This window comes from Mercenaria mercenaria, chromosome 14 (assembly GCF_021730395.1).
Source record: "Mercenaria mercenaria strain notata chromosome 14, MADL_Memer_1, whole genome shotgun sequence".
NCBI classification, from domain to species: Eukaryota; Metazoa; Mollusca; class Bivalvia; order Venerida; family Veneridae; genus Mercenaria; species Mercenaria mercenaria.
The window spans coordinates 62,689,359-62,761,447 of record NC_069374.1 but is presented as its reverse complement, the minus strand read 5'-3'; the positions used below and the strand labels follow the sequence as shown (position 1 = coordinate 62,761,447).

Here is a 72,089-nt window from a genome sequence, read left to right as displayed (position 1 = left end):
TCAAAAATATCTTATCTGTTAACTGTGTATTTGATAAGAATTAACGTCCAGTCAGAATTTATTATCGGGGGATAAAAAGCGTAATGCTATTTCAATATCGACGGTTTGTCTGTAAGGAATATAATTATGCACCATTAAGAAAATGTAAACGATGACATTTTATGAAGTGAATTATGAATGTCAAATAGAAAATGTAACGGTTTGTACATCAGCAAAACTTACTTGAAACTTACTCAGTTACACTTTTTTTATCTGTGGTACTTATTACTTAAAATTCCGAGGAAAATCAGATCAAGATAAAAATGGCTTCAATGTTACAAACTGTTTAGCGCTTGTTTGCTCAATTAAGAGAAAAAGGAAAAAACTTTAGTCTAAAATAAAATCCACCTCTGGGGATAATAGGTATTGGACAAAAATATCTGACACGAAGAAACACTTTTTACAAAATTCTTTCCACCAGAGGTGCGGGTTTATGATTATTTTGTAGCATAAACAAGGTTGCAAGATTTGTGACTACGCTATTTTACTATAAGCAAAGAAACCAAGGGATATCACATATTTTCCTGTTTTTTCACGCATAAATATCAAAAAGCTCATTTTTTAAAAAAAATCTTAGCCTTCCTTAAATGTAAATTTAGTTTATTTTAATGACAAGTAATTTTAATCCATGTTTAAACATATTATAAACATGCAACATAGAAGTATCAAACATTTAAGAGTCTCATACAATAACTTGTTCTCAACTTACCACTCGGCTAGTCAATAGCCGACGCAGAACGAAAGGCCGTAATAATTTCCTTTTAAATTAATATCAGTATGACTGAAGGAAAAAAACAGGCCTGGTGTCGGCTAACTTGATTTTTCTACATCAGAACATATGCTATTTATAATACGAATCAACAAGTTTGTAAATTTTAGGCCATATGATAAGATAAACTGAGGCTTCAATTTAAATGGAGTACAATATGTATGTATTCAAACATATTTACTTCTTTTTATTTTTACTTATTCAGAAGCTTTAAACACTATACTTTCTATATTAGAAAGTATTTAATTGTCGCGTGTTTAATACTGTGTTTTACAAAAACTAAAAATACGCTCCTAAAAGTGCAGGTGATAAATAAAGAATAACATTTTGAATTAGCTAGTGCGTAAGTTAATTCTCTTGTTTAAATTGAAGACGACTCACATGTTGAAAAGTAGATTAACAAACCATTAAGAATAACTTTTCTGCTTACAATGATTAAAATAGGATCTTGGTGGTTTTTTGTTGGTGATAAATTATTCAAGCAACAATTGTCAAAACCGAATCAGGGCAAATGTTTATTTGTTGTTTGCTGGGGTTATGCTTACATTACTGGGACTCTAATAGTTTCTTACTTTCACTGAATATGTTTTTTTTTCTCGCCCAGGCAGCAATTTATTGCTCTAAAATTCCCCACATGTTTCTGGTTGATTTGCTTACGTCTATTACTTGTACCCATGTTTCTGTTATATGTACGTATCGCTATGCTTCTCTTATGTCCTAACCAGCAGTATATGTTTGGGTTTTATTATAAATTGACTTTAATTATTCAATTGGCCATGAGTTCTTGTTAATATGCCTTTAACATTATGTGCAAGGTTTTCTGAATATTTTCAAATGTATCACATATCATGCCCCATTGTTAATAAAGTGTGTTTGGAAATTAGTATTCACAATTATACTTTTAATGTGTTACTATTCAAAACAGAAAAAGTAGACAATTGTTTTCAGTATTACGCTACATGATTATTCTATTTCAGACCAACTTTCAACATTTAAATACTACGCTATATGAAAAGTGTTCTTCAGGCTAAGCTTCAGCATTTTAAATACTACGCTATATGATAATTGTACTTCAGTCCAAGCTTCAGCATTTTAAATACTGCACTATATGATAATTGTACTTCAGGCCAAGCTTCAGCATTTTAAATACTGCGCTATATGATAATTGTACTTCAGGCCAAGCTTCAGCATTTTAAATACTTCGCTTTATGATAATTGTACTTCAGGCCAAGCTTCAGCATTTTAAATACTGCGCTATATGATAATTGTACTTCAGGTCAAGCTTCAACATTTGAAATACTACGTTTCATGATAATTCTACTTCAGGCCAGCCTTCATCATTTTCGATATAACACGTATGAAAATTCTGTTTCAGGGCAACATTAAGCATCTTTGGCGTAATACAATGTTTTTTAAGTCTCCAAGTGTATGCAGAATATAATTGCTTGTGTAATTATAATGCAACGGCACCTATATATGGCACACCAGATGTGAAGTCCAGCCCTGTCGGATACATGCACGAACATGATTGTAAACCTTCTATATCTACCAACAAAATGAAGAGAAGATGGATTGCAATAATGAATGAACATTTAGTAAGATACGCTTTGAAAGCTTAGCCAGTATATACTTTCTGCATGTCGACAACATTACATTATAACACCACTTTAAATAACATTAGACAACTAAATGTACAAACTGCGCTGACGTATTAATATACCGCCTTCATATTTCGAAATAATTTGCACACAACGACATTTTAAGAGCGAAAGGATCACAACGCTAAAATGTAAGTTGTTTTAATGAAATTATTTCTGCAGTATGTGATTCAATACTAAGATGTTAATTATCAATTTGTATATGTACATATACTTTAATATAAATATACATCAACCAGTATTCCAAACTAATCTAACACTTGAATCATCGGTACAGTCTTCATTGTAATAAGATGATTACCTTGTCCTAATACATTCTCTATAAATGCCTTGTAATGGCATGAGACGTTGTGGCTTAGAATAAAATACAGACAGTCTATGAGAGACGGGTATATTATTTTCTTGTTACAAAGAGCAAGTTTCCTTTAATTTTTTAGACGTCCCAACATCTCAAAGTGTTGCAAGTTGTCCATGTAGCTTATACTAAACAAATTAACTTAATTTGTAAGAATCTACACTTCTCCGAACGTAGGCAACACAAGATTCAAATAGGGTCATGAAGGTAAAAATCTTGTAATATCTTCCATAATTATATGATCATTGATGAAACAATCAGTCATCTTTGATGTTTCAACATTTTTACGTGTTTTGACACCCTGCCCGCTCGTGGTGAAATAATGCCAAGGCGGGGCACTTGGGGTTTTCTTCTACCGTCAAAGCTAGAAAGTTGTTATTTGACCTATAATTGTGAAACGAAACAAAAACTAAAAAGAAAGAAGAACAAAAACATCAGAATAGGTTAAGCGTCCTGTTACGAAACATATATATTTAGAAACAATACGCTGTTTTGTAGATGTATTTCAAGCAGTTGTCAGACGGAAACGCCCAAGCATAAACTTTAAGATAAAGTGCTTTGTCATACTGCAGCTTTACAGAAAGCAAGATTAATATAATTAAAAAATTATAACAATATACCAGACTAATGTTGAAGACACGATCTAACCGTACGTACATCACTTGGAGGCAAGGACTTGTAAGAATACATTTTAGTTGTCAAAATAATAAAAAAAATGTTGACAGATACTGACTTAAATATGTTACAAGGCAGAATGCAACTTTTGTCTCATTATTCGTTAGAAGTGACCAAAAAGTGGCAATGCATAATTATTAATTTATGTGTTTTTTTTCATGTGTGTATGCATGAATTTGAACCAACTGATTTTCCGTTTTGAGGATGGCGTTTGTGGAGAGGGACAATGGTCTGCAAATTCAAATATGTCATGGAAGTATACCAGCCAAAGATAAATGAAAGTGATGTTTCTTTTTATGATAAATATCTTCCATGTTTTTCCAGTTTTATAAATTGTGCAAATGTCTCTATAACCATAAATAGATAAAATATAATTCATTACGTAAACAAGATACTTGAATTCAAAGTATTCTTTTGTTTAGATTTGTACATAATATGTATTAAATGAAATATAGAATGCTACTCTATAAATATATGACCATATACTTCAAATATACTTGCTTCATTGAAAACATGCCTAAATAATGTATTAACAATCACTCCTGACTTTAGTGTTTACCTCAACAAAACAAACAAGTACAAGCACTACTGATGCGTCACCAATACCAAGGACATCACCAGAGACGCAGAAACTAACAAGTAAATACACAACAATGACGACCCCGAAACCGGTAACCCCAAGCTCAACTAAAATATCAATGAAACAGACAAGCACAGTTTCTACACTGACACCAACCACCTCATCTACATCGGAACCGACAACAACAAGAACAACACAGAAAACTTATGGCACATATTCTACAACGGTCATAACAAAACCTTCAACAACAACTGCAAGATGGACACCTACAATACGCTGGTTAATTCATTGGAACATTACGCATTCTTCTTCGAACACAAAGACACCTAACTATACAAAAGATTGGTTAATTCCCTGGACTTCTGCATATGTACCACCCACGTCGTCTAAAAAACCTAATTTCAGTAAGAGACTTAATAACCGAATAAGTATTAAAGTATTATAATTCTACATTGAACGGTTAAATAAATTTTGGTTCCAAAATAAATCCATTTAATATCCAGATATTTGTTTACTCAAATAACTGATTGGTTTTTGCGACTAAATAAACTGAGCATCAAATAATCGGTCTTGCACTCAATTTTTTTCAAAAAGATTATTACTCCTTTTCTATTCTATATAGCCCGTGGTAACTTGAGCTTGTGCTCAGGCATTTTGACAAGGTCAATAAACACAACCTGGCTGCGACAATATAAAAGCTACTGCTACGAGCTCGTACTCATTTATAAGGTAAACTATGAAAACTCTGAAAATCAACGTATAGAAGAAGCACAAGAAATACCTGCACTTTTAGAAGGTGTACAACGCTAGTAGACAACGCCCAATTAAGTTAACTTTGTATACAGGTTAGACTAGCTTATAGACCATGATATAGTATTTTTTAAATTTTTATTTGTAAAATTGTAAATATAGCCAGTCTACATCATATGTCCAATATCATAGACTGGTAATATCACAATCAGTTCTCTGCGAAAACTCTGAAAATAGACTAGCATTTGTCACTATCACCTAAAATAAAAAAACCCCGAAAAGTTGAAATTTTGTGACAAATTTTGTATTATCAGTCTAGTGGCTAGTCTATAAAAAGGTGTTCGTTTACGCTATATATACAATTAAATCTCGTTTAGGGGTTGTAAATATTTTACATGTAAAAGGTGATGAGTGTAAATATAAATTGATCTTTCTGTATGTCAATCACCGTTTAGGTCAATATTTGTTTATAATGCATAAACACAGGACTTTCCTGGTATTAGTTATTTCAATGAAGCAGATGTGTTGAAAGTTTCCAAACTAAGGACCGGCGAATAATATTCAGAAAACTCCTTTGTACATTAAAGAGTTTATTTTAAGAAGTCTTACTTTTATCAGAACTGGTACGATGCGGAGACGGATTGTTGGAATAGAGTTGGACATGGCGGAGAGCTTTTAGAAATCTACACTGAGGACACCCAGAATTTTATTATGAATTTTCTCCGTGAAGTTGACAACCATCGCTCTTTTTGGATTGGCTTACCGAGAGGAACATTTTGCTTGGGACTCTGGTACATGAACATTTGCTGATAGTTGTTTATGCAGACGGGTCTTGTTATTTGATATGATTACAATTTGTAAACCGGTCCAATACCAGTTTGAATGCAATGCAAATACATAAAATCTGGAAAGTAGATCCCTCGGAAGCACCGAAAACAATGATAACAATGCAAACAGTGAAAATTGCAGACTCGGTTTGATTGAGTCTGTTCATGAGCAGTAATGGAAAATGCAACACTGCCCACGCCCCCTAGCACCGGCTTAAGCAGTATTCAATCTTCAAATCTAAATGAAATGAAATCAATGATCCCGAAGGACCAGAAAATATAACAACACTGAGATGAAGTCGGGGCGACTTTTTACGGCCGCCACACAGCACTTAACACCCGCTGCTGATAAGTCATATTTGCGTCAGAGAGCAAAAGTTTGCATATATAATTGGGTTGAAATTCATTTGTGATTTTTTTTCTCCGGAAGCGAAATTATTTTTATTGTTTCAGCAATTTCCCATAATAGACCGGTTATGATATGTTGTACTGTGTTCAGCTGTAAAGGTTTCTATAAAATAAAAAGCATGTGTAAAGATAAATATTCCGATCACTAGTTTGCGACAGACGAATTAAAAATGGTTAATATTTCAGACAAAATTATACAACCAAGGTCCAGTAATAAACAACGTCAAACAAGATAAAATGCATATGCATAGGAGATAGGTTTACCAATTAAATAGTTAGCACCAATTTCTAAATTAGTCAGAATTATGGTAAAATAATTAGAAGGAAGCTACTGTACCTTACCATGTACATGATTTCTGCAGTGAAATTACTCTATATAAAATGGACAATATTTCATAGAGCTGACGCACGTAGCTAGACCTATTTCTAATACCCACACACGAATCGAGTTTATCTTTACTAAATACAACATTCCCTAACATCTTGTCTACCAAAAATGTTAAAAATACAGCCGCATTTGAACAAAATCTAGCACTGATTATGACCCCTGACCACCCCAAGCAAACAGTTCGTCTTCATTGACATGCCCGCCATTACAAGACTAGACCAGATGGCTTTCGCGCTGGTCTTTTTAGTACTCTAAGACCTAAATACTTTTTCTACCTCTCGCGCTTTATAATGTATTTAAAGTTCATAAACTACCGAAACGAAAAAGAATCTACCACCAACACTAAATGTAACTGCTATGTAACTGCTAGTGAGGTGTTCCTATGTGATAAGGGGAGCCATATAAATATATTGATAAATATATTTTAATAAATAATTATAACAGCTTAAATAAATTCCACCACATGTGATATTGTTTGCTTCTGAAATGCTCATGAAAGTACATGTATAGTGCATTTCTGAAATTATATTAATCTGTTATAATCATCACACAAGGGATTGTATTGCTCAAAGAAACTATAAACAATATACTGATAGAGGATAAAAATCAACAAACAGATACCCGCACAGGTTGGCAACTATTTCTAATGTTAGTCTGTAAAATATCATCAAGTATAAGTTGTCGCCCTTGAAGGGTAGTCGTGTGTTTCTTCGCTCTCGACAAATTATGTGAAAATAAGACTTTAGGGCTCTTATTGGTCTTGGTTTTGGACAGTGTGAATAATGAATGTGTACGGAATAAATTGTGATTAGTTTTGTGAGGATTGACTTTAAGAGGTACTTTCTATTTATGTTTTTCTCTGCTAAAAATCTGTCGGTCAGTTAGCTACAGTGCACATTGTTCTCATCCGCCATATTACCTGAGGTAATTGGGTAAAATAGTACACTTAGCTTTTTGTTATTCTCAGTTATGTATTGAAAATTATATTCCTGATGTACTACCTCTTTTATGACATTATCTTCGAAAATTTTACTCAGCAGTTGAAAACATGTAGTAACATAGTATGTTTTGATGTACACTACCTATTTAACGTTACTAAGACCGTTTCTTATCGATCTCATGTATTATCAGTTTTACTATTCTATCATAGTTTCTTATTACACACTTGACGAGATGACAGCTTGTTACTGTAAATTTTTCATGGCTGGCGAAATAGCATTCATCTTCCTTTTATCCGTAGTTACATGACTCCTGATATCAAAACCAATAGGAAGCCAGCCTCGCCAAATTACGTTGGAATACTCAGATTTAATTTATTAGTTCATTTTTGTATTTTAATATGGGTCTTACACAGACCACAATACGCATTTTCATTCTGTAATAGTGTCAGTCATACAAGGTCGGTGCTACTAAGTACTTCTTCTCGTGCGCATTTCTTAAAAAAAGAAATTCGTTGTATCAGAGTTGTATCTAGAAAACGTCAGGTTTGCAAACAGCCTAATAGCCCTATTACCCGTACTTATATTTTTAACGTTGACTTTTTATTTATTACTGATCTCTGGAGATGTTCATCCTAACCCAGGTCCTTTAGTCAATGTTGAGGAAACGTCAACTGACAGCGACGTGTCTTTTAATTTGTCACATAATTTTTCTGTTGTTCATTACAACGTGCAAAGTCTTTTACCAAAACTTACATTAATTCAAGGTGAACTTTCTCATTTTGACATAATGGCCTTTTCGGAAACATGGTTATCGCCTGATATTACTAATGATCAGCTCCTTTTACCAACTTTTCAACTACCCGAACGTAAAGACCGTGACTTGGGTGGTTATGGTGGAATTATTTTATGTGTGAAAAGTTCCTTGTCGTATAAACGTCGGTATGACCTCGAAATTATTGGAATTGAGTGTATATGGATTGAAATTTTAGTTCATAAGAACAAGAAACTTCTTCTTGGCTTGTTTTATCGTCCACCTAATTCGAATGCTCTTACAGATCAGCGTATTGAAGAATCTATTGACTTAGCATACAATACTGGAATCGAGGACTTAGTTATAACTGGGGACTTTAACTTAAATCCAGCCAATACTACTTCCGCTAGGAAACTTACTGCTTTATGTACCCAGTTTGGGCTTACACAATGTATTGATGAGCCGACACACTTTACCGAACATTCATCATCCATTATTGATCTTTTCTTACTTCGTAACAAGATCTCCCTCCTTTTATGTGGAGTTGGAAATCCCTTTTTAGAGCAGAATATTCGTTTTCATTGTCCCATATTTGCTTTCTTCAAATTTGTGAAACCAAAATCTACTTCATTTTAACGACATGTTTGGCTTTATGACAAAGGTAACTATAACGACTTCCGTCGCAAACTCTCTATTACAGATTGGAATGCTTTGTACAATCAGGATATTAATGTTTGGGTGAATAATTTTACTTCGTATTTACGCGACCTCTGTGAAAGAGTTATACCTAATCGAACCGTGAGTATAAATCCACATGAACCTAGGTGGCTAACATCATCGATTAAATGTTCGATCCGCAAACGTAAACGCTTATACCGCCGTGCTCGTTTAACAAACCGTACTTCTGACTGGAATAAATTTCGCACATTACGCAACCAAATTATATCGGATATCAAACTTGCAAAAAACAACACTCGGATAAAGCTATTGACTCTCTATTAAATAACCGTGGTAATAAGTCGTGGTGGTCAGTCATTAAAGCATTTATGTCACCAAGCTGTACTAATTCCATATCACCCCTACAAGTTAATTCAGATACATTGCAGGAAGATGTTGAAAAGGCCAATGCATTCAATAACTTCTTTGTTGTGCAAACAAAACTAAACGCTGATTCTCAAGTTGATCCCCAACCACCTCACTACAATATTAATACCCAATTATCTAATACACATTTTGAACCTGATGAACTTCCAATTTTGCAGTCGCTTCCACTCGGAAAGGCCACTGGTCCCGACCTTATACACAATCGTATTCTAAGGGAAGGAGCTGATCAGTTGAGTGTTCCTTTAAGCTGTATTTTTAATAAGTCTCTCGAGGAAGGAATATTTCCTACTCAGTGGAAATTAGCAAATGTATGTCCTGTATATAAAAAGGACGACCCATCACTGGTTTCAAATTATAGACCAATTTCTCTTCTTTCTACCATGAGTAAAGTTTTTGAGCGTGCTTTGTACAAACATATTTTTAACCATCTAGTAGATAATAATATTCTTACAGAGTACCAGTCTGGATTCTTACCTCGCGATTCTACAACTAACCAGTTGACATATTTATATCAAAAATTTTGTGAAGCTGTGGACTCTGGTAAAGAATTGCGCGTTGTATTTTGTGACATCAGCAAAGCTTTTGATAAAGTATGGCACAAGGGACTACTTTTAAAACTTAAGGCAATTGGACTGTCAAATAAAGTTCTTTCTTGGTTTGAAAATTATTTGTCGAATAGATATCAGCAAGTACAACTTAATGGTAAATCGTCAAGGTCGGTCAAAATTGAAGCAGGAGTTCACCAGGGTTCTATTTTAGGTCCCCTACTATTTTTAATCTATATTAATGACATTGTGCGCGATATTCAAGCAAATATAAGACTTTTTGCTGATGATACCAGCCTGTATATATTAGTGGACGATCCTATTCATGCAGTAAATATCCTTAATAGTGATTTACAGAAAATAGAATTGTGGGCTAAAACATGGCTAGTTACTTTTAATGCCCAAAAGACAAATTCTATGATAATATCTAGAAAAAATAACAAACCATTTCATCCACCAATAGTCATGAAAGATCAGAATATTGTTGAAGTAACTGAACATAAACATTTAGGACTATTTCTTTCTAATGATTGTACATGGCGTGCACATTTTAATTATATCCTGGACAAAGCTTGGGGTAGAATAAATGTTATTAGGTCACTCAAATTCAAACTTGATAGAAAGTCATTAGAAACAATTTACTTTTCTTTTATAAGACCTCTTTTGGAATACAGTGATGTTGTATTTGATAACTGTTATTTATATGAAAAACAAGAATTCGACAAAATTCAGACGGAAGCGGCAAGAATCGTGACAGGTACAACCAGATTAGTATCACTTGAAAACTTTATCGTGAAACAGGCTGGCAAACGCTTGAAAATAGACGTTATATTCATAAACTCATATTGTTTTACAAAATTCAGTATTCTCTTGTCCCTGGCTACCTAAACTCTCTTATCCCTACGAGAATTAGTGAACCCAGGTATAACTTACGTAATCCAGAGTGTATCCCCTCCATAGCAAGTAAAACGTCTTTGTTTTACAACTCCTTCTTTCCTTCTACAATTAGAGCCTGGAACTCATTACCTGATGAACTAAGAAATGCCCCGTCCTTGAATATATTCAAGAACCTTCTAAGTAATATAAATAAGCCACCACAAGTCCCCTCTTACTTCTTTCTCGGTCCAAGAAAACTTCAAATTCTCCATACCCGCTTGCGTACCGAATGTAGCGCATTGAATGCGCATCTATTTGCCAGGAATATTGTGGATTCACCTCAATGCCAATGCGGAAGTGAGGAATCGAATTTTCATTACTTTCTCTCTTGTCCGTTTTACATTGATGAAAGAAATCCTCTACTGGATGGGGTAAATTCAGTTGCTTCGGATATTGATATTACTACTGATTTATTACTCTATGGCAATTCTTACCTTACAGATGATACAAATACTACAATATTTAAATTAGTCTATAGGTTCATTGAGTCTTCTAAACGTTTTGAATAATACTTGAAATTAACCATCTGCCCATTCTCGTCAAGTCTTTGTGACTTAACGACAAAAGAAGTCGACAAATATATCATAGTGGTTATAATATTTGGTTATTCAGGAGCAAGACTAACCTACTCAAACTGGAACCCAAACAGGAAGAACAATCATCTTCAACATAAACAAGAGGACTGTGTAATGCTGCAGAACAATGGTCTCTGGGATGACTCTCTGTGTTCTCATGATGACTTACAGCGACGTTTTCTTGTGAACAGCAACATTAATGTTCGTCGTCTCTACATCTGTCAATATCGTAAGTTGAGTTTGAAATAATACAAAACATTCCATGGAATAGACCATTAAATGTAATTATAAAGTTCAAGAATGATAACTTGAATTCAACTCTTTACGGGGGAATTTAGGTTTTGCTTGACTTTGCAAGATTAATCAGCTTGCACAGTTTTGAGTATCAGAATTGTACATGTTGGTGTAAATTCAGCTTGATTATTTACCTCTAACTTTAAGAGTCTTCACTTTTTGCCAACAAGTCAGTCAAAAAGTAAAGCATAAATGACAATATGGAAACAGTTGTCATAATAAAATGTTTCTAAGGCCTTCATAATAATAAAGCTACCGTCACTTTTCAACCCTTGAATACAGAGTAGTGACCTGCATTTAAATGATAAAGTTTTATTTTTATTTCAGCAACCCACAATTCTCACCATGGATGAATTACATTTTGGTGTATGCTCTAAACATTAAAGACTCTGAAACTATATGATCTGAGTGTTTTATAAATCTATCATTTTACTAAACATCAAAAATATAAAATAGATACTCTGGTCAAGATTCTGTAATATCAGAAAATCCCTAACTCTCGGATATTCATCTGTTATCTTTTGTACTTTTTGTTTTTCTTCTTTCTTCAAGCTTCAAACGTCATATAAAATAATGTCAGAAGAATTATATTTTTTTTTATTTCTTATAATGCTGTCTCTCCATTAAGAGAAAAAGGAGATTTTTATACCAGTTTTTTTTTGTCTTGAAAGCCTCTGTTGCTCAAACACAAGTACACATAATTTGTTAAATGCTCTATGTCCACTGTTCAAATAATTATATCGTTAACATCTAAATTGCTTTATCTCCTGAGCTTAGAATACTGCAATGTTAAAATAATGGCGGTATCCATAACTTCCAATCATGTACCAAAAATACTCACATCATATTATGTCTCTGTAAAAGTGTGTCCTATGTCCATACAGCTTAATCGGGAATTGTTCAATATCCCTATAAATATATATATGATTAAGACATGCAATTTTGCCATTTGGTCTTCCAAATGATCAATACTCCTTCAACATTTTTGGACATTTTTTAATCTTCTCTGTCTTCAAATTAAAACTTTGACTTGCAGAGAAATGGAAGTACAATATTATACAAATCTTACAAGGTCAGGGTCTACAAAATCACAGGAAGAAACAAATGTTTTCCTTATTTTCTCCCGAAAATGAGAGTAAAAGCTCATTTTAAACTTTTGGTGGGATTCTGTAAAATAGCAGGATTAGCATCGTTTCATTCAGGCGACAAACTGTCCACTAAGATACGAGTATTTCCTGCGAATGGAACACGAGACAACTCCATTGATATATTAACATGCCGGGTCTATAGCATTAGTATAAACGAATATATATTACCGATCTTTGATTCTATATTTACTACATACAATAATGAATGATTTTGCAACCAGTGTTCCAAACTAATCTAACACTTGAATCATCTGTACAGTCTTCATTGAAATAAGATGAGTACCTTGTCCTTATACATTCTCTATAAATGCCGCGTAATGTCATGAGACGTTGTAGCTTAGAATAAATAAATTAAGAAATTTATAGTCAGTCTAAGAGAGTCGGGAATATAATTTTCTTGTTACGAGGAGCGAGTTTCCTATCGTTTTGATTTTCGGACGTCCCAATGTCTCAAAGTGTTGCAAGTTGTCCATGGAGCTTATACTTAACAAATGGACTCAGTTTGTAAGAATCAACACTGCTTCGAACGTATGCAACACTGAATTGAAATTAGATCATAAAGGTAAAAATCTTGTAACATCTACCATAATTGTATGATCATTGATGATACAATCAGACATCTTTGATGTTTCAACAGTTTTACGTGTTTTCACACCATGTCCGCCCGTGATGAAATAATGCCAAGGCGAGGCACTTGGGGTTTTCTTCTACCGTCAAAGCTAGAAAGTTGTTATTTGACCTATAATTGTGAAACGAAACAAAAACTAAAAAGAAAGAAGAACAAAAACATCCTCCATGGGCGTAAGGTAATCAAAACTAAACATTTTGACTGGCCTCAATATCTCAATACCATAAATAGTTTAATATACTGTTACCAACAGTGATAATTACTTTTATATTGTAAAAGTTTTTAAATTGACGCAGCTTACAATAGATTAAATGCTTGTCACCTCTGACCTGTTTGAAAATGGACTTGTCGAATCATATTTCTGTAGAAACTAATATTGATTGATACAAGCCACCACTTAAAGAAGAACACTCCATAGATCTATACCACATGTATGTAACAGTAATGAGGTACAAATTACATACTGGTTTCTTATATTCCCTTGTAACATTCTAACACGTTGACATGATAAATATAAAATTCGGAAATGCAACTCAGATTCCATTTCTCTGTTTGGTATTCATTTATGTTACATCTTATCCGATTCATAAGTCTTCTTCTTGCTTTTGGATATGATATGCTGCAATGCGAAATGCAACGTTCATCATATTAAGTAGTAGTTACTTACATCATGCCTGAGACAGGATCGAGTCTGATACGGACTACCCTTTACTTCCAATTTGCAATTAAATAACACAAGTACAGTTTTAATAATAAAAAGGCCGTCTTTACCTTTGATTACTTGACGCTTAAAGATATAAAGCAGAATAGGTTAGCTGTCCTGTCACCAGAGACATAGCAACAGTACGCTGTTTCTTATTTCAAGCGATTGTCTGACGGAAACGTCCGATCATAAACTTGAAGTAGTTGTCACATTGCAGCATTACAGAAAGCAAGATAAATATAACAAAATTAATATGAAGAATGGACGATGTAACCGTATGTATATCATTTGTCAAAATAAAAAGAATACAATTTTGGCGGATAGTGACTTAAACATGTTACAAGGCAGGAGGCAAATTTTGTATCATTATTGCTCCATAGGCGGACGTTAGAAGTGACCTAAAAGTGATGATGCAAATGCATGCATTTAAGCGATGAAGGTGGCGTACGTGGAGGGGGACAGTGGCATGCAAATGCAATATTTCATGGATGTATACAATTACAAGATAAATGAAAGTGATGTTTCTTTCTATTATTAATATCTTCCATGTTTTTCCAATTTTATAAACTGCGACAAGTGAAAATGTTATTTTAACATAAATAGATAAAATTAAATTCATTGCATAATCAAGTACTTGAATTCAAGATATTCTTTTGTGTAGATTTGTACATAGAAAGTTATAAATGAAATATAGGATCTACTCTATGCAACAGACAGACACCATAACTACGACACCGGAACCGATAACAACAAGAACAACACAGACGTTCTACAACGGTCATAACAAAACCGACATCAACAACTGCACGGTGGACACCTACAACAGACTTGTTAATTCACAGGAACACCACCTACTTCTAAAAAACCGAATTTAAGTAAAAGACTTAACAACCGAATAAGTACTAAAGTATATTTATTCTACATTAAACGGTCAAAGAAATTTTGGAACAAAAATATATCCATTTATTATCCAGATATATGTGTTTATTCAAATAACCGATCGGTCTTGTGACTAAATAAGCTGAGTAACAAACTCGATCTTTCCATCAATTGTTTTCAAAAAGATCATTTCTCCTCTGCTATTCTCTATAGCCCAGGCATTTTGAGCTTGTGCCCAGGCATTCTGACAAGGACAATAAACACAACATAGCTGCGACAATACAAAAGCTACTGCTACGAACTAAATTCTATGGTTAACATTCAAAATTCTGAAAAATAACGTACAGAAGAGGACCAAGACATGAGGACATTAAGACTAAGTACTTCTGCAGAGCAATGGTCTGTGGGATTACTCTCCGTGTTTTCACAATGGTGCCCGGCGACGTTGTCTTGTGAACAGCAACATAAGTGTATTACGTCCTTACATCTGTCAACAGGGTGAGTTTTAATTTGTAGAACTATACAATTTTCACAAAAATAATGGCAACCTATAATCTGTAAAATTTAATTTAAAAATTCAAGATGATAACCTGTAAACAAATGTATACTTGACAAAATATATATTATCACAATATATATGATGCGACTGTTCAATATAGAAGGAACGTCGATTGCTTTATAAGGACTTACATTGTATTTTACATATATTAGGCATTTTCGTTAAGGCCTATGCTATTTTGAAATTATGAATTAGGTGGGTGGGGTACATGATATTATTTCTGAGGAATTTCGAAGTTACTGTAAAACAAACGTTATTCCAATGTGACAATACATCAAAACCATGAAGTGCTGAACTCTTACTTTAATTAAGAAAATAAAGTGGGAAAAGTTATCAGTATGTTCGTGTCACAATTTTCGGGGTAAGTATTCTATGCCATCGTGCATAACTGCGAAAAACTATAACATACATAATAAAGCTAAACTATCCGTGTAAATGAGCTGAGAGCTATTTTTCTATTTCCGTATATTACTTTTCTGAAAAACACATTACAATTTACCAGATGTTGGCAAAATTTGTCATTTTTGTGCACAAGCCTTTACACATGAAAGAAGTCCGAACTATAGGTATGGTATGCGAGAAGGGCCTGAGCGCTTACGTAGTGCTCACTTACAGGGAGTCTACTGCTCAGAAAATAACTTTATCCGCAAAGTGCAACCAAAAAAATAGCATTATTAATTTTGTAATAATATTATTTATTTACAAGGTATATCTGACAAATAACATCGAGAATTCTAACTGACCTTTTTCGAAAGCTGCATTTTCAAGTACCTGAAATTTTCCACTTTTGATTAAAAAAGATTTTTTTACAATAGATAATGACTGACTACAGAAGGCAATAAAAATACCCTTGACCTAGAGAATGCTACAACCTACTAGTTTCAAAGTTTAAGTTTAAAATTATATTGTACACATTTGCTTTAATTTAAGGTGAAAAATAAACTAGAACTCTGTGATAAAAATCGAATAGGTAATTTCGGACATATTAGACAGTGAGAAAGCAAATATCGTACGTATTATTTAGCATGGATGATTTGAACTGTGAATATATACTTTTTACACTTAACAATTAATTCCACGAGTACACAAACATATACATAATGATATATATTTACCATTACCTTTTATGCATGAGGAATATGTTTATTTTACATGTGAGATTAAAGCATTAAACGCTCGTGAAAATATAATGCATGTGGCGTTCACTGTTGATCTATAATTGTAATATTATATGTTGACGTTACACAGAAACAAACAAACCCGTTTTGCATATTCATTTATATACAAATATATATAAACAAACGAACAAACAAAAACGGGAACAATGTTTATTTTGTTTGATTGAGAGTAACACCGAAACGACACAATTAACTTTTCCCAGGTTTTGTTGGTGGGGAAAGGCTCCAGGTGCCCCTCCAGACATTTTTTTGGGCTCATACTAGTACCTAGATCGAGACACTAACCTCAGTTGGATGGCTTCCTTACGTGAAAAGTTTTACACCTAAAGCGAGTTTTTGATCCCACTTCGGTGATGGGCGAGGAATTCGAAGCCAGTGACCATGACCATCAAGTTTTTCTTTTGCAAATATATAACATAAATATTCAATTAAATTTCGTGAACATAACTGATACTCTCAATGACATTTACCACGTCGGTAATTATACATGGTTTGCCGAATACACCATACTTTTAATTACAAAGTTTACACACCATGTGGGTTGGAAAGCACGAAGTTTACGTTCTTGAACGTATATGTGAATCGTCATGTTTGAAATGTAAACAAGGGCATAAAAGTAACTGTTTTCATGTTCGTGGTAAGGATCGACTTGTGATTGTCAATGTTCCCGATACGGAATATATATGAATGTATAAACACGGGCCGTTTCATCCTACAGGACTTACAAGAACAGAGTAAGCGTTTGTTTATTTATTGTATTTATGTTCTAGTAACCTTTGACACTGATTTCGAGGACAGGCCGGGTTTGTGACATATATATGTCTGTTGTTGAGCTTGAAAAAGATAGGTCCAAAATTTAAACTAAAAGCTATATTGCATAAATATTTCGTTATTTCTGTACATACAATCCGGTTGTTTAAAGGTTAGAATATCAGAAAATTACAGGAAATAAAACACATCTTTGAAAAAGTCTCGATCTTTCATCATTTGTTTGGTTGGCGCATGATTATAAATTTAATGTTAGTAGGCCGTGATGTCCACGAAGCCGTGTAAAGTGATAATTTTGATGACACGTTGGTTTTATTTTGTAATTGTGAGTGATCGTTAAGTGATCAGAAAGATCGGACAGTGGGATGTTATGAAAAAGTGATGCCTTATTTAGATTAGAAAGTCAATCGTACTCTACAATAAGGAAATCTAAGGTAAAATACTCCTTTTATTTCGTTCACTGAAGAAAACATGGCGGACATATTTTTGTAAAAGAGCGGTGCACGTGTGATTCGTGTAACACAGTTTAACGACGTTTTCTTAGAAAACTAACGCTCAGCTCATTTACACTGACATATCCTTGATTGAATAATATATATATTGTATATATATGAGAGACTTACGGTACCATATACTTAACCCGAAATTTTCTATGTGTTTTCTTCTAGTGCACTGTTGGGACATGTTTTTAAGTGTCATTGATACTTTATAATTTATTCGGAGATACATTTTTGTATTATTATTAGTTTCTTTTTTATCCCTGTGCATTTCTCGCGTTGTTACGATAATCTCAGTTTTACATAGGAATTTTGCATTGTCAAAATAGCATAGGCCTTAAGCTGTATCAGCACTTAAGCTAAGAAAATAAAAAGATAACCAGTAAGTGGTTTTTGTTTGACTTTGCAAGGATTTTTTGTATCAAAATTGTACATATTAGTGTAATTTTAGTTTGTATATTTCCATCTAACTTTTTGATCGCCTCACTATTTGCTATCTCAGGCTAACATTGTCAAGTAGAATGTAAGAATAATTATTATGCTAATCTACATTCATAATTCAAAATTAAACAAGTTATTTAAATATGGGGTTATTTGTTTTAATAACTTATAGTATCAGAGACCTTCATTAAAGAAAGATCTACCGACACTATTCAATACTTGAATCTTGCGTTAGGGTATGGAGTGGTAAACTAAATAAGAAACGCGAATAGCTATATCTTTATTTTTATTTCAGCAACCTATACTTCTCACCATGGATGAATTGCATGTTGAAGTCTGCACTTGATAATAAAATGCACTTTAAAATAAGTGTTATATGAATCTAAATGTTTACTAAAAAAAGTATTATCTTTTTTAGAGACAGGTATGCCATTGAAGTTAGCGAAAACAATTTCTCGAAGGTTATGAAAACATCTATCCATTAAGCTTGAGTAATGAAATGAAATGTTACTTGAGAAGAAGTGTAATGTACATGGTGTGCAATAAGGCACGGTTTCTAACTGTAAATGACTGGTGAAAGATCTGTCTTTTCTCTCACCCGTATAGAAGTAAATGATTCTCACCACAGATATGTGTTAGAAGAATTTGCTGGCCACCACAGATATGTGTTTGCTGGCTAAGCATCAAACTAAGACAGATAAATAATCAAATATATATAGTTTTCATTACCGAAATTAACAGTGTCTAAAATAGTTGGAAAGTGTATTGTATCTAAACTTACCATTTATCGAAATGTTTCTTATGGAAACTTCTAACGCCCCCCTGGATAGTTTTCGTCTATATCTTTCATCGTCCGAACAGGGCATCTATTAAATAGGTTACATTCTACCAATTCAATTCCTTATTTATTTCATATTAACAATAAAATATTCAGACCTCATTTTCAGCACTTTCAATGATATGAAAACCATATATGGTCATTTAGTATGACATGTCTTCTTATCAAAAATAGAAAGATATTGACATGTTATGTTGCATATAAGAAAAATAATCTGTTCTGAGAAACATCACCCTCTAAAAATGCCCCCATGTAAACAGCCGTTTAGCAATTACGCGTAGGTAGACATTTTTCGCAAAGAATAAAACTTATTTCAGGAAATTCACAATGAGCAATTAAACTAAGCCAAAAAGTATAACTGTCACCTCTTCATGTCACTCATTATACCAGATTTCATCCATAGCATGGAACTACATTTTGGACTTCTTCACATGTAACACTGAGTAGTCACTTCCGGTTTGGTGTAATCCGTCCTAATAAGTTTCTGATATTTGATCAAATATCAAAACAAATTTAATTTTGTTTCAAAGATATGGCAGTATAAAGGCGTTATTTATTGTTGTCAAGCTTTTCCTTTCGGAATTCGTTCGTTTGTAAATCCTGGATATTTATCTGTATTAATGTGAATATTTTTTGATTGGGTTCAGGCAGTAGAATAAAAAAGATAGTACTAATTAAAAGCACCATTCGATTTCAACCGAGGTCTTGGATAGTACCGAATATTATCATACAACAATATGTGTTTTATTTCATGACTACACTTTAAAACAGTAAAATGGTAACCGTTAATATCTCTGACTGTTGACAAAACAAAATGTGTAGAGTCAATACACAGATTTTGTCGAAATGAAAGGAGACTGCTGATTAGATTACGCGTTACTTTAGACGAGGTATAATTGGTTTGTGTTTGACAGATCTATATTTAATATAGCGCATATGTCTGATTTGTTGCATAATTGCTCGTTCTAGTATGTTTAGAAAAATATCACTTCATGTGGTGAATGCCACTTGTATGAACCTCCATATGACCATTTATTGACCAGTGAGATGAACGGAATCTGCTAGTCATAAAATCAATATATATAATTCTTACACTTATGGCTTGCATTATATAAAAACAAGAATAAGCTGACAAAGGTCAAGTCTGCTGACAATGTGATAATTCCTTATCTCCGTAATGATTTCTTCAGGTTTCTGTGTCACTTGTTGAAAAGTACCATTTCGTTCTTGAACTATAATTATCTGATAACAATTTAGGTCGACCCATAGTTAATGAACTGAGAAAGTAGCGTCATAATACTTCAATATAGAATATATGTCTCTTAATGGAATATCCGTGATTAAATAGGACATTTAATCGGTGTCGCTATTTAGGCAAACAAATACTTGGATGAAAAAGTAGTGTTATGTAGTCTATGAATATTCTTGACAAAATGTACGTAATACTATATCTAACATTTATGCCAAATTTACTTATCAGTTTCATACTTTTATTTTCAGCCTCAAACACTGAGGTTTGCTAAGCAAGATAACTGTCAAGTATAATTGTTTGTTTTTTCAGCAATGGTAATAGATAGCAAAACACATGGTACAAGGATTATCAAAGGAAACTTTGAGTAGAATGATGAAAAGAAACGCATAATTGTTGTACCTAGCCTAGATACAATTAAGACATTGTCTTTCATTCTTATCATTTCCTTAATATCATGTTAAGTTGTTGTTGAAATTGTATAAATCTGTAATGTACTCTTGGGAATAAATATGTTTAAACTAAATACAGTTATACTTCACAACTGTTAAAATGATGGTTGGATGTATGCTGAGTTTGATTTGTAAGCATTCTGTATCTTAATGATAGAACAATTACAATGTTCTAAGATTTTTTTCTATTAGTTATATGATTTGTAAATTGCTGTGTGTAACCATTGGATTTGAAAATAAAGCACTTTAAAGCGTTTTATGCTGCATAACGCATAACAGCAACACACTTTATTGTAAGCTTCAAATACATAAGTTACATTAAACGAATTTCAAATCAAATTTGAACCTTAACCCACATACATTGGATGATTGAAATTTCTTTTTCTGACAATTTTGATATAAAAATACATACTTCTATCACTCTATACATTGTAGGTATTGTGTCAGGTTTATTTGTTCATGGTTTGTGATATGCTTTCTCACACGAATAATAAATGCAGACTACTCATGCCTATGCAATTATCAAGTTGAGACACCAGTGTTTGGTGTCCAGGATGCTAGTACATCGCCCGTTGGATACATGTATGAATTTGACTGCAAGCCTTTGGCGACACCAAATGGGCTTACCACCGGCTGGAGCGCAATTATGAATGAAAACAAGGTAAGGTGTGTGTTGATCTATAGATTGGGTGCTCTGTAATTTTAGGTGAAAGTTTTGTACATAGGAATATGCATGAATTCTGGAAACGTTATTCATATCCAAAATCAAAGCCATCATAAACTGTTTAACCCTTACCCTGCTAAGTTTCTAAAATGAACTTGTCCATCTTTCAATTTGGATGGTACCATTAACTGTTAAAAGGCGTGCTTACCAAACAGGTACTGACTGAAACGCGAACAGTGCAGATCTCACGGTTGTGCAAGCAGATCATAATCTGCACCGGTCGCAAAGGTAGAATCAGTTGTGTCCAGCATGCTAAGGATTCAACCAAAGTGATGAACACAGTTAAACAAATCAACTAACAAACATACTGAGCTGACGGACAGATGCTTATCATATAAATACAAACATAAATGTTTATGAAACGTGAGGTTCTATTCCTTTCCTTGGAGAGGTAATGTGAGAATGCTAGTCAAATAAATTATACAATAATCATATGTTTTCAACAGATTGCTTTTGTCCGGAAAGGCGATGGTTTAAATCTTCAAGTATGTCAGGGAAGCGTGCCATCTGAAGACAAAGGTATGTATCAAATAATACGTTTATCAATGTATGTCCATAAATGTCTATCATGACATCAACATGGCAGTTCAACTGAAAATTCTTGTTTTTATTCATACTCATTAAAGGGAGATTATTGTTGAATAGAATGGAAAGGAATGAAAATCTCAAAAAGAATATTTGTTACTATGATGACGAGCGTGTGCAATTTTTATGATTTTTTCCAACCTAACCTACGTATGTCAGTATAAAATATAATTTGAGTAATTGGGAGTATTCGTGTTTTTAATTGTAAAACCAATAAAGTCATTTTATTTAATTATAAAGGTTGAATGTTTTAGTCGAAAATTTCTCATGTATTTTTTGCCCCTTCATATATTGTCAAATAATTGTATTCATAGCAAGGTTACTTCGGTAAAATGACTTTTGTCTGTGTTGCTCTAGTCTATCTTCAGACCCTGTGTTTTGTTCACAGGAGATAACTCCTGAGGCTACTCAAATTTTGTCCCTTTTCTTCTCCTAACACTGGATAATCAGAGCCAAGACTGATGAAGTCAGAATATATAACAGAATTATTTTTTTCTAAAAAATAAAGAAAGAGATTATCTAGTCAGTAGCAAGACTAGTGTTGCTCAAGTGACTGATTATAAAATACAAAAAAAAAAAAACCATGGATTGTTTTCATGAAAATAAAAAAATTGTCACTTAAGATTAAGCACTAAAGCAAAATGTTCTTAATGACATTTTGATATATTTCTGGAACATCTAGAGCTTGTGTCGTGACAGTAGCTGTGGTTATGACACAAGCGGAACTGGACCGGAAGCCGTTGACATCAGCACGCTCTGAAATCCTTAATTTGGAAAAATGCGTCCCCTTTGTTATGTACATGTCATTCCCCATTATGTATTATCCTTTATATAATGATGACTCATTGTTTTTGATGAAGCCTGTTCTAGTTTTTAGGCATCAAGTATGTCAATAAGTTATTTATTGACAATGGTTTTCTAGAAGGTTCTATACTGGGTTTTTACACTATTTGAAAGTCTGATTTATTCTGGATTATTTTCAATAATCTTGTTTTTCTTCTTGGTGATACAAGAAAGTGTTAGAACCTTCCATAAATCTTGAAATAAGAAGCTGTCTGCGGACAGGACAGAACCTACTGTAAGATCTCAATGAAAAACTTACTTCACCTGTAATTCTTAATAACAAAATATTACCAGTTTGGACATTTAACATTTGAAGAATTTACACTAACACTGTGAATTTATCTTTGAAGAAAGGATAGTATTCATTGAATATAATGAATTCAGTTTAGATTGTGTGGGAAATATGTTTATACTGATTGGATATAAATTTGACCAGGTCAGGATTTGGAATATTCTTGCAAGTTAGATTAGGTTTTATGGCTAGTTAACATTTATAAGGCATTTGAATTGTTACTTTTCATAATAAACTTTGTTATTATTAATAATTGTTGGTTTGTTTTTCTGTTACCTTTATTATTTTAAGTAACAAGCAGTTGTTACCCTTAGACGTAACATCTTTAACTTGTGTTTGTATGAAAATAGATTTCAATCTTGAAACTGAAACTGTTTGAAACTGTTTTATTTGATTAAACGCCTATTTTACGTAAAACATATTCAATGGCGTTTTACAAATACATAAAAAATAGGACAAAAATTATGACATTTTAAAAGACATGTGACATAAATGAGCATACATATCATTGTAAATAAACTATTTAGTAAGCATTAAACAAAAGATCAGGCATCAGATAAGATTAATAAAATATTAGAGTATTAAGATTTAGTAAGAAAGCTGTTTGTTATTAAGTAAGAATAAGTGGGTTATTGCGACATGTCCAGAAGTTATTACAAACAACCGTATTTTCGAATTTGTTGTAAAATAGTGTGTTTTTAATGATTACCATTCAAAACCTGTTACTGAAGGAGCTCTTATCCTGTTGTAAGGGCCCGTTTTAACTTATGTCTTGTTGGTATATTAAGATACTTGTTGCCATTTAATCTCCTTTTGGGTCCTTTCAGTTTTGCACATGGAAGAAGAAGGTCGTTTGCAATAGATGCGAGAGCTGGTTTTGCTTCTTATCGGAGGAATCCTCGATTGTTTATACTTGCTGATGTTTAATATATGGACTTAATTATTCTATGCGTATTTAGATATTTTGACAGAAATACTTAAATAGTTTTTTGAGATTTTTGTTGAGTGATTTAAATCTGTAAGTTATGAAGTTTATATAGCAGGGAGGTAGGCTGGTATTATTTGCTTATTTTTAATATAGTTTGTATTTATTGTACGGATATATCTGTGTAATTACCGAAGGATTTAAACATTAAATTGATTAATAACTTTTCTATTATACTTTGCAGTTATCATAATGACTATTCTTTCAGTAACAACAAGGCCTGTTAACAACCTTGCCTCAACACTGATGCCTATCGTAACTTCAACCGTAGCTGTGACAACTAGAATTGCATCAACAACAACAACAACTGTAAAAGTATCAATTCCAGTTGACACAACACCAACAACACAGACATCATTTACAACAACACCTTCAACAACAACGAAAGCTATAACAACACAAACTCCGACAAGTGTAATGGCCAATATAACCACGGCAGGAATATCAACGACTATGTCAAAATCCGCAACGACTATGCTAAAAAGCACAACAAGTCTATCACAGACACTTTCTACACTAGCGCAAACAAAAACATCATCATCAATGAAACCAATATCATCTGTCCAATACTTACATACAACACCAGGTAGGACTTCCTCGTGTTTAGGCCACGAATGCCTGAGCATTAAGGTCGCTGCTTTCACATCATCAGCTTTCACATTAATATAATTTAAACATGCTCGGGCCGCCATGCGATGATGCAAGAATATCGGTGGTTTACCCAGTCTCAGCCCGCGCAAGAAATAACGGATACGCATCAGGGGGTCTTCTCCAACCAATAAAGTTTGAAATTCGCCATATGACATCAACTGTAAAGCGTAATTCAAAATCATTCAGGCATAAACATGTAAAATATGTAATGTGAAGGAGATAGTTCATGTTTTTGATTGTCAAAAGATGTATACTTAGTTGTCGTTTTTCCATAAAAATATATAACCCTTCCTTTTGAAAAGTGTTTTATTGCGAAATGTTTTGGTCTAATTTTACCGAAAACTTTTCTTCTTGTCTTTATCATGATAACGCTACTTGTGAGTTATGACATAAATAATTTTCAACTTTTTACCTCTATTTACATTTTAAGATGGAATACATTTTTTTAAAGATATAAAACAACTTTGTAGTACTTTGTTGTCCATGTATTTTACTTGGTTTTTGATAAATGCTTTCTGTACGAATTTAAATATAATATAATATAAACTTTAGAAAAAGGCAATTTGAGTTTGTGTCCAACGGATGTTACCATGACGACCGATGCCAGATGGATCCGACAATACAAAGATTTTTGCTACGAGATTGTTTCAAATCGATACGAGGTAAATGTTGACATTTTAGCACTATCAATGAGCCAAGTACAGTATACAGCTTCATTTAATTCATATTTTACCCAATAAATATTGTAACATATATTGAATGCATTTGTCACCTTCCTTAAACTGCTCAAGTGTAATTAGTTTATGTCTGCATACGTTGAATGCATGTGGTTTTTCATTTGAAAGAATTTTTTTTTTAACAAGTATTTTGCTAAATGGCAACGTGTTCGTTCGTAATCTTAATTGACGATTGAACAAATGCATTTTCTTAACTTTACTATAGCACTAAGCCTTCAACAACCGCAATGTTTTTATGATTTTGATAGTGGTTAATGCATGACCAAATCAGCTTTAGTTAAATCTACAGAGATTTTAGAAATAAAAGTTGTTCAAAATTTCAAATCTGACTATTTGAAGATTAGTAATTGAAATATTATCGTCCTGTTCTTCCCAATGTAGGCATCTGAGAAATTACAGGGAGTTCAATGAAAGTAATATGTAGACTGGCTCTAAACTTTGTTTCCGTTATATCGTTATATACAGTATAGGACAATGGTACAAATATAACCATCAATCATTCCCGCTTCCATCTGTACTTACAAAAATATTTGACGTTACATAGGACAGAATAAGAGGTAGGAACGTGCTGTCGGTCCAGATGACGTTTTGTCGTGACATCAATATCTCAAAATGTTACCAAATGAAATTAAGAAAATAACGATAACTCCATAAATCTCTTTCACAATTTTCAAGTCACGTCTCCTGTAAAATTGCTATCTAGAAATCCCAAAAGACATCAAATACTCGAGCAAACAATAACAAAGACTTACGAATAATTGCAAAGACAATAGTTATTGTTGGAAAGTGACTTCTCCTGTTATACACTTTTTTTATTTGACTTTATCTTTTAATTATGTTTGCATATATTGTGTAAATGCATATCGAAAAAATGAAGCCTAGACCATTCCTACCGATTTTAGATATTCTGGAACATTTAAATTTGTTTTATGTGTCCTTACGGAAAATCTGTTTGGACATGGTATTTTAGCAAATTTCGTAATAATAGAATAAATAAATAAGAAATAAACATGGGCATGAAACAGATATGAAATTATTCTGTAGAAAGTAAAAAAGTCGTATCGTTTCTTGTCCATTTGTTTCTATGCTAGATTAATAAGGTCAACACTATTCTAACAGGATATATGTCTTCAATACACTGTAGAAGACACAGTAAGTCTTTAGAAAAGGAGAAAAGACTTGTACAGATAAAAGTCTGATACTGGAAATCGCAAAGAGTGAGGAATTTACCTTGAAATCTCCTGTGGACAGTCCATAAAATAGTCATTCATTAAAAATGAAATATTCATGCATTTATACACATACTTATGATTCTGTGCTTTGATAGTTTCTGTGTGCTAGAAATAACTGCTTAAAACGAGATTTACCTGCATAACAGAACAGTTACATTTGCCTAAATATCACGCTAAAACAAAATACACAAAATGCTCATTAGGACTGGTATGATGCTTTAAATGACTGCCACAGCAAAGATGGTACATTGGTAGAGATCTATACGGATGATATACAGCAATTCCTTGTGCAGTTCCAGAAGGAAGAGGGTTATATACATCCCATGTGGATCGGGTTGCAGGATGTGGACAAAGAAGAAACGTTTGACCATTGGGAAACAGGTTAAAGCTACCATATAAAGGATATTTGATTTTTTACACTTTAAGATGAAATGTCTTTTCCGTAGTAAAAACCAGACACATGGCCTCAGTATTAGAGTTGTAAAGGCCGCTGAATTCAAATCACTTGCTCCTCACCGCTTTTGAGGTTCGATGACATTACTTAGGGTGAAGAATTCTTACACATCTATCTAGCTGATATAACGTCGGTTGTTCCACTCAGTTGCTCTAAGCTGCTTTACACATTACTGGGAGAGGTACCGTGGGTCGTAATAAAATACTTAGAAATCACCATGTGTCCTAAAATGTGTAGGTGTAGGTGTGTCTTGAAACCCAGCAAAATCCCTTCTCACTCGCCAGCTGCTTGTTCTGAAGAAAACATATATGACAATTTACCTTTCTGTTTTTGCTTGATTTAGAGTAACCCTAATTCAACGTTGTTATGGCGACTTTTCAAGATTTCGATGGTAGAGAAGACCCCAGGTGCCCATGCTAGCATTATTTCAGGAACGAGCGCACACCTTGGTACAACCTTCCGTATGTCAGCTAATGACTTCCCTACATTGAAGAATTGTACACCGCAAAGGAGATTTGAACCTGATTGTTTTGACCACGAGGATAACACAATAGACGAAATATTGATGTTGATCACGAAATATAATACATGTACTTAACTGATTTACAACTAACCCGTATTTAACTATTTTTGAGATGCTTTAAAAATTGTTGCGGCTGAAAATGAAAAGATATTCGAAATAGAAATTTGTCTTGCTAACAAGTGTTACAACTAAAAACTTTGAGATATAATAACTTTTTCTAAAATTTTCAGATACTCCTCTGACATATGGAAACTTTGATCCAAACAGAAAAAATAACTACGCAAATCATGCTCAAGAGAATTGTGTGTTGTTAGAACCATCAGGGTTTTGGGATGACTCAGTCTGTGATGATGTGGAGGCTGAGCAGGCTGAACGTGATGGGCATCCAGGGCTCCCGTTCCGCCATTCCTGGATCTGCCAATACAGTATGTGAAAGTTATTGCCACTGAGTCAGCAATTATCTATTTTAACAAAAATTTTGAACTGAGTTCAGCTCATCATAGTTTTGATTGTTATGATTAGTTTGTATGGTAGTATGAATTTGGCCAAGAGTTATGCCTGTTGTAAGCCATTATGGAAAGTTCGACCTGAGGGAGTGGTGGAGGGAGTAATTTATAACTCCACAGGAAAGAAGATTATGAGCTATTGAAATCATCTGGAAAATATGATGATTCAAATTGTGACGTGAAGTTGCTAAATCAGTACCTGATGGGTTTCTTAAGATCGCAATATGACGTTCAGATATTCATACATATGCCAATATCGCACTAATTTCGGAAAGACTTTGTTTTGATTATTTTAGATTCTCATAAATATTTCTGCGTTAATTGTTACATTTAAGATAAACACATCAACATATATTGTATTAGCACTGCCATGTAATTAGAAACATGATTTCGGGGTAACAAGCAATTCCTCGTTGACGAATTTGCAAATGACATTTCTAAAGCGATATGTTCCGTTCTGTGATTTTTTTTTACTTTTTATTTTGTGTACATAAATGTTTCTTTGCAAATAAAAAGTCCAAATTAAAATATATTATTTTACCATCAGCCACTACAAAAAGACAGACAACAACACTGCCAACCCTCGCATCTACTGCCTTGATAACAGATGTGACAGGTCAGTTAAATATTTGAAAAAAAACTTACGGACTACAAAGTATGATTTGAATTTTTTCTAAGTAAAGCCGATTTTGTAACATTCAGTCATAAGTACAAATTAAAATATATTATTTTACCATCAGCTACTACAAAAAGACAGACAACAACACTGCCAACCTTCGCATCTACTGCCTTGATAACAGATGTGACAGGTCAGTTAAATATTTGAAAAAAAAACTTACGGACTACAAAGTATGATTTGAATTTTTTCTAAGTAAAGCCGATTTTGTAACATTCAGTCATGGATGATTTAGTGTTTTGAATATATATAATTCGTTTTAGAGTTGACAATAAGTACAAAATGCAACCTGAAAAAGTTTTGAAAACGATTGATAGTCAATTAAGCCTTATTGATATTTCCATTGATATTTTACCTTGATGATAAAGAGGCAATTAATTTTAAAAGCATTACGTTTCGAAAAGATATGTATTTTACGATTTAACCTGTAAGAGATATATTTGTTTCAATTATTTTGTAAACTTTGTCGACTAATCTAAATGATGCACTTCCAACTTGACAATATTGTGTATTAACGAAATCATTGTCTTTAATATTTAGGTGACCTGCAACTCTGCCCACGTGTTGTAACGGATTCAACTGACCCTAGCCTGATTAGACAATATAAACAGTATTGCTACGAACTTGTTCCACGTTACGGGGTACAGTACTTAATAAACATTTACAAACGTTCTTTTCGTCTACCATACCGTATTTATCGAACCAAATTTAATATTACTGGTTAATGAAACAACATTTGCACTCTATATATACCTACAGCAAAGGATAAAAGAGTTACTTTTAAGTAAAATGTTATCTTGTTGTTATGTTAAATCTATGTGTTATACGTTTCTAAAACATTTAGTTTTAGAAGTTGTTTTTAATTGAGAAAGTTATGAATCTTTTCATATTTTGTTTCTAAACTATTTTGAAAATGAAAAATTCAAGAACAAAGACCCCTGAGTCTGGAAACGAATCCTGCAGCGACTGACTATTCCGATGAAATGCTTACTGTGTATTTTCATTTGCTATTTTTGTTCACGTCCTCAATATCAAAGTTTGGATTTTCTTTTATTATTTAACATAGTGACCGTAAACCAATACATACGTAAACTGCAATGCATGCTCGTTTTGAAGTGTGTATGTTGCTATTTCTTTTAGGTCGGTCATCGTCCTTTTGTTTGAAGAAATCTTGAATTTAGTATTCTATGTTCAGGACTGGTATGAAGCGAACCAATACTGCCACGATAGAGGTAATGGGTTAAACGGACTGTTAATCGAGATTTATACACAGGACATACAACAATTCATTACAAAAGTGTTGTCTGACGAAGGTTATACTCACCCTGTTTGGATTGGACTGCAGGATGTTGATAAAGAAGAGAGCTTCGATCATTGGGAGTCCGGTACACTTTTTTTTCATTTCATATTTTCTTTTCCTTTAAAATCATGGAATCCATTCAATACATTTGTAATAGAATTACGCTTAAGGCGGTGTTAGGGAGCGTGAGTGGTATTGCACGTTCCGTTACCTCTAATGAACAGGTTCAATCAAACCGAATCTGCTTACAATTTACTTGCCATGGTTGCTTTCAAAGGATCTTCTTATAGATTCTATTCTTTGCTGTAAAGCACTTGAGCTCTAGTCACACGTCAGTTACGTTGTATTTACTAGAGCGCCAACGAACATCCACGATGGACTAAATGATATACACATTTTATTGTACTACTACTGTCTGCATGTTAAAATAATAACACTGTTATATTGCTACAACTTGCAACACCCCATTTGAGACTACGTGGAAAGGATTATGCACCCAGTTAAGGAAATCTATATGTATTATACATATGAATTTGTTATCGTGAGAAATATGCAAACTGTAAATGATGTTTGACTGAGGAACTGACAGATAAATTATTAAGAGTCATATTCAAGTAACATTCATTTATTTGAGCACGACTGTGATGCTTATTTTAAAGTTGAAATTTTTGATAGAAAAACAATACTGACTAGTAACATATAAATAGACCACGCCGAATGCTTAAATATTGACTTGATTGTTGACCAAAGTAGAACTAGTGCAACTATGTATGTTTGTATGATAGTAAATGACACTATGTATATTTGCTCTTTGATTCAGACACACACCTGACATACTCGAACTTCGACCCAAACAGGAAAGACAACTATGCAAATCATGCTCAAGAGAATTGTGTGTTGCTAGAACCATCAGGGTTTTGGGATGACTCGGTTTGTGATGACGTGGAGGCTAATCAAGCTGAGAAAGATGGACACCCTGGTCTCCCTTTTAGACATTCATGGATATGCCAATATCGTACGTATATATTAATGAGCCATGCCATGAGAAAACCAACATAGTGCGTTTGCGACCAGCATGGATGCAGACCAGCCTGCGCATCCATGCAGTCTGGTCAGGATCCATGCTGTTCGCTAAAGGTTTCTCTAACTGCAATCATAGGGGTTCGGCTCATGCCTAGGTCCAGGGCCCTATAAGAGAAACACAAGGGAAATCATTTCACCTAGAGCAAAGTTCTATGTCCCTTCGGTTTTTCGCTTGCTGCATTTTTTTATAAATAAATATTTTTAAAACTATATATGTCATTTGTTGTCTATAGAATTTCGCGTACGATGGTACCAAACTTTCTCACATGCGTGCTAGCAAACGCGAGAAAACTGCATCCGAACTTTCAACAATGTTCCGAAATATTGTAGTCGTAGGAGACCGTGTCCAAACTCGAGCAACGATGGAACTCCACTAAAACAACTTTACAGCGATAGATTCGGATACAGGTAGGTTACAAGCTAATGCACAACAATGTTTGATAACTATTTATCCCTTTACCTCTTACACGAAAGCTCCGATGAAGATGCAATTCTGCTTTGTTTTTTTATCGCTGAATTTTCATTCATACGCGTCCATAATGGCTGTCATGTATACGGATCAGCCAATAATACAACTGGATGCTGGAGGTGTGTCAGTCTCGATTTGATTTCAACAATATGGATGTATGTAAATGAAAACACGGAAAACACGGGCGATCAAAAAACAATACAGAATTGCATCTTCCCCGGAGCTTCCATAGAGGGATAAATAGTGATCAAATATTGTTGCGAATTCGCTCGTGACCTACCTTTGTCCACATATATCGATCTAAAGTTGTTTTAGTGAAGTTCACTCGTTGCTTCAGTTTGGACACGGTCTCCGTCGACTACAATATTTCGGAACATTGTTGAAAGTTCGGATACAGTTTTCTCGCGTTTGCTAGCACGCATGTAAGAAAATTTGGTACCATCATGCGCAGAATTTAATAGACAACAAATGACATATATAGTTTTAGAAATTATTCCTTTAGAGAAAATACAGCAAGCGCAAAACTGAAGGGACATAAAACTTTGCTCTAAATGAAATTATTCCCCTTGTGTTTTTCTTATAGGCATGAGCCGAACCCCTGTGATTGCAATAGGCTTTGAAAGCGAACAGCATGGACCCTGACAAGACTGCACGAATGCGTAGTCTGGTCTGGATCCATGCTGGTCGCAAATGCACTAAGTTGGTTTTCTCATGGCGCGGCTCTAATGTAGCTAATCACTTCATTAATAGACGGTGAACTAAATTGGTTACAAAATATTTCAAAATATAGTACAAAGTACGGGTTTGACGAGTTTGGCTCATTATAGAACTGGGATGAGATAAGGTTCTTTTAAGCGTTTAGACGTACAAAGTTCATCAGTGCGATTTCTAGTATCAAAACTTTCGTGAAGTATTTTGCACATTGCCTAGAATTTCGTGGTTGGATAATTCTGACAGTTGTATAGATAATCAAGGTGAGTTTTTTTTTTGAAATCTCAATTGATATATGACTCTTTGATACATGCTTAATGCCTTAGAAAACTTTAGCAATTAGATTTATTGAACATCTCACCTAATTATGTTCCCATGATTGTGTTCTCTTTTTCCAAAACTGACGGTTGCGTATCATTTATTTATTTTGTTGGGGTTAACCTCGCACCGACACAGTCATAGTTCATATGGCGAGTTTCCAGCGTATCAGCAAATATATTATACTGTAGGTAGCCTTCGATAAAAAGAAAATGGGCGGAATCGTGTTATAAATGTATCATTATTACTACTGACACCAATATTCATGGGTGATGGGTGACTTACTTAAGCATTTTAGGAAATATCTTATCTGTCTTATTTACCTTCAGCAATACACCAGACACAAATTATCGGATGAGTCATTAGTTCGGATTCCTTTTGACAGAAACAATATAGAAGTTTTCTATCCTCTATGTAAAGATTAAATAAAACCTTAAAAAGAATTGTTTTCTATGTTTTCATTCTAATGTGCGTATTTTTTCGAATTGTATTTAACTCTCACCTTTTCGTCATAATCAGAGAGTTTTGGGCGGTTACTTCCAAACCATGGCTTACAACATACTATACTTATATTAGGTCAGACTTACTGTTGCACTTTAAAATTATTATATCTGTTCTGAACTATTTAAGACATGTACTAAAACATAATTTATAATATTAAACGTGTACCCTGTATTCATATTGAGACTAAATTGTGTTTGATGTTAAGTTTATCACATAGCGTTCAGCTTTACCGATCCTATAAAATATTAAACTGTCATAATTATAATATGGTAATGGGACGGGTCGTTTAGTGTACTCGTACACTGTAACAATAATCTTAGTTCATCAAACCTATTCCAAGTTTAAATAAGAACATCACAGATGTATTACATTACATTATATTCACCATAGTGCAGTTCAGAATAATAAAAACCAATATGATCTATAACAAGAAACGTTCGGGAAGATTTATAAAATATTAACAATCAAATCTACTTCCGAATCACATAGATAAATTGTTAAACTGTGACATAGGCAGAGAAGGCGACGCCATTGTAGTACGTTAAAAATGAAATAATACAATACAGTTTATTTTATTGATTAACTATATGTTTGTTTATTCTGTAATATATATAATCAAGTGAAATTTTTAAAATCTTGTGCAGTTAGTACTGACGAATGTTAAGAAAGTCAATTTCTAAAATAGATAAACCTTGAAGCTTTTGAATGAAATTGTAACACAGCAGGTGCATAATTACGTTACTTTCAGACGTAACTGATACCTCTTATATACTTAAGGAAACTTACATGAATGATATTATCTGCTTGCGTCATATAAATTAATTTTATGATATGTTTATATCCTTCTTATTCATGTGTCATATCGGTATTTTAACTTAGTGACCGTTATTTAACTGGTTGAATGTGTGTGTGTGTGTGTGTGTGGGGGGGGGGGGGGGGGGTGGACAAATCTGACTCAAAGGTAACTGCTTTGGCGATAACGAGGCTCAGTCGAGTTACCGCAGAACAGTTACCTGAGAGCCAGATATTCCACCCGCTCCTTCAACTATTGACAGATTCTTTTTTTGGCATGCTGTATCCTTTAATAAATAGAAAAAAAAATGAAGTAAAAAGATAATACTTATATGGACTACTTTATTTTAGTAGTGTATAAATTTACGCATTCGTTCATAAATTGCAGCACGTGAGTCATCTTACTCCTCGGGATGTAAGACGAGTTTTTCTAGCACCGGCAAAACACGGGAAAATACTGTCTAGCATGTAAGAAAGCTCAGTCTGCACTTGTAATCAAAATTATAAATAACACCATATGGTCGCACGTTGTAGGCAACATTGCAAATGAAGTCGCTAAAATACAATGCTCAACCCTAACCCTGCTATATATCTATTATGAACTTGTCTATTTTTCAGTTTGGACAGTACCAATAACTGTTAAAAGGGTTGATTACCAAAAAGATACTGACTGAATGGCGAACAGTGTAGATCATGATCAGACTGCACGGATGTGCAGGCTGATGATGATTATTTACACTGGTCGCAAAGGCAGAATCAGTTGTGTCCAGCATAAGGGTTAATTAAAAACATTCCGATCGTGGGTTTAGCTATAACAGAAATATTGTGTGTTCAGCTCCGCATATTATTCGAAGGAATGGGTTCAAAGTTGCAAGTTATTTCAATGTATTTTTTTATCACTTGGACATGGATATGTTCGTTATATTCGATAATTTGATATAATCATGTTGAAACTTCACTGCAACCATTTTATTTTATATAGAAAAATGCATGTGTAAAAATTGTCCGGTTTAATCGGAAATTCGTTATAACATTGTTATAGGCAACGTTTACTATATGTTACGTCAAATACTTTAACACTGACATACATGTATTCAAGATAGTTCTGCACGTTTGATAAACCGGAAGTGATGGCGTAACGTCATTTATCCGGAACGCGTGGATTTAAGCCTGGCTTCGGCATACGGAAATGAAAATCATTTTATGAATTAATGGTAGCCCGTAAGTTATTTCACTGCAATTGCAACTATCTTTTCAAAGTTAAAATATGATATGAAAACATCTGGCACGTTAAATAATTCGAAATAATGCATTAAACCAGCTTGAAATATGCGGATCACTTTAATCTTGGACACATTTTTAAAAAACAAGCACACGGAGCTATATATTTTATCTCACCATATTATAGGTACGACTGTGAGAAGTGTCATTAAAATCTACATTGTAGAAAAATTTTTATTCGCGAAAATGTTATGAAAATTGTGATGTTCCTATAGACTTCCGTTATGAAAACTTGTGTGAGATCCAAATTTTTCAAATCAGTCTAGCATAAAATCAAGCGCTCAACCCTATCTTTTTTATTTGTTGAATTTTCTAAGTATATTCTGAAGTTTTGAAAAATCAGGGTTTAATTAAATTCTACATTGTAGAAATATTCTTGATCTTGACATGCAGAACTACCTTAAGGAACACAGTTTCAGCTTTGTATTTGTATTTCAAAATAGCTGATGGGATAATTTTTTTGAAAGCATACATGATTTTCCATAAAATGCAGATGATTGATACTTTCAGGAAATAAATGAAAACGAAACAAATGTGTATAACTCACTTTAAAATTACTAGTGTAACAATGTTTTCAAACTAAATGAAATAAAAACAATATGTAAGGAATTAGACAATATGCAAGACATAAGATATTACTAACAGTACTGTTACCGTGGTGATAAAGCTTTTGATACACAATAAGGTAAGATGTTAAGTGTTTAATATTCCGTTCACAACTTCACCATGCATACGAATTATGTAAATTGCGAATTCTTAAATGGCTTTGAAGCCTATGAAATACTAGTTTGAATTTACACATCCTTGAAAATGAAAGATAATGTGTGACCGTTGAAACGGGAGCCCGAAGAACACGGTGGGGAAACCAAGAATGCAACGTCATCAAAAACCAGCGCAAATGAGCTGACCACACACAAATTCACGCTGATTCAGGTATGAAAAGTCTTGTAACTTTTTTATTACAGCAACTTTCAACTCGAGATAAAGAGCACCGTACCCGGCCTGGAGTATACTATTCTGCGGTAGTGTTCCATCTTGTACGTATAGCTTGGCTTTTTCCTGAAAACGCGAACAGTTGGCAAAGAGGACATGAGCAGTACCACACCTTTGTCTAAGAAAGTGAGTTTTGACCGTATGTTCGTAAAATGAAGACAGATTTGACGCTCATTTAATATCAGTGACTAACATAATACTCAACCATTGTTTTATTTTGCTGTTTTCAAGGATATCCGACGATATTTTACTCAAAACAAACAAAATTATTAAAATGAGGACATCCGCACTGACGACCTTGTTGGAGAACATCCACACCCTTAATTGCCATTATTGCAGGTATGCTTCCTAAAAGACGCCACTTAGGTAGTCATAATGTTGTTTAACAACAAATACCGTCTATACATACAATCAGCAGTTAAAAACATTTACCGCGAGGCTGTAAGCCAGTTAAAATAGATCTGCAAAATCATATAAGAACGGCTAGCACATGTTAGGCTAATATAAATCAATGTGTATGGTGTAACATGGACACACGGCGTTCAGATTGACTGCTTTCTTAGGCCGATGACATTATTTTAGGATAACAAGATAAATTCGATTAAAAGTCCTGCACACAAAGTGTTAAAGCTAATAGTGGATTGGAGTAGTTATTGTACCGTTCTTTTGTTTTATAACTGTATCCATCCAATAGTGCGTAAAACACGGTTAGTTATTTCATTACTTTAATTAAATATTATAACTGTAAGATATTTTAAACCTTAATTGAAAAAAAGGAAGTCGAATATCAAATACAATCTAACCTAATACGTTCAAAAGGCACTATCACTTAAGGTTATTCTGAAAATTTGATAAACCGGAAGTAAGGCATACGAGGGGTGTTCCAAAAGTAATGTCATTTGCATCGATTCTCCTATACTGCAAATTGTTCTGATCATTTTAACTTGCTCTGCCCTTCAAAATACTCTCCGTCAGCCTGAATACACCTTTTGAGCCGGTCAATCCTCTTTTGGAAGCATTGTTCATACTCTTCTATGGGAACACCCATCAGATACTGATAAACAGCAGATCCAGGGGCATTTCTCGATTTGTATCTCTTTCCAGACAGATGATATTTAAGTTTGGGAAACAGAAAATAGTCGCAGGGGGCCAGGTCTGGCGAAAACGGAGGGTGTGGAAGGACGGTAACCTTCTCTGACTCCAAAAACTCGGTCACAATGCGTGCCTTGTGAGCGGGTGCATTATCATGCAAAAGTCGGAGGTACTTAAGTCCTGTTTTGGGGCGGCGACTTTTGTAGTAGTTCTTCAATTTTCTTAGAACAACTTTTTTTATAGAATTTTCCTGTGACCGTACTGCCTTTTGGTACCAGAATTTGAATGACTGGACCCTTATGAGTGAAAAAATACATACAAAACCTTCTTCAACGTTCGTATTCGTTTGGCAATTCTTGGGCTTCTCGCATTTTTGGTGACCCAAGTTCAGTTGGAATACTTCCGCTTTGGTTCAAAATAATAAACTCAGGTTTCATCACCAGTAACTATATTATCAAAAACCTTTTTGCTGAAATTTGGTACATGTTCTTAAGTTTTTTTGCAATTGTTATACGGGTCCTCTTTTGTTCATCTGTTAACCAATGGGGTATCCATCTTGCATTTATTTTTCTAAGTTTTAGGTGTTTCTTCATAATTCCATGAACTCGTGCTAACGATAAGTTTGTCATTTGGGCCAATTGCCTTACGGTGAATCGGGCATCCTTTTTTTAGCTAATTGAGGATTTTTTCGATGTTACCTTTCGACGTAGTTGTTGCAGGACGATCTGTGCGAGCAGAATCTTTGAGTTGCTGCTGTCCGGTCCTAAATTTAGCTACCCACCTACAAATAGTCCTGTGAGAAATTTGCCCCTCCCCATAAATGCCGCACACCTCACGATGAATATCTACAAGCTTTATGCCGAGTTGCGACCTACCTTTTATGTAGGCCCTAATTTCAAGCACACTTTCAGCTCTTTTCCCTGTCATTTTGTGTAAAGTGTAATGAATACGCTATAAAGCAATGTATATTGTACCAAGGTCAGTGAACGTGTGAGCAAGATATTTACCTATGTTACGATTCAGTGATCATTCTATCGACACGAGGTGGTTTTGTGTACACATGACACAATTTCCGCGAAATAAAACACAAATGACATTATTTTTGGAACACCCCTCGTACAATGTATTAGCATTACATAGGCTTAAGCCCGGATTCGAATTCATTTCTAGTATGGCAAATGACAACACTATTATATTTCTAAACATAAAACATAATACATGTATTAAAATTGCTAGAATGTTAAATAGTTATAAATAGTGTCTTTAAACCAGCTTGAAATGCGCTGATCTAAAAATTGAAGGCAAACATAAAAACACACGGCTTATACATTTGATTTAATATCGTAAGATAGGTAGCTTATATTTCCGACAGAGAAATTTCAGTTAAAGCTGCATTGGGGACAATTTATTTTTTTAAAAGATGATTTCCCATAGGCATCAATTACTAAAAATTGCCTAGGGCTAAAACATTCTGTCTAGCAAATAAGCACATGACACTATTATTTTACTTTTATTCTATAATTTTGAAAACAATCAGGGTTTAAAGACCTGCTCTAGTCCTATCTATTCACTTTAAATTGTCACTGAAAAGGCATGAAAATCTTGACTATTAACAGTGACGCCTGTCGAAATTGAACCTATTTTATATAAAATTCTGCATAAAATATTTGCGGTTTTGCGTGCTAAAGTGTGGCACGTGGCCGTTATCTGGTACCTATTGTAATCATGGGTTGCATACACAATAAAACTTGAATAGCCGCGGAGCAGGGCTTCAATCAAATTTCATATTAGTGAAGGAAAAAATGGATCCGATCTTATAGAACTACCATAAGCATCATACGGGAAAGAGATTCTTCTAAGCCCCTTTGTGTGATTTCATGTTAGGGCTTAAAAGTTCGCTAGTATTAATGCACCATTCCACATTCCTAACATCTTAGGTTTTTCTCTCCAGTGCGACTAACATCTTAGGTTTTTCTCTCCAACGCCACTACGCACCTCAGTCAAAAAGCTGACTTGCTAGCTGCTTTCAAAAGCCTGCTAAAAACTCACTTCTTTGTACAATACTAAGTATTTTGCTAACTGACTGATGCATTGATGTTTTTTCTTTCTTTCATAAAACAGCGTAGAGCAGAATTTTATCCTAGGATTACTTAAATACTTTTAAAATTGTATGTATATGTATCTTGTTTTACATTCATGGTTTTTGTATATTATATAAGATTTTTATAGGCGAATTAGTTTGTAGATTATTTGTAATACAAAATATTATCTTACCGTTAAATTGCACTTGCTGCAATTAATTTCACGTTTAACTTATAATTTTCCATACGCGTTGTGACGTCATTCGGGAGGTAGAACTTTATAATATCATCATTTATATGGTTCGCTCTGGATCTAGGTAAGTACTTAATGTTCATTTTAAGTATAGGATTTTGGTTTGGCAAAAGAAATTTACATAATACTTTTTTATCTCACATAATGTAATTGGCGCCAAAATAATTTATATGGGATGAGAAGTTTTATTGTCTAATTACTGGCTATACTGTTATTAGTGTTTGGTATTATTTTTGTTTACAAATTTAAGCCCCTCCTACATTATGTGACTTACCGGTTTGATAAACGACTGGAAGTAAATGATGATTTACTGAAAATAATTTCCCAAGAATTTGAAAAATGTTATAATGCCACTGTACAAAAATAAATTCAAAAACTAAAAAAGGTGGAAAAAATATGTTTTCTTTTCCTTTTTTTATATAAGACCTACATTTATTGTCCAAGTAAAGTGTGTCCCTTATTGTTCAACATGTACTATGCTGCGGAGTCATTCTTTGTGATTTCAGCCATCGAAAATATTATTGTCTCTTATTCTGTCAACTCGTCACTGGTATAGGCCTATGGGGCTTTGAAAAGAAATTTAAAAGCCCGCCCTCTTAGCACAGTAGGTAGTATAAAATTCGGGAACACTGGTTAGGTTAACTGCCCGCCGTTACAAGACTGAAATACTGTGTTAAACCCAAAACAAACAAATGAAAGAGTTCAAAAACAATAATATAGTTTATTGAAAATGCAAAGTTCATCAAGTGACATTTATTTGCAAATTATATAAAGCAGAAAATAACAGCGGGAAGATGTGATCATTCTCGAAAAAAGTAACACGGTCCTATTCATATAGATTCTACTCCACTAAATATTTATATAGAACAATCGCCCTACGGATTGTAACGATATTTTCAAATTATCATCATTAATTGTATGTCGTGAAAATACACAAATACTGTCATCCGAAACAAAATAACAAATGACGCACAGAATGCAGCAAAACTTATCACTTTTACTGTATACATGTCAGATTAAAAAAAAATGACTTAGATTTATTTCTAAACAGTGCAAGATACTTAAGAGTGTGGATGTTCTCCAACAAGGTCGTCAGTGTGGACGGTCTCGTTTTAATAATTTTGTTTGTTTTCAGTAATATCGTCGGATATCCTTGAAAACAGCAAAATAAAACAATGGATGAGTATTATGTTAGTCACTGATATTAAATGAGCGTCAAATCTGTCTTCATTTCACGAACATACGGTCAAAACTCACTTTCTTAGACAAAGGTGTGGTACTGCTCATGTCCTCTTTACCAACTGTTCGCGTTTTCAGAAAGAATCCAAGCTATACGTACAAGATGGAACACTACCACAGAATAGTATACTCCAGGCCGGGTACGGTGCTCTTTATCTCGAGTTGAAAGTTGCAGTAATAAAAAAGTTACAAGACTTTTCATACCTGAATCGGCGTGAATTTGTGTGTGGTAAGCTCATTTGCGCTGGGCTTTGATGACGTTGCATTATTGGTTTCTCCACCGTGAAGAAATATATCTTTTAATTTTATGTAAGAAAGCAAATACTGTTCAACCTCTGTAGAGCAACACCCTTTGGGAGATACACATATTGGCTGTTATGTAGATGTTATTGTTCTGGAGAGGTAATTTGATAGTATATTTCAGCTTTGGAAAATTCTGATGATGTTGTTATATAGAGGTTTTCGCTAAATAGAGGGCCGCTCTTGAGAGGTTGTACTGTATATACACTAATAAAACCATCAACTTAACAGACGTAAGGACAAGGACCAAATAAGTTGAAAAAGTATATTTAAATATCCATATTAAATTTAGAAGAACATATTTTACTTGAACGACCGAAAACATACATGTACAAGTTTTCAGCAAGTAGCAAGTAAAACAGCGTGTTACTATGAATAAATACGGTCGAAACTATTTTGTATCTAACTTGTTGACAAGGTTCAACGCATTTTTAAATATATTAAATTTTATGACTGGATTTATTGATTAAGAGATTGACAGATTACGAAACGCCTCTTAAGAAATCCATTGAAGAAACAGCAGATTTCTGTCCGAATGTCTGCTTTATTTTTAAAAATCCAGGGCCCATAATTTATATATCAACATTTTAATTCTGAAACTTAGGCTTAGAACCTCTAAATATTTAAGTGCCCAAACTTTCTTTGTAATAAATCTATACTGAAAACTTGTGCAGCATTTAGCTGTTGCATGTACATGTCAAGCCAAGTTTCATTAAATTCCATACACATTTTACAAATGAAGGGCTTAAAGTAATTTTAAAGTCTTACTTTCAGTGTTGAAACGTTGATCAATACAATCCCCGAATGATAGCGCTTACATTTTCTAATTTAAAACTTGTTAGGCGCAAATAGTAGAAGGTACTTTAAGCTTTGATTTAACGAAGATTTGTATTTGTATACATATGATTTGACGCCATTCTGTCCATATTTAAAGTTGGATGAAATAACAGAGTATGAAATTTGGATACTGAAAAATGAATCTGGAAGAGGCGAAAAGAAAATATTTTAGGGGTTTGTATTAATGATGCGTAATTTCTTTACATAAAAGCCTACATCCCTTTCCCTTTAACTTTTTTCTAAACCAGAGGTTTAGTCTTTGATGGGAAGTGAAGTGTCTGAAAATATGACATTCTAGATTCTAAAAAGTTAACGGATTGCTCACGGAATAAGGAATAGACTGACTTGGTGGTGCTAAACTTAAAAGCCTTGGTAGGAGAGCAGCCATACTGGTTTTTCGTAAATCAATGAAATACGCTGCAAGTTAACTTGCAAAACATGCTGTTAATACTACTACATGTAGTAGTATACCATGATGAACATCTTCGAATAAATATTATTTAAAGATGCAATAAATATATACCTAAGAATTACTTGTTATGCAACATAAATGTTATTTTTGGGACATAAATTATACACTTGATGGTCAGTAGACAAAACTGTTAAAACTGTTTCTGTGGTTCGAAGAACTGAGGGCCAATTCTTTTGACTATTGTCTGACAAGCCATTCAATAAGTATTGACATAATGACATCAAGTCATTGTAAAATTAAATATAACCTAAAACATCGAATAGATATTGTTTAAAAGATTGACTATATATTTAACATGGTATAAGCAATTCTATGAAGTAACATAAAGTAGCGTCTTGAAATTGTGCATGTGTAAAGTTGACCATATTTCAAACAAGATACAGTTTATTTTATACCAATAGAGCCAACCAGTTTTTGTACACGAGACGTCAAAGTTGACCACCAAAGCCCGTTTTTGAAACTGACGTTGCCGCGTATCCTTGGCAACTGTTATGGGTACTGCAACGGCACCAGCCAACATATTTCCTTAAATTATACATTATTTGATGAGAATTATTTTTCCTTTACTCTGATGTCAAAATCATTGTTTTACACCGACAAATATTTGAAAAATGGAAAGAAAATCGCCGTTTTTGACTGAAAATTGACGTTCAGTTTCGCAGCATTTTTCGGCTTTAAATCAGCATATTACAAAGTCCCTGAATTAAATTTTTGATATTTTTCAATAAACGGTGTTTAAAATGTATACTAAGTCCAAATGACAAATAAAACTGGGGGGGGGGGGGGGGGGGGGGGGGGTCACCGACTTAGTTTTTTCTGTACATGTGATTTTATTTCCCCCACCCCCATGCGTCAATTTTGTACTGTAATTCGACGTCTGCAGATACGTTTGAGACATCATGATTTCGCCATTTTGTTTAGCTTATCAGCTGCACCATTTAGTGTTTTACTGGTTCTTAAAGATCTTTATACAAAACAAACATTTTGTTCCATGGCAAGACGTTTATATACATTGATACAGCTAGTAATTACAGAGGTATAACATTACTAAGTACATTTGGTAAATTATTTACAAAGGTTATAAATAACAGATTGAATACTTGGGCTGAATATTATCATGTGTATATTGAAGCACAGGCAGGTTTTAGACAAAATATGGGAACTATCGATAATATTTTTGTGTTGCATGGCCTTATAAATCATTTATTGAATAATAATAAAAGAATTTATGCGGTGTTTGTAGACTTTACCAAAGCTTTTGATTTTTTAGTGAGAGATATTATTTGGTATAAACTCATAAAAATAGGTATTAGAGGTAAAATGCTTGATATTGTTAAATCTATATATTGCAATGTAAGATCAAGAGTAAAGTACAATAATAATATAAGTAATGAAGATTTTTCATGTTTGCTAGGGCTAAGACAGGGTGAATCGCTATCTCCTTTTTTATTTCCGATTTATCTGAATGATATTGAAGAACACTTTATGATACACGGGTTTAATGGAATAGATACTGGAATGTTAAAAATGTTTCTACTTTTATATGCTGATGATATAGTTATTATGGCAGAATCGGAAGAAGAACTAAGAAAGGGTTTATTTTTGTTAGAAGATTATTGTGATAGATGTAAACTAAGTGTAAATTCAACAAAGACAAAAATTATGATATTTAAGAAAGGTGGACAGTTAAAAAATGATCTACAATTTTTGTTTAAAGGTCAGGTTTTAGATATTGTCAATAATTTTACATATTTAGGAATAGTTTTTACCACTGGTGGTTCATTTAAAATGACATATGATACATTAGCAGGACAGGCTACAAAGGCAATGTATAAACTGAAATCAGCTCTTGTTAAATACCCAGGTATGCCAATAAAAAGTCAGTTGGAATTATTTGATAAGCTAATTTTACCTATTTTAAACTATGGGTCAGAAATTTGGGGGTTAAACGAATCTATGGTGCTAGAAAGGGTACATTTAAGCTTTTGTAAAAGATTACTTGGCGTCAAAATCCAAACACAAAATAACTTTATATATGGTGAGCTAGGTAGGACATCGCTGCTAACAAGAAGAGCTGTGGGTGTTATTAAATATTGGTTGAAAATTATACAAATGAAGAATGAAAAATATGTAAAGGCTGTTTATGATTTGATGTGCAGACAATTAGAAGTAAAACCAAATAGTAACTCATGGGCAAAATCTGTGAAAAATCTGTTACAATCCCTTGGCTTTTATGATGTGTGGTTATTTCAGGAAGTTGGTGATAATGATGCATTTATATCTGTACTAAAAACTAGATTAACTGATGTATTTATTCAAAACTGGAGGGCGGATAATAATGATTCAACAAGAGCAAAAAGTTACGCTTTGTTTTCAAGTTTCAAGCTTCAACCATATTTAAAATTAGTAAATATAAGTAAGTTTAGAAATGCACTTTGTAGATTACGAGTTTCATCTCACAGACTAGAAATTGAAACAGGCAGATGGCATAAACCGGTTCCAATCCCTTATAATGAAAGAAAAATGTCACTATTGTAATAGCTTAGAAGATGAATTTCATTTTATTTTAGAATGCTCACTTTATAATGATTTGAGAAAAAAGTATATCAAGAAATATTACTGGTCAAGACCAAATATACCAAGATTTATTGAATTAATGACTGCAGAAAATGTTAATATTAATAAGAACTTAGCGATGTATGTACATAAAGCTTTTGACATTAGAAATCAATATTGTTATTATTTTAATTGATAGAAAACCTCTCTTTCCTCACGCTGTATACATGATACATAATATATGAATTATTATGTATATGATATAATATTGCAGTTCCTAATATTGATGTGCTACTGATATTTACATCATATTCAATTAACTGATACTTGACAATGTAACTATTTGTAAATATATATTTATGTTTGCATGTATGCTCAGGGACCTATGGTCCAATGCATGAATGAATAAACTCTAAACTCTATAAACAATGATGAAAGCGTATTAAAAAGTGAAATCTTAGTATATTTCAATATATTATACAACGTGTCACTGGTGCAAAAAAAGAAAAGATCCGAAGCGCTTGGTATCTTTAAATGTGTCAACTGGACACACTTTTCTATAATTAAGGTGGAATGCGCCTAAATTCAGACGTTATTGGGTTCCGTTTCGACATTTTGTTTAATTTAAAATCCAGCAAATTCCTCATATAATGCGTATTTTACATTTTTGATATTTCTGTAACTTTTTTTCTCCGCAAACCTTAGACGTCCATTTTTGATGAACCGTGATTTCACGTCCGTCGGACTGTTTTCGTAAATCGTTCTATTCAGTTAACAAGTCTCTGCATTTAAAATGGTATATAATTTGTGGTGATCACTTAACCTTAGACTCGATATTTACGTTAAAGTTACGTCAGAGCGACAAATACGACGTTGAGTTTTGAATAAAAATATGCTTTAATCTTGTCTTATGTAAAACCCAAGCAATATAATTTGACTAAAAAGTAATATGATGATGAAAATTTTATTTAATTGCAATGAGAATTTGTTTCTGTAAATCTTCATTTTAAGATAAACTCTACTTTTAGATCAAAACAGCCTTTAAAACTCTGTTACCGTGGGCGAAATTATTACGCTGAATTACATTACTCCACCACTACCCTAGATAAAAATACGAAATTAAACGGGTTCTCATATGTCTTGTGATCAATTTTTAACCTATTTTAAGAAGAATTTAGTCCAAAGAGTCCTTTACAACTTTGCAAGGATTTCTTAAATTACCTCTTAAGTTCATGATTATACATGATTGATACACACGACATTGTAAACGTTTACAAAAATAATAAGAAAAATTAAAAGCCCTAATATCGTTATGCCATCATGTTGGAATAAACATCATATTTATTTAACTTTATTATAAATTTTACGTTTTGGAATTATTTCATTTGTTTCGTGAGTAGTTAGACACCCCGATTCCAAATAAAGTGCAGCCACGGGGAAACAGAATTTATATTCATTGTACGGAGGCTGTTGCTCTGAAAAGGTTATTTTATTAACAACGCTACATAGAAACACCATGCTTTACAAAGACGTTTTAGCTCTCCAGGGATGTGTTTTAAGAAAGGTTATCCTTGTTTTCAAAGACACATAATAGAAACACATTCCATATATAATATTTTTTCCTATTGTTAGAGACCTAACAAGTATGAATAAATACTCTGCTAAAAATGATAAATATTCCATAAAATAAAAAAGAAAGAAAACTGTTTGTTTGATTTAGGTTAAGCGCTGTTTTCTGTTACGATAGGCGGTTAACCTAACCAGTGTTCCTCAACAAGTAACTTTCAACTTCACCACATAAAATCGGAGGTGGAGGACGAATGATTTCGGACAGATACCTTCTACCAAATTGTCACGCCCTACCCATTGATCAAAAAAGCGATTCATAGGACTGAGCTAAGCGGATGGGGTAAAAGAAAGAAACACAGAAAACAGTGGTTCTGATGGAAACTCGCTGTAACTCATCAGCGGTTAAACATGTGTAATTCTATGTTGTAATTTTCTATATGAGCGACTCAAGAATCGTAACTTGGTACATAGGACCGACGGCTCAAACTTGCTAGTCCTGGCTTCGTATGTACGAGATACTAGGATTTGTACCAGTATAATGTATATGTGTAAGATTTTATTTTTTATTTATTTTTATTTCAATAAGCGTCTGAGATGTCAACATTCAGAATGTAACAATTTTCAAACAATTTAGCAGTTCACTCATCAGAATTTTATAAAGCTACGCTTATGCGTTAATGTAACTTTAGGATAGTATTCAAAGCGATACCTCTTATTGAGCCGTGCCATGGGAAAACCAACATAGTGCATTTGCGACCAGCATGGATACAGACCGGCTGCGCATATGCGCAGTCTGGTCAAGATCAATGCTGTTCGCTAAAGGTTTCTCTAATTACAATAGGCTTTGAAAGCAAACAGCACCGATCCTGACCAGACTGCGCGGATGCGCAGGCTGTCTGGATCCATGCTGGTTGCAAACGCACTATGTTGGTTTTCTCATGGCGCGGCTCATATCATAATTGTCCTGGAACTCGTATCTCAAAAAGTGCCCTTTGCTGTAAAATTTCAAAATACTCTGACTAGTAAAACCAAATCCCGCCGTCAAAATATGTGAACATTTGCGTGCAGCTAATAATTAACCGGAAGTCTATAGAAACTAATCTTATTGTCATAATTATGTTACTAGGCTGGAGAAGTTAGAAACGAAATAGTTAATATGTATGACATTGGGATGTGCGGGCGTGTGCGCTTATGGAGGAAAAGGGCTAATATCAAGATAAACACGAAACAATTAAGCTTTACTCTCGTGGAGGGTAAACTTAAAAATATATGAAATTGCTGTATAATACTGATCTATGATATTTTACAATAATTATGCTTTAATTTTTTGTTTCAAATGTGAAATCTCCGAACTATCTACACAACTGCATATGTATGAATTCTTCATTTTAGCAGTGTATTACAACGGAAAACTTGTTAAATTGGTACTTTGAATAAGAAAAAGATGAAAAATAATCATTATTATGTAGAAAATATATTAAAAGCGATTTTCAAAATGGCTGAATTATGATGTCCCGAACGTATTTGCAGACGTCGAATTATGTTACAAAATTTACGCATGTAAAATCACATGTACAGAAAAAACTAAGTCGGTGACCCCCAGTTTTATTTGTCATGTGGACTTAGTATACATTTTAAACACCGTTTAGAAAAAATTCAAAAATTTAATTGAGGGATTTTGTAATATGCTGATTTAAAGCCGAAAAATGCTGCGAAACTGAACGTCAATGTTTAGTCAAAAAAGGCGATTTTCTTTCCATTTTTCAAATATTTGTCGGTGTAAAACAATGATTTTGACATCACAATAAAGGAAAAAATAATTCTCGTCAAATGATGTATAATTTAAGAAAATTTGTTGGCTGGTGCCGTTGCAGTACCCGTAACAGTTGCCAAGGATACGCGGCAACGTCAGTTTCAAAAACGGGTTTTGGTGGTCAACTTTGACGTCTCGTGTTCAAAAACTGGTTGGCTCTATTGGTATAAAATAAACTGCATCTTGCTTGAAATATGGTCAACTTTACACATGCAAAATTTCAAGACGCTACTCGAAAGTTCGCAAAGTGTCGCGTTCTACCTTAAATGAATTTCTTAACGTTTAGCACATAATTACATAAATGTGTTTTTAACAGATCTTATTTCACACCTTAACTTATACAGTGTGTATTCTGTGGGTTTGTCGGTTGCATTAGCTGGGAAAAGTATGTAGATCTTGTATATAATTGACAACAAAAAGTTACTATAACTCAAATACTTAGTAGAGGAAAAACCGTAAGCTGTTATAGCTTTTTGTCCTATTCCTTAACTAATGTGTTGTAAATGTTTCATGAATTTCTGAAATAAAATATGTTTATACTAAATACTTTTGACAACTAATGAGAGAAGTCAAACTCGTATACTGTAAAGACAGACCTGATATGTTGCATATATACATTATTTATATTATTATCTAGATATCACGTAAAAATTTAACCGTTAAATTCTGAGAGCTGTCAAAATTGCCCACAAAGGGAATTTATAAGTAATGTGCATTATTAATAAAGGAACAGAGTTTTTCACCACTAAGTCTAAATGAATTCCATTCTTTCTCATTCGAAAGATTCATAGCGCCGGTTTTCTTATAAAATTCAATTGCATCTTTATTCCATCCCCTTACGATCCAGTCCAGTTGGTTACACTTTCGCTCCACTGCCACTCGGGCTACACTGCGGAATAACTTGGTACCGATACCCTTATTCCTGTAAGCCGGTCTTACATAGAGATTTCCAAGATACATTTTTACGCCTACCCTGGTGGAATAGCCAAAATAGTACGTTGCGTAACCTGCAAGGTTACCTTTATAGTCGGCAACAAAACATTGAAACAATTTCTGCTCGCCAAATCCATCTTTTCGCAGTCTATCTGAGGATACGTTTGTCTCTTCTGACATATTGCCATAATCGACGAACTCCTGAAATGATAATGTATTTATTCCTATATATTTACATTCACTAAATGCTTTAATGGTTAGACAAGAACGTTGATTTTCGTATAAACAACGTTGGTGAAATAATAATAGGGGGCACGGCTATACAATTTTTCACTGAATTTAACGATTTGTTTAGATAAAGAAAAAGAACTGTATTATATGGAAGGCGAAAACAATTGAAAGAGGGTGGGCCGTTTTGGCTCTTCTATTCAGATGTTGAAAAGATACTCATGGTAAGCAAACCACATATTTTTACTATCTACTGAAAAATGTAAACATAAGAAATAAATGCTTTCTTTTTGTGCATTTTTTACGGTTTTGTTTTAACTTCTTGTAAATCATAGTTTTCCCGCTTATGGTATTATTGGAGCCGAAAGATTTATATGACATGATCAAACATTTGAATAAAGTTGTTTAGTTAAACAATAACAAGTACCAAGTATGCTACAAAACAATGTTTTCATAAAACAATTAAGCACAAACTCGTTCGACAAAATATGATTTAGAAATAAATATAGAGAAACATTATTTATACCTGTACCATTGTGGCAATTTCCTCACAGTCCTCAGTTGTAGCCTCACGAATAACAACGTTGCAAGTGTCCATTTAAGAATTAAGTGCATGTATGAACCTACAATTTCACTACTGTATTAAATAGGAATGGATGACTGATATAATCCATGAACTTGTTTATGTAATAAATTACAATATGTCACTGCTGCATATTTGCGATTGACTTACGCTTCACTGCATCAGACAACTACGGGTGAATGGCTTAGCTGTCTGTCGTGTACATATTAGACATTTACGAATTAAGTCTACGTGGACTGTGAACACCTAAGACGATCGATTTTTAAAGGGGACTGTCTCAACATGATAATTTTAATTTATGTGTGGTAGGAAAACATTCCAATAATGATGGTAAGGGCTGGCTTATTATGTTACCGCACAGGATAAGATTTGGATTTGTCTGTTCGTCTGTCTGTTCGCCAGAGAGGTGTTTTGTTATGCATATCGCAAAAAGTATTTGATCTAGCGTCACAACACTTTCCCGAAAGGTTCTTCAATATTATAAGTTGCGCATCTGCGGCAAAGTTGAAAAAATGAGCTTATCTGTTCGCAATGTATCCGTATTCCATCGTCGTCGTTATCAGAAATGAAAATAAATCTTAACTGGGTTAGCCGGGATCAAAATGTAGGTCAGCAGGTAAAACATTGTGAAAACTGTAGAAAACGTAATATCTTGCGTCTCCATTCCTTTGTTGTTATTATACGCCCGAAGGAACGTATTGTAGCGGTTCTCGTATCGGGTGGCCTCGGTAGCTCAATTGGTAGAGCGTTGGCACGGTAAGCCGAAGGTCCGAGGTTCGAATCCCGGTCGAGGCTGCACATTTTTCCTGAGACTGTTACATTTGGGGGCTCGTCCGGGATGCTCGCCCTTGGAGCCCATGTAGGGCGAAGCAGTTTGGCTGGGGTGTGCATCTGAATTCGGTTAACAGTCTGCGGCAGACATTGGCCAAGAGTGCCAATGTCTCGCAATAAGAGGGATGGTGTGTAGCGGTTCTTGTATCGGGTGGCCTCGGTAGCTCAATTGGTAGAGCGTTGGCACGGTAAGCCGAAGGTCCGAGGTTCGAATCCCGGTCGAGGCTGCACATTTTTCCTGAGACTGTTACAGTATTTTGGTGTTCGTCTGACCGTCTGTCTGTCTGTGTGTCCGTCTTAGGGGTCAAAGGTCATATAACTTTTTTAGAGTGCGATGTGTAACTCTTAAATTGCTTGAAGGATTTAAAAAATACTTGGCACAAATGTTCACCACATTGAGACGACGTGCAGAGCACATAGCTCGCTTCAAGGTAAAGGTCACACTTAGAGGTTAAAGGTCACATGACTTTGTTTTGTGTTTATGTTGCTTTGCATTGCGGTGCTCTTGGTTTTATTTGGCAGATTCTTTCTTTTTTGTTCACTTACAATATTTTTTATTGAATTACATCCCTTTTATGTTACTAGAAATAGGTTATTTTGTAACTTTTTTATTATTAGCCGTAGGTAAAAACCGAGACCACCTTTCTTTGGTACAACATGGATGGTACCTGCAAATTTAAGGTGTATTTTGACACATCTGTATCTGTTAATAATTTTAGTGGACTAAGAGTTTTTCGGGGAATTTCTTCCCTTTGTTGTCATTTTCCTTAGGACTTCAACAGTAAAGTTCTTTAAATTTTGCTCCCATCCTCTGATATTTGACTTTATCAAAACCTTTGGGGGCCTCCGTGGCCGAGTGGTTAAGGTTGCTGACTTCAAATCACTTGCCCCTCATTGATGTGAGTTCGAGCCTCACTCGGGGCGTTGAATTCTTCATGTGAGGAAGCCATCCAGCTGGCTTACGGAAGGTAGGTGGTTCTACCCAGGTGCCCGCTTGTGATGAAATAATGCACGGAGGGGCACCTGGGGTCTTCCTCCACCATTAAAGCTGGAAAGTCGCCATATGACCTATAATGTTTCGGTGCGACATTAAATAATAAAAAAAAACTTTTACCAAACATTCTAAGTTAAAAAGGGACATAACACTGTCAAAATTCAAATCACAGTTATGAGGATTGTTTTTTTCTGGCGTAGACCTCGATAGTAAATAACTATTTTAAGTTTAAAGTCAATAGCTTTGATAGTAACAGAGACATTTGACTTTATCAAAAACTTTAACCAAAAATTCTAATTTAAAAGGGGGCATTATTCTGTTAAAATTCAAATCAGAGTTATAGGGATTGTTTCTCCCGGTGTAGACTGTGATAGTAAATAAGTTTTTGTTTGTTTTGGGTTTAACGCCGTTTTTCAACAGTATTTCAGTCATGTAACGGCGGGAGTAAATAAGTATTTTAAGTTTCAGGTCAATAGCTTTGGTAGTAACAGATATATTTGACTTTATCAAAAACTTTAACCAAAAATTCTAAGTTAAAAAGGGGCATAATTCTGTAAAAATTCAAATCAGAGTTATAGGGATTATTTCTCCTGGTGTAGACGTTCATAGTAAATAAGTATTTTAAGTTTCAAGTCAATAGCTTTGGTAGTAACAGAGATATTTGACTTTATCAAAAACTTTAACCACAAATTCTAAGTTAAAAGGGGCATAATTCTATCAAAACTCAATCAGAGTTATGGGGATTATTTTTCCTGGTGTAGACTTCGATGGTAAATAACTATTTTAAGTTTCAAGTCTTTAGCTTTGATAGTAACAGAGATATGTGACTTTATCTAAAACTATAACCAAAAAAGCTAAATTAGAAAGGGGCATAATTCTGTAAAAATTCAATCAGAGTTATCGGGTTTGTTCTTCCTTGTGTAGACTTTGATAGTAAATAAGTATTTTAAGTTTCAAGTCAATAGCTTTGACAGTAACAGAGATATGTGACTTTATCAAAACCAACGGAGACGCCGACGCCGACGCCGGAGCGAATGCAATAGCTCTACTTTTTCTTCGAAAAGACGAGCTTAAAACAGGCACATCCACATTTTATATCACCTACCGCATAGTGATGATAAAATAACTCAAACCCTATTGCAGTTATAAACTCTTTTTCATATCGCGCATAATATAATTAAACTATGTTGAGACGGTCCCCTTGAAAAATTTATCGCCTTAGGTGTCCACAGTCCACGTAGACTTAATCTGTAAATGTCTATTATGTCTACCACCAACGTTCATAAATATTTTATGTCATTAAAAATATTGAAGTTTATGTAATAAAGACATGCATTTCAGCTAAAAGTTACTGAGCTGTCAGATTTGTTTTTGAGGCCTGCATTGAGAATTCTTTGTCGTGGCAAGAAAATACACTTGTGCGTCATTCCTTGTAGAACCTTAGATACAACATTATAAACTTCAAACGGCCGATGATTTGGCATTTTAATGAAGGACACTTATGCTTCTCACCTGTTTAGAGAGCAGTCGTTTAACTATGTTTCAATATATAATATGTCCAAAAAGCAAGTTTTTCGATGATATTTTTGTTTAATTCAACATGTTTTAAAAAGGTCAGACAATACAATATTTTGCATAATTCAAGTCAGTTATCAGTCATAAGAGATGTTTATATAGAACTTTCACTGAGAAATGCAAAAGAGGTTGGTCAAATAATAAGGCGAATCTTAGATATGGTAGGATAAAAGTCACTACTATTTTTTTTTTAAATATCCTGCCGAACAAACTTCATTTGTTTGTAAATTCTACACATTAACGTATTTGGTTTTATTTTCTTAAATAGAGGAGATTATGAAACAGAAAATAGTCTCGAATTGTGCTATTTGTAGAACGGTTTCGTCTTTATCTGATACAGAACTAAATTCTTTGATTACAAATTTTTAATATGTAAAATAAACTTTACCCACCATCTTTATGATACACATACGCCAGTGTTATGTCCCTTAAAATAATTTATGTTGGTATACAAAAGCTACCGTATACTTAATCATGTAATTTAAATATCTAACAACGTTGCGAAATGTATGTCGGAGAAACTGATTAATCGGTTTTGGTGTTTTGAAATGAAAACAATGTGTATCATGTGAGAATGACGGTCCTTCATTTTTCAAAACATAGACTTTTTAAAACTTTCAATGGTACACTATTCTTTTCGTATTTCTATATTTTACTATTTTTCCTAAATGATGTTACCCGCTCATGAGTTGTGATATCGTTTTTTAAATAATTCACTTAGACTATCTGTCCCTCTCTCTATATACTTGTCAATGACGTAACACATTTGTCAGATTCGTATCTTCCACACCATTATCTCATGTGTGTTTCAATTTGTTTTATTTCTGTTGTCAGTACAGACATATTAAACATTATTTACTGTAAGATCAAGAACAGGTTTAATCATCAGATCAAGGTCAGATGTGATTATATGAACATATTTATCAGCCATTAGATTTTCATCAGTACGAAAGGTTTTACATGTTCCCTTAATGTAAGCATAGTTTTACAGGCGATAATTTTGATGATATTTTACTAGAAAATAAAATAAGTTATATATTAAATGAAGTATCAAATTCAAGGGCAGCTGGAGTCCAAAGCAAAATTAGTCTTGCAGCATCCGTTAGTGCAAAATAGAAGACGACTTTTTATAAAAGAAGATCTAAAATAATTTTAATTTTTACATTTTATTGACCGAGTTTCATGTATATTTTTGTTACGTTTAAAACTGTTCTTCCGAACTTCATGGGTGGATTTTTAAACTGTTACAAAGGCAGATAAGGCGACGCCATTGGATTTGATATGAAGTTGCACATACCTTAGCGTACATGGTAATTTATCATTCTTATAAATTTAAGCAGCGATACATTATACAATAAGTGGCAAGATGGCGTTTACAGTGTCGTTAAGCGGTTTTGTTTTGCATAAGTATATCTGAAACATTTAACTGCTTGTTTAATAGTGAGCTCGAGAATAACCCTTTACGGTAACGTGAGCATACATTTACACCTAATAATGGATTTAAAAACCTTCGCCGTACGTAACAAGGCGCACCTGGCGGCGAGGAAGTATTTTCTATACAGTGAAGTGAGAATGTCATTCGTGTGGCATACCTATGCCAAAATGAAACGCGGTGAATAGCAAATGACGTAACCATGACACCGACACCCTGATATATTTACGAAGTACGATAGTTGCTATAATATGTGGGATAACACTAAATTCATTTTTATATATGAATAGTTTCTCGCGAATATTCACTTTTTTTTGAGTAGTAAATAGATCCGTTGAAATATGATTTTCTTGAGCTGGCTTTGTCATATTGTATAACTTTAATTTCTTATTTGTAACCATTTGCCCGCTTTAAAAATGAAACTGCCAATATTTACACATAATAAAATGATTTTAGAATTGAATAAAACATATGCCAGTACATGTACAATGAAAATCTACACTAATAAAGTTTCAGCAAAAGTGGCCTATGTTTTCTTAAATACTTAATGCAGCGATGGGTTCTACATCAGAATTGTAATAATATGACAAATACACATAGATCATACAAAAGAGAACCTACAAAGCGAACATTTATTTGGCTTATAACCTGGACTAAAATTGTGTTGATATCTTAAATGAATGAAAACATATCAAGGCATTACTTTTGTATGCTGAAATGTTTATATATTATATTAATAATATGCTTTGCCACACATGTCGAACAGTTACGTTGTTAATGTTAATGTATGGCGAAAGATTAAAGAGGAGGCGTTTTGTTTAGGTTTTATTCAAAAGATTTTAAACTTTACCAATTGTTATTATTGCTATCGCGAAATAAATCTAAGCTTACTATGGAGAAGTTTTAAGCAAACGTGTCTCTCCCTTATTCTTTTTAACAAAACATAGTACTTACGCAACTGTAGAAAGTCAAATAAGGCGGTTCTCCAAGTAACGAGTAAATATTCAACAAGTATAACTGGCACAAGTAAAACGAGGTAGTTCCGAAGTAGGTGAGTAAACGTTTTAACAATACAAATAGCACAAGTAAAACGAGGGGGTTTCGCAAATGATGAGTAACACGTTTAACAAGTAAACAAGCACAATTAAAATGAGGCTTTTCCGTAGTTGATACAAGAATAGAAGCACAAGTAAAACGAGGCATTTCCGTAGTTGATACAAGAAAAGAAGCACAAGTAAAACGAGGCTTTTCCGTCCGTAGATGATACAAGAAAAGGACCACAAGTAAAAGGAAGCTTTTCCGTAGTTGATACAAGACTAGAAGCACAAGTAAAACGAGGCTTTTCCGTAGTTGATACAAGACTAGAAGCACACATAAATGAGGCGTTTCCGTATTTGATACAAGACTAGAAGCGCAAGTAATTTCCGTAGTTGATACAAGAAAAAGAACACAAGTAAAACGAGGATTTTCCGTAGGTGAAACAAGAAAGGAACACAAGTAAAACGAGCCTTTCCGTAATTGATTCAAGACTAGAAGCACAAGTAAAATGAGTCATTTCCATAGTTGACACAAGAAAAGGAACACAAGTAAACGAAGCTTTTTCGTAGTTGATTCAAGAACAGAAGCACAAGTAAAACGAGGATTTTCCGTAGTTGATACAAGAAAAGTAGCACAAGTAAAAGGAGGATTTTCCGTAGTTAATACAAGGAAAGGAGCACAATTAAAACGAGCTTTTTCTTAGTTAATACAAGAAAAGGAACACAATAAAACAATGCTTCTCCGTAGATGATACAAGAAATAGAACACAAGTAAAATGAGGCTTTTCGGTAGGTGATACAAAAAAAGGAGCACAATTAAAACGAGGTTTTTCCGTAGCTGACACAAGGAAAGGAACGCTAGTAAAACGAGGCTTTTCCGTAGTTGATTCAAGAATAGAAGCAAAAGTATAACAACGCGTTTCCGTAGTTGATACAGAAAAGGAACACAAATAAAACGATGCTTTTCCGTAGTTGATACAAGACAAGAAGTACCATTAAAACGAGGCTTTTCCATAGCTGATTCAAGAATAGAAGAACAAGTAAAACGATGCTTTTCCGTTGTTGATACAAGAAAAGGAGCACAAGTAATACGAGGCTTTTCCGTAGTTGATATAAGAAAAGGAGCACAAATAAATTGAGGATTTTCCGTAGTTGATTCAAGATTAGAAGCACAAGTAAAAGGAGGCTTCTCCGAAGATGATTCCAGAATAGAAGCACAAGTAAAACGAGGCTTTTCCGTAGTTGATACAAGACTTGAAGCACAACTTAAACGAGGCCTTATCGTAACGGTTGTTAATACAAAAAGGAACATATTTAGTAAATCGAGGATTTACCGTAGTTGATACACGAAAAGAAGCACAAATAAATCGAGGCTTTTCCGTAGTTAATCCAAGACTAGCAGTACAAGTAAAACGAGGATTTTCCGTAGTTGATACAAGAAAAGGAACAAAAGTAAAACGAGGCTTTTTCGTAGTTGATACAAGAAACAGAGCACAAGTAAAACAAGGCTTTTCCGTAGTTGAAACACGAAAAAAGCACAAGTAAAACGAGGCTTTTCCGTAATTGATACACGAAAAGGAGCAAAAATAAATTGAAGCTTTCCGTAGATGATTCAAGAATTGAAGCACAAGTGAAACGAGGCTTTTCCGCAGTTGTCTCAAGAATAGAAGCACAAGGAAAAGGAGGCTTTTCCGTAGTTGATACAAGAAAAGAAACACAAGTAAAACGAGGCCTTTCCGTAGTTGATTCAAAAATAGAAGTACAAGTAAAACGATACATTTCCGTAGTACAAGAAAAGGGGCACAAGTGAAAGAAGGCTTTTCCGTAGTTGATACACAAAAATGAGCACAAATAAATCGAGGCTTTTCCGTAGTTGGTCCAAGAATAGAAGCACAAGTAAAACGAGGCTTTTACGTAGTTGATACATGAAAAGGAGCAGAAGTAAAACGAGGATTTTCCGTAGTTGATTCAAGAATAGAAGCAGAAAAAAGCGAGGATTTCCCGTAGTTGATAAAAGAAAAGTAGCACAAGTGAAACGAGGTTTTCCGTAGTTGATACAAGGAAAGGAACACAATTAAAACGAGGATTTTCAGTAGTTGATACAAGAAAAGGAACACAGGTAAAACGAGGATTTTCCGTAGTTGGTACAAGAAAAGGAACACAATAAAAACAATGCTTTTCGTAGTTGATACAAGAAAAGGGAACACAAGTAAAACGAAGCTTTTCGGTAGTTGATACAAGAAATGTAGCACAATTAAATCGAGGCTTTTCCGTAGTTGACACAAGAAAAGGAACACTAGTAAAACGAAGACTTTCCATAGTTGATTCAAGAATAGAAGCACAAGTAAAACGAGGCTCTCCGTAGTTGATACAAGAAAAGGAGCACAAGTAAAACAAGGCTTTTCCGTAGTTGAAACACGAAAAAAAAAAAGCACAAGTAAAACGAGACTTTTCCGGAATTGATACACAAAAAGAAGCACAAATAAATTGAGGCTTTCCGTAGTTGATTCAAGAATTGAAGCACAAGTGAAACGAGGCTTTTCCGTAGTTGGTTCAAGAATAGAAGCACAAGGAAAAGGAGGCTTTTCCGTAGGCGATACAAGAAAAGGGACACAAGTAAAACGAGGTCTTTCCGTAGTTGATTCAAAAAAAGAAGCACAAGTAAAACGAGACATTTCCGTAGTTGATACAAGAAAAGGGGCACAAGTGAAATAAGGCTTTTCCGTAGTTTATACACGAAAATGAGCACAAATAAATCGAGGCTTTTCCGTAGTTGATCCAAGAATAGAAGCACAAGTAAAACGAGGCTTTTACGTAGCTGATACATGAAAAGGAGCAGAAGTAAAACGAGGATTTTCCGTTGTTGATACAAGAAATGGAACACAAGGAAAACGAGGCTTTTTCGTAGTTGATTCAAGAATAGAAGCACAAAAAACGAGGATTTCCCGTAGTTGATAAAAGAAAAGTAGCACAAGTGAAACGAGGTTTTCCGTAGTTGGTACAAGAAAAGGAACACAGGTAAAACGAGGATTTTCCGTAGTTGGTACAAGAAAAGGAACACAATAAAAACAATGCTTTTCGTAGTTGATTCAAGAAAAGGGAACACAAGTAAAACGAGGCTTTTCGGTAGTTGATACAAGAAATGGAGCACAATTAAATCGAGGCTTTTCCGTAGTTGACACAAGAAAAGGAACACTAGTAAAACGAAGATTTTCCATAGTTGATTCAAGAATAGAAGCACAAGTAAAACGAGGCTTTCCGTAGTTGATACAAGAAAAGGAAAACAAGTAAAACGAGGCTTTTCGTAGTTCATTCAAGAATAGAAGCACAAGTAAAACAAGGTTTTTCCATAGTTGATATAAGAAAAGGCGCACAAGTAAAACGAGACATTTCCGTATTTGATACAAGTAAAACGAGACAGTTTCGCAACTTATGAGTAAAGAGTTTAACAAGTACCGATAAACATGCAAAAGCAGAACCCAGTTTTGGTAAGATGTTACCTGAGAGCCTAATAATCCCTTATACACCTACAACCAGTGATTGAAACGTTTCCATGCCTGTCATATTCAACAAATAATAGACAATGACATTCTTTTCTACAAAGTGCCTTAAGCAAGAAGTACGCCATTACGTTACAAAGACTAGTAAATAATTATTTTTACTTTACCTTATGAATGCAAAATTAGTTTTATCGTGCCTCTTTCGGGTAGTAAATACTGTTTTAGATGTATTGGTGTCACACGTTTCTGGCAATTCAATTATTCTTCACCAGAGGTGGTACCTATACATGTTTACCAATTAACTAAAGCCAACACAAAAGCAATGATTATTTTTACAAGTTTCAAGTTTCAAGTCTATTGGCATAATCAGCAAACAATTTGCCTTTGGCCATTTACAAACAAAAACATACTATGGCAAAGACACATATACATACACAAATCATAATGGATACTTAATACATGGCTGTATACACATTATTACAATATACATTTAAGAAACAGCTAAGTTTTTCAGGGCATTTTTTCTTATTAACATGCAGTCTTTAATATATTTAGATATTTTTATCTGCAAACCTTTACTTTTTGTAGACATAAGCGAGTTAAATTTCTGTATACAAGGCCAAGATATGCTTCTAAAGTATTTTCTACGAACTTTTCTAAATTTGTCACAACATAACATAAAATGATATTCCGATTCAACTGCCTTTTGATTGCACAATATACATAGTCTATTTTCTCTTACTGTACCATTATATATGCCACTTTCTATACAAAGGTTATGAGATGACAATCTTAATCTAGAGAAATATTTTCTCAAGTCATCATTTGTAATATTACAGAGATAATCTTCAAAAACAAAATCATTTTTATATTTACAATAGTAGTTTACTTTTGGCATGTTATGTATGGTTTCTCTCCATTCTTGAATATGCTGGTCACGGATCCTGCGCTGTATAGTTGGGAAGTAATTTACAGTTCTATCAAAATTAAGTCTTATGTTACTAAAACCTAAGTGATCAATCACAGAATGAAGTCTAGTTGCCCAACAATTTGTTTGTACATGCTGGCATAGGTCATTATACAACTTAAAAGAAGACGAGTCCCTATTTTTCATAAGTTTCAGCCAGTATTTTATTGATCTTTCCCTGCAAATTACTGATAACGGAAATCTACCCAATTCACCAAGAACAGCACTGTTTGGAGTTTGATGTTTAACACCAAGTATATATTTACAAAATCTGACATGAAGTTTATCCACACATTTAAAACTGGTACTATTATAAATCCCCCATACTTCTGAACCGTACATCAATATTGGTACCACCATTTTGTCAAACAATGAGAGTTTAGTTTTAATATCAAAATTAACTTTATCAAACAATGACAAAAGGTTATGATAGGCTCTTAGGGCTTGATCATGTAGAGCTTTTACAGCGCCTGACATATTACCAGTGTATGTGAATTTTACACCTAAGTATATGAAATTATCTACGATCTCAATTTTTTCACCATTTATGACAAAATCAGGATAGACATTTTGTTTACGCTTTTCAAAAACACATACTTTCGTTTTATCAACATTGATTTTCAAGCCCCACTTTTGTGAATACTGATAAACGCTATCAATTTGTGCCTGCAGGCTTTTAGGATCAGTGGTAAACATACAATATCATCAGAAATAATATCATAAACATTGTTAACATATCAAAATCCCTGTCTGTTAACAAATTGATATCTAAGTTATCAGTAATATCATTTATAAAAAGTATGAATAAAAGGGGAGATAATGGCTCCCCCTGTTTCAAACCGATAGTAACATCGAAAAATTTGGACAACTCTACAGTATTTGTCAATTTCACACAAGAATGAACAACATTATAAATACATTTAATCATTCTGACCATTTTACAGCTTATTCAAGTTTGGAGTAATTTTACCCATAATGCATCATGATTAACGGTATCAGAAGCCCGTTGATAATCGATGAAAACACACCAAAGCTTAGAACGTTTAGACAAAACTTTTTGAATAATAGTATGCAACAAAAAAATAGCATCAGCAGTAGAGCGTCCATCACGAAATCCAAACTGCGACTCATTAAAAACATTTTCTGATTCGCACCATGCGTTTATGCGATTTCTCAGTAACAGTGAAAAAATTTTACCTATAACGTTTACCAGTGTAATTCCTCTATAATTGCAGGGATTATTTGCATCACGTTTTTTATAAATAGGTACAATCACACCCTTTACCCATGAATTTGGATAAATACAGTTTTCAAATATGTAATTAAACATGGTACATAAATAAGGTGCTATATAACATTTTGTATCAATAAAGAAATCAGATACATTGTTTTCATAATCACAGCTCTTATAACGTTTTAACATTGATATTGTTTTTTTCTATTTCTTCTACAGATATTGATCTATCTAACTGATCAACATTTACAGTTACATAACGTGACACATTATGATCGTTAATATCAAATTGACCTTGTGATTCATTTGAAATGTTCGAAAAATGAGAAACAAAGTCCTCGATTTTAACGTTATTAGTAGTATTACTATTGTTTTTAAATTTCTTAATATATTTCCAAAATTTACGTGGAGACGTTTTGCTCATATCTGACAGTTTAATTTTCTCTTTATTATAAAAGACTGATTTAACTTTACGTTTAACTGCACTATATACATGTTTTGAATTTTGCACTTTATTTTCTTCAGACCTATTTGACATATATTGACGTTTAGCTGCAAAAAAGTTAGACTTTGCTCGTCTGCATTGTTCATCAAACCAAGGCGATTTTTTCTTTTTTGGTTTTGGACGACTATTAACAGTTCTTGCAAAACATCTGTAAGAGATATCATGAACCAAATTTGAAAACTCACTCATACACTGGTCAATATCATATTCTCCAGATAACAATCTGCTATTTATTCTATCAAACAATACAGAATTATTATCTACTTGTTCTATAAAAGAATCCTTTTTTGGATGTATCCCAAAAGATTTTGTCATATTCAACCGTATATCAATACAATTTTTTAATGCAAAAACAATAGGACAGTGGTCCGAGAATTCTGTTATCTCAAGAACACAAAAGTCTGTTATATCTTGATAACCCTCATAGCTCGTGATTACATAATCAACTAAACTAGAAACCGGGTTATTTCTCAATATAGAATGAAAAGAACATTTTCCATCATCCTTGCGGCCATTAATAATACACATATCGTTTTCTTTACAAATATTTAATAAGTGTAAGCCAAAATTGTTGACCTGTTGATCATGATTACGTCTCACAGGTAAACTAGACGTCTGAATACCAGACAATGGGATATCAACATAACGGTCAAGATTTAAATTCAATACATAATCCGGCAAGTCGCCTGTGCGAGAATTTAGGTCACCAACCAGAACACACTACCAAGGTCACTATATTTACGAATTTCGTATTAATATGCTCGAAAAAATGAACTCATATAACATTGAATTTCATTTCTATACATAGCAGAATTTTCAGGCGGTATGTAGCTCACACAAAAATATGCGTCAGATTGGGCATGAGTAAACTTTTTATCAATTTTAAACCATATTATACCTCTAGCATCTAAACTAATAAGCTCTAGATAGTTTTTGTAACATTCTTTATAATACACAATAACTCCCCCACATTCGCGCTTTGCCCTTTTACTAGACTTGGGACGAGGACAGTTAAAATGATCAAAACCTTCAATTTTTATGTTCGCTGTAGTAGAGTTCCATGATTCTACAAATAACAAAATGTCAAAATCACTTATGAAATTTACAAAATCACAGTCATTAAGTTTCGAATTTAAACCCTGAACGTTCCACAATAGAAACGATAACTGCTTCTCATAAACTTCCTAGCTATATCCAGAAGTGGACACATTGTCCACCGTGTACATTCTATTGTTGATAAACAGTTTATCATAGGATTGGTAAGCAGTCTTTCCGTCATTTTTAGCTTTTATCATCGCCGGGATCAACAAGCGTCGCCGATCCTGAATGGTTTTGGGAAACTGCTCACTGACGCGTATCTTTGGCTGAGATGATAGGCTTTTTGCATAATCAGAGTTATCAGTAGTTTATCTGGGTAATGATTAAACTTTACCACAATTGGTCTCGATTTCGTACTGTCATATTTATTTCTAAGCCTGTGCGCTCTTTCGATTTTAATGCTACTTTCTGGATCTACGATTTTCAGGGTGTTTTTACGGTAGTCCAGAACAGTATTTGCACAATTCTCAGATCGCCTACTTTCAGCAGTACTTAATTCGTCGAAGCCAAAGAAAAGCAGGTTGTCCCGCATCGATCGCGACTGCAAATCTGTTATTTCATCGGGAACCGATTTGAACTTGTCATAACTCTTCTGCAACTGAGTGATTCGTTCTCGTTCCTTTTGTAAGACCTTGTCGATTTCTGATTGTTTCGATATTAAATCATCACATACCTGTGACTCATAAGCTCTACTATTTTCAACAGTATTCAAGCGGTCATTAGTTTTGCTCATTGACTCCTCAAGGGATGTAACCCGTCCGTCCATGACTGAAATTTTCTGGTTAAGCGAGGATAACTGCTCCTGAATAGAATCTAACTTTTTGAGTCTACTGTCTAAAGCGTCAAATCTACTCATAACAATCTGTTGAAAATTATCTTGGACATGGGATGAGGATTGTGCCTGTTGGTTAAACACCTGCTGTGGTACAGGGGCGAACTGTTGTAAGCCCATGGGTGAGGTCACATACTGCTGAGAAGGGGACGGTTGGGATTGAGGTGAATAGAAAGCATTACCATTCGTCTGATACGTGTTCATATTATTCATATTTGCCATATTTAACGGCTGTACATTAGATGGTTGACTCATTGTGCTGTAAGAGGCTGTCTGTCTTTTACCCGGTTGGTTGTTCGAATCATCAGGCGATGACAGTTTTCATTACACAAACATGATCATTTCACTAAATAAATCCGAAAGTTAATAATACAATGTTCTATACCGATCTATACCGCCTCAGGCCCGCGCTGATAAATAGCTATAATCCTTTGTTCCTTTATTAAAATATGAACTTTTGAGATTTTGCATTAAATTAAAGTTCCAAAGAAGATCATTCTTAGACACATAGTTCCACAATTCATTCATAAATCCATTTGTATTAAAATATATAGTATCCAAGCGTTATAAACGCTATTAAAATCATATTTTCTAGAGAGCGACAAAAATTTGAACTGTCCGCCATAGACCACGTGATAAAACCTTCTTTTGTCTTGCCCCTTTCAAGTAGTAAATACTGTTTTGGATGTACATCTGTCAAATGTTAATGGCAATTCGATTATTCTTCAATAGAGGTGGTACCTATCAATATAATTTCTCAATTTACGAATTAATTGAAGCCGACATAAATGTAATGATCAAGTAATAGAGAAAACCTACTGTGAAATATTTAACATTCACAGGGTACCTTCCTTCCGTGGGTTTCGTGGCTGCATCTATTTAGTTTTTGTTGATAGCATCCAGCTAATGGAAAACAAATCACCTCAAAGTATATTAAAATGTTAATACATGTATATGAATACTTATATGAGACGACTTGACCTTTAGCCTGCTAAATTTCTATAATGAACTTGTCTATCTTTTAATTTCGACAGTACCGATTACTGTAGAAAGGGGTGTTACTGACTGAAGGGCGAACAGTGCAGATCATGATGTGCAGGCTGATCATGATCTACATTGGTCGCAAAAGCAGACTCAATCGTATTCAGCATGGTAAGGGTTAAGATTGCTATCTAACATTAAGGCACACTTCAAACATTTAATTAACCTTTTTATTACATTGCTACGCTTCATTTTCATTTTCATCTGCTGAATCATATCAATTACATTGCATTTTCATAAGTCATGCTTTAAAATTCATTAAATCTGTCTCAAAAATACTGACGTTTGTATATGATGTCAGAACACAAGTATTTTCAGTTGTCCGGGTCCATTATCATTATGGCATATGAGGCACATTGCTTCGTTACATACATGAGTTGGCTGATATATTGTGGTTATATCTAGTCGCAAGGTTGACATTAAATGTGGCGACCATCGCTAAATGTCGGAGAATTATCTGCCGTTATATGTTGCACCTTAAACGCTAAATGTCGCAAGAATTTGTCCACCGTTATATGCCGCAACAACAACGCTAAATGTCGAACAACAAAAGAAGAAAAAAATAACTGAGGGAAGTTCAACAGTCTTCTATATTACTTTTAATAATTTTGAACCCAAGATAAGATTTGGTGAGTGTAAGCATGCGTGAGCTTGCATTGTGTAGATTTTGGGAAGGACTTAGAAATGACATGCTGTTTTGAACTGCATGTTTGCTTCTCAATGGTACCGCGACATATATATGTTATCGATTTGAAATTTGAAGTTTTGAGCCTCGGCGTAGTACTGGTCACAACACTAGAATTATTTTAGGTCTATACTACGGAATCCTGTTTAGCTCATGTGACAGTAATGTCGCGCGCCGTGTCTCCTGTTGTACCGTGTGTCAAGTGGCTTTCCACGCGTCGTTTTAATTTGTCGCGCGATGTATCGCATGTCGTGTATCGACCTAAAAAGTACACTGTCAACACAAAACACGATGCAGAACAATAAGACACGACGCTCGACACACGATGCAACGGATGAAAATACGACACAATATTGCGACATTAATGTCGCGCGTCGTGTCCTATTGTTGTACGTCTTATTGTATTGTCGTATCGCATTGTTGTGTTGTAAACTCTATTCGGTCGATGCACGTTAAGCGTTACGACACACGACAAAAGGATACGACACACAACACGATATGCGACAATGAACTAAGCAGGATTCCGTACTAAACACTATCTCACACGGTTTGGTGTCAGTTTAAACATATTATTATCTGCGACGACATTTAACGGTTGTGCGACGTTTAACGGTGCCACAAACATCACTTATAACTTGGCTTCTACATTGGTACTGAGTACTGTCAATGTATACTTCAAGTTGTGTGAAACATCCGTAGACGGGTTTAAATACTATGAATGGAGTGACCTAGCAAAATTCCGCTAAAGTAATAAAACTGCAATAGTCGGGACTCCGAGTCAAAATTAAGCAGTACTTCCTCGCTTTGCAATATTTTTCCTTCGAGGAAAAACGGAAAGTTGGTTTTTCGAGTGAGCTTATCTGTATGCATCTTACAGAAGATATTTAAAGTTAAACAGACTTTATGTTAAGCGTGGCAATCAGATAGCATAGATGTAGATCATATTTAATTCAATTTGAATAATATCTTAACATCTTCCGGGTATATGTTTTGTATTTGTCGGTTACACTTAGCCTTATGAAATTTAAACACAAATATCGGCTCTCTGTCAATTGAAAATTGATTGAACTATGAAGACAGATTCGGCAAAGTTAAGTTTAACCTTGTTTACTGTTAACAAAAGAACAAAGCGTGTCACCACTAAGTCTGAATGAATTTAACTCCTTGTCAGATGTGAGATTAACTGCGCCGGTTTTCTTGTAAAAATCAATTGAAGTTTTGTTCCATCCTAATACTGTCCAGTCCAGTCTTGTGCACTTCCGCTCCACAGCAGCTCGTGCTACACTGCGGAACAACTTGGTTCCGATTCCCTTATTTCTATATGCCGATTTTACATATAGGTCTTCAAGATATGTTTTTACACCTACCCAGGTGGAATAACAAAAATAGTACAATGCATATCCTATAAGGTTGTCTTCATCTTCAGCAACAAAACAATGAAACCACTTCTGTTCTTCAAAGCCGTCTTTACGCAGTTGGTCTGCGGTTACGTTTGTCTCTTCTGATATTTTTTCATAATCTGCGAGCTCCTAAAATGAAAGTGTATCCATTCTTATATATACATTCATAAAAAAATCCGCATAATTTCCAGCAATAGAATATTCAATGTAGTTTGCATTACTGCATATTGGATTGAACAGTATCATTTTCGCCAAATTCATAATAAGCTAGTAACACTAAAAGTATATGAGATCCGAATTTCATAGTTTAAATTTCGTAAAGGTTATGTAAATATAAAAATAACAAATTTGTGTGTAATAACAGTACTATGCATTACGTTTATAATGCTACAAACTACATACTGTATAAACGCTTAGCAAAACACATAGGCTGTTTTTTTTTAACAATCAACTGCATTACATTTAATTACAACTGTATCTCTTTGCTCTTTAGTAATGTTAAATATATTTGTTCAGGATTTCATACATTTGAAGTAAATATCTAAAGATAAAATATTGTAGCGAAAGATGGCCATTTGATGACTTTTATTGATCCGAAAACAACTGTTTGAATCTTATTAGAAACATAATACTTGTAGCAAGTAGGAATAAAACCAAACATCCTCTCCACCCACCTTTCATTCACTACGTTTCAATTTACGGGAGGTCACCTTTTGCATAATAATAATAATTTTTTTTTAAAACATAATTATTACATTTACCAGATGTTTTTTTTTTATTTTTCGTATTGAACCTTTTTTCTAACTGCAAAAATGGAAATGATGGCACTGTTCCTTCTTTCTAACAGAAGGTTCTTAACTATTGTTAAATATATGTTTATAAAAACATTTTAGTCCCTTTGTTGGTCCAGACATAGTCGCGTGATTAATAAATAATAAAACGCCTAATTGATTTGCAGGTCGCTCAACACGACAAAAATGAAAATGTTGCAGGCTCGGTTTGATTGAGCCTGTTCATGGACGGTTGTGGTAATGACATATATAGACGTCAAGCTGTGACGTCATGACATGTTTTCGTCAAATTCAAGTGACGTCGTACACAATTCACTAGAGCAAAAATGACCAACCGCTGCAAATGTTTGCAATTTATTTATATCTAATCAATTTTCAAGATGTTGTGTTTAATATTAATAGTTTACAATTGTTTCTGTTTAGGTTTTGTCTATATGAGGATTTATCGACTTCGCTAAAGGACAAAATAATGGTGTATCATAAAACTATGCAAGCAAAGTCTGATCACGTCGAAACAACATACTTAAATAAAGCAGTTTGGTGCAAATAACACATGTACATGTAGCATAAAAAGCAATGTTGCTGTAAACACCTCTATACAATAATTTAAAAGGTTTTAGAAGAAGAAGTATTTGTACCTGTATCATTACAGCAATTTGTTCACAGTCGTCAGGTATTGCCTCGCGAATTTTAACTTTCCCATTTTCCATTCAAAAACTTGGCTACTGGCTAAGAACGTGTAACAATCACGAATTGTGTAGATGGCAAAAAATAAACGTTTAACCGTGTATTATTTTAAGAACACAACTAAATATAGGATTCATATCCATAAAGTTGAGCACGTAAAGAATACATGTCACTGGTTACCCATGACTGAACACTTACGTTACTGCATCCATCAACCTTGAAATCATTGGTTAACTTTATGTCGCTTTATGGTATAGAAATACTTTGTACTTTAAGCTAAATAAATTATATTGCGTTTATTGCCTTCTAGAGAAGTTAATTGGAAATGCTCGAATTGTAACAGTTTTGTCATTCAAAATTGGATAATGTCATATTTGAGGAAGTGGTAGAAAAACAAAGCGTTGCAATTGCACAGCGTTGCACACTGCTTGTGGTGTGCTTTGCCACAGTAAAATCTGTAACACAGATCATCGAAATGTTGCACTTTAATTATACCATGGCATCAGATTCACAAGACAGGAAGGTGTGCATGTATGTCTTTAAAACACGAGCGTTGACCAGTATTGTTATAAAGCCAGTTACTAACCTATTAAGAGGCCAACGAAATGGCTCTTTTTGAAACGCCATTATACGGAAAATGATAACTTAATACCCCATGTTCGACGAATGGGGTGTAACGGAATTAATTACGAACACTTTGGGCCTGTCCCCTCCCCCAACACTCTTCTCCGTCCACGTCAACAGTTAGCATCTTAAAACGAAACAAGCATCGTGGAAAGCATACACAATGTTTTATTACAATTTCATAATGTTTGAAAATGAACATTATACTATCAGTGCTCTTTATCTTACAAGATAAGAAAGTGTGAAATTGACTTATGCCGATAGAGCCGCGTGCCAACATTGATATGCTTTGAATTTCATTGAACTAGATAATTACTACAAGATGACTGTTTACTATGGTACTCTCTCTATATTTTTTTTGTACCTTGGGCATGCACAATTCATGATCCTTACTTCCCGGCACACATTTTAATTTTTTAGTAGAGTGGCCTATACACATGATATATCATAAATTTCCATGCTGTTTTATTTTACAATGTTTAACACCCCAATTGCAATAAATTGAAAATACATGCTAGGAAACCTGCATAAATTACACAAAATTGGTATTATGAAAAGTTTGACAACAATGATGTTTGATTCAGAATCTGACAATTAACTATAGAATTTCAGAAGTTTGGAACAACAAAGTCTGTGATGACGCAGAGGCTAATCAGGCTGAGCAAGATTGGCATTCTAGTCTCGTGTATCGCTGCCTGGATCAGTCCATATTGTACGTGAACTCTATTATTTCTAATCAGGCTGAGTATCTGATTTATTCTCCGAAGTACTCAACTTACCGGGCAACTTTCATTTATTGTTTACACTTTGGACGGTCTCATGGATTTAATTTTAGAGGTGTTGTTTTCGTTAGGTTAAGTTTGTATTAATGATTTATTCCTCTAAAAGCTAGTGGTAGGAATTTAGCAATCGGTCAAAAGAATATCCGCAACGAAGAATACCATGGTTATTTTTGGTCGAAAGAAATTGGGTGGAACGATTGCATACATATACGCCCTTTGTTTCTTAGTATAAACTTTAATTACACTTTGGTTAGTACACGTATTTTTCATAGGATCGTTTTAATAACCATTATATATAGTTTCTATTTGAAGAAATTCAATACTTAACAGCAGCAACAAAGTTCGGATAAAGAATTAGTGATTGTACCTTTTTATGCTTGATATAATGGTTATCAGAAGGAATACACTCTATATTCTCAGTAGCTATTCATACAAAACTTTCCGTGTTATCTGTCTGTATAAAATGTGTACATATTAACTTGACTTACACTGTTATAACTGATTGTCTGATGTTTTTGTGCCTACTTTTGTGTTCGTTACATAAAATACACTTCCTATATATGTGACATTTAACCAGAAATGATGATCTTGAGGTCTTAATAAGACAGTAGAACAATTCTTTTTTTGGATTAAACGTACACTAGTTATGGTCTTTATGTAAAGATCAATGAAAATGTAGATACCAGATCAATTACAACTGCTAGTAAAGTTAAATGCGTAATTTTGTCAAAATTCCTATAAGATTAATTGTAACTGTAAATGTCAAACATTTAACGTGACTAACAATCCACATTGTCAGGTAAATGTTTTCTATGATGTTTTGATTATATACAGATTTAGTATTCTTCTGTTTTCTGTGATATGTATCACAGATATTTTCCGGATCGTTTAGGTGGTAATTGGCCCAAACATTTGGGACGATTTACTCTCAAAGTAATAATTTTGTCAGTTCAAAATGGAAAATATTTCTCTTCATTTCTGTTCTATACCGTAATTTTGATAGTAAGACCAGTAACTGTTATATGTTATTGTATTACTGATTTGCCTTTTTACATTACATGACTGCCATATCTATTTAAATCTATTTTATTGTTACAGTAGTACATTCTATACCTCATTGTTGAAGTAAGGTGTTATAGGCCTATTTGGTCGGGTACTGTTTTTTTTTATATTGATGTTGATATGAAGTACAAGTCACTATGATAAACAATTTATTATTTAGTGTTTTATTATCTTACCTTATCTATATTTTCTCTTTGAAGAATACTAAACAGCAGCAACCAATTTTTTGATACAGAATTAGGTCTGGTATCTTTTTATGATTGACATAACGGTTATCAGAAGGAATCTATCGTCCTAAAACCTAAACACAATTTTTACAAGGCTTGTTTGTCATAGTTTGTTTCCACAAATCCGGTTTATATCATTAGTGTAACTTTTGAAGAAATTGTTACTTATCATTAATTATTTATAACTAGAAATTTACTTCTCCCCATTTTTAGTCAGGTCGTCTGGGAAGATTCA

At 33.9% G+C, this 72,089-nt stretch overlaps 2 protein-coding genes across 4 annotated transcripts; one reads left to right on the top strand and one right to left on the bottom strand.

The window, feature by feature from the left end:
* Window positions 1-20,514: 20,514 nt before the first annotated feature.
* Window positions 20,515-33,467, top strand: LOC123526268 (uncharacterized). 3 transcript variants are annotated; one of them, XM_045305345.2, is made up of 13 exons: window positions 20,515-20,669; window positions 21,371-21,596; window positions 22,106-22,178; window positions 24,573-24,950; window positions 25,568-25,677; window positions 27,188-27,365; window positions 28,192-28,386; window positions 29,015-29,083; window positions 29,208-29,276; window positions 29,684-29,784; window positions 30,339-30,528; window positions 31,264-31,458; window positions 33,354-33,467. In XM_045305345.2, exons 1-13 carry the CDS (start codon window positions 20,650-20,652, stop codon window positions 33,380-33,382), a joined length of 1,833 nt encoding a protein of 610 aa, XP_045161280.2. In that variant the 5' UTR covers window positions 20,515-20,649; the 3' UTR covers window positions 33,383-33,467. The 3 variants fall into 3 exon arrangements, with proteins under 3 accessions (XP_045161280.2, XP_053379647.1, XP_045161281.2); XM_053523672.1 differs by lacking the exon at window positions 29,015-29,083; XM_045305346.2 differs by lacking the exon at window positions 29,208-29,276.
* Window positions 33,468-48,172: 14,705 nt separating this feature from the next.
* Window positions 48,173-69,344, bottom strand: LOC123527917 (uncharacterized). Its single transcript, XM_045307652.2, has 4 exons — window positions 69,111-69,344; window positions 67,393-67,810; window positions 64,058-64,557; window positions 48,173-49,940 (listed from the first exon to the last, which is right to left on the bottom strand). Exons 1-4 carry the CDS (start codon window positions 69,180-69,182, stop codon window positions 49,506-49,508), a joined length of 1,425 nt encoding a protein of 474 aa, XP_045163587.2. The 5' UTR covers window positions 69,183-69,344; the 3' UTR covers window positions 48,173-49,505.
* Between the last annotated feature and the right edge of the window lie 2,745 nt (window positions 69,345-72,089).

Coding starts and splice junctions, on each gene's coding strand:
- LOC123526268 (XM_045305345.2), top strand. CDS start 20,650: ATGAATATTCTTGACAAAAT. Junction 27,366..28,191: donor GTTTGACCATTGGGAAACAG/GTTAAAGCTACC, acceptor TAAAATTTTCAG/ATACTCCTCTGACATATGGA. Junction 29,785..30,338: donor AACTTGTTCCACGTTACGGG/GTACAGTACTTA, acceptor TTCTATGTTCAG/GACTGGTATGAAGCGAACCA.
- LOC123527917 (XM_045307652.2), bottom strand. CDS start 69,182: ATGGAAAATGGGAAAGTTAAAATTCGCGAGGCAATACCTGACGACTGT. Junction 64,558..67,392: donor GCTTTGTTCTTTTGTTAACA/GTAAACAAGGTT, acceptor TTGACGCTTTAG/ACAGTAGACTCAAAAAGTTA. Junction 49,941..64,057: donor CGAAATCGAGACCAATTGTG/GTAAAGTTTAAT, acceptor TTATCATTTCAG/GAGTTCGTCGATTATGGCAA.